This window comes from Oncorhynchus nerka, linkage group LG12 (assembly GCF_034236695.1).
Source record: "Oncorhynchus nerka isolate Pitt River linkage group LG12, Oner_Uvic_2.0, whole genome shotgun sequence".
NCBI classification, from domain to species: domain Eukaryota; kingdom Metazoa; phylum Chordata; class Actinopteri; order Salmoniformes; family Salmonidae; genus Oncorhynchus; species Oncorhynchus nerka.
Window position 1 is genome coordinate 62,808,148 of NC_088407.1, and position 64,077 is coordinate 62,872,224.

At 42.8% G+C, this 64,077-nt stretch overlaps 7 protein-coding genes and 1 pseudogene across 7 annotated transcripts in view; 4 read left to right on the top strand and 4 right to left on the bottom strand.

Annotated features, from left to right (window-relative positions):
• Positions 1–2,266: 2,266 nt before the first annotated feature.
• Positions 2,267–10,559, bottom strand: LOC115138804 (uncharacterized). Its single transcript, XM_065025007.1, has 4 exons — positions 10,456–10,559; positions 10,133–10,232; positions 6,264–6,821; positions 2,267–4,833 (listed from the first exon to the last, which is right to left on the bottom strand). Exons 1-4 carry the CDS (start codon positions 10,557–10,559, stop codon positions 4,552–4,554), a joined length of 1,044 nt encoding a protein of 347 aa, XP_064881079.1. The 3' UTR covers positions 2,267–4,551.
• Positions 10,560–17,233: 6,674 nt separating this feature from the next.
• Positions 17,234–22,610, top strand: LOC115138545 (photoreceptor outer segment membrane glycoprotein 2-like). The gene is made up of 4 exons (XM_065025719.1): positions 17,234–17,420; positions 17,956–18,580; positions 18,746–18,992; positions 19,500–22,610. The coding sequence occupies exons 2-4, from the start codon at positions 18,000–18,002 to the stop codon at positions 19,764–19,766; spliced, it is 1,095 nt and encodes a 364-aa protein (XP_064881791.1). The 5' UTR covers positions 17,234–17,420; positions 17,956–17,999; the 3' UTR covers positions 19,767–22,610.
• A 3,447-nt stretch (positions 22,611–26,057) lies between these two features.
• serpina10b (serpin peptidase inhibitor, clade A (alpha-1 antiproteinase, antitrypsin), member 10b) lies at positions 26,058–28,238 on the top strand. The gene is made up of 5 exons (XM_029675475.2): positions 26,058–26,125; positions 26,373–27,006; positions 27,309–27,585; positions 27,690–27,837; positions 27,960–28,238. Exons 2-5 carry the CDS (start codon positions 26,412–26,414, stop codon positions 28,149–28,151), a joined length of 1,212 nt encoding a protein of 403 aa, XP_029531335.1. The 5' UTR covers positions 26,058–26,125; positions 26,373–26,411; the 3' UTR covers positions 28,152–28,238.
• A 92-nt stretch (positions 28,239–28,330) lies between these two features.
• Positions 28,331–32,894, top strand: ddx24 (DEAD (Asp-Glu-Ala-Asp) box helicase 24). The gene is made up of 8 exons (XM_029675473.2): positions 28,331–28,622; positions 29,129–30,653; positions 30,789–30,942; positions 31,207–31,719; positions 31,867–31,942; positions 32,032–32,220; positions 32,337–32,466; positions 32,567–32,894. Exons 2-8 carry the CDS (start codon positions 29,132–29,134, stop codon positions 32,800–32,802), a joined length of 2,820 nt encoding a protein of 939 aa, XP_029531333.1. The 5' UTR covers positions 28,331–28,622; positions 29,129–29,131; the 3' UTR covers positions 32,803–32,894.
• Positions 32,895–34,584: 1,690 nt separating this feature from the next.
• Positions 34,585–36,427, bottom strand: LOC115138805 (ubiquitin thioesterase OTUB2). Its single transcript, XM_065025008.1, is given in 9 exon segments — positions 34,585–34,733; positions 34,736–34,826; positions 35,378–35,396; positions 35,398–35,560; positions 35,683–35,762; positions 35,764–35,784; positions 35,916–36,034; positions 36,355–36,391; positions 36,393–36,427. Coding segments are annotated over 9 exon segments (681 nt in total). The 3' UTR covers positions 34,585–34,617.
• Positions 36,428–38,492: 2,065 nt separating this feature from the next.
• si:ch1073-416d2.4 (coiled-coil domain-containing protein 42 homolog) lies at positions 38,493–49,813 on the bottom strand. Its single transcript, XM_029676162.2, has 9 exons — positions 49,457–49,813; positions 49,135–49,177; positions 48,851–49,027; positions 48,251–48,408; positions 48,074–48,156; positions 47,710–47,882; positions 39,396–39,506; positions 39,202–39,318; positions 38,493–39,010 (listed from the first exon to the last, which is right to left on the bottom strand). Exons 1-9 carry the CDS (start codon positions 49,795–49,797, stop codon positions 38,840–38,842), a joined length of 1,374 nt encoding a protein of 457 aa, XP_029532022.2. The 5' UTR covers positions 49,798–49,813; the 3' UTR covers positions 38,493–38,839.
• Positions 49,814–55,305: 5,492 nt separating this feature from the next.
• LOC115138806 (ankyrin repeat and SOCS box protein 2-like) lies at positions 55,306–62,924 on the top strand (annotated as a pseudogene).
• A 204-nt stretch (positions 62,925–63,128) lies between these two features.
• The window catches only part of LOC115138986 (protein FAM181A), a 1,401-nt gene continuing 452 nt past the window's right edge, over positions 63,129–64,077 (bottom strand). Inside the window, exon 1 of the mRNA XM_029676163.2 lies at positions 63,129–64,077. This exon is cut by the window's right edge and continues 452 nt beyond it. Within this exon, the coding sequence (XP_029532023.1) occupies positions 63,623–64,077 (455 nt within the window). The 3' untranslated portion in view covers positions 63,129–63,622.

Sequence of the window (64,077 nt, forward strand, 5' to 3'; positions counted from 1 at the left end):
GATGAGATCCTCAGACCCCTTGTGAGACCATATGCTGGTGCGGTTGGCCCTGGGTTCCTCCTAAGACAATGCTAGACCTCATGTGGCTGGAGTGTGTCAGCAGTTCCTGCAAGAGGAAGGCATTGATGCTATGGAATGGCCCGCCCGTTCCCCAGACCTGAATCCAATTGAGCACATCATGTCTCGCTCCATCCACCAACGCCACGTTGCACCACAGACTGTCCAGGAGTTGGCGGATGCTTTAGTCCAGGTCTGGGAGGAGATCCCTCAGGAGACCATCCGCCACCTCATCAGGAGCATGCCCAGGCATTGTAGGGAGGTCATACAGGCACGTGGAGGCCACACACACTACTGAACCTAATTTTGACTTGTTTTAAGGATATTACATCAAAGTTGGATCAGCCTGTAGTGTGGTTTTCCACTTTAATTTTGAGTGTTACTCCAAATTCAGACCTCCATGGGTTGATACATTTGATTTCCATTGATAATTTTTGCGTGATTTTTGTTGTCAGCACATTCAACTACGTAAAGAAAAAAGTATTTAATAAGAATATTTCATTCATTCAGATCTAGGATGTGTTATTTTAGTGTTCCCTTTATTTTTTTGAGCAGTGTATATTAATCTAAACTGGAAGAAGGTTAAGGACGCTCGTTTTGAAGATGATGAGGACAGAGATAAAGTAGCAATGAAAAGTACATAATACTGGTCCGAAAGAGGACTCACATGGAGAAATGTTCCCGTAGTAAGTATTAATCGTCCTGTATTTTCCAGAGCATGCCTCCAGTCGCACACAAACAAGTCTTTATAAGAACGGTTTACAAACATCAGGCAGACATTTGTATCCATCATGTTTGGTTGGGCTTTTTAGTCTCGTCTGCGATGCACATGATTTATGTGTCATTTTGTTGCTGTGCAGAGCCCAGGTTTCCACGATTGTTATCAGTTTTCAGATTAGTGTGAGTTATTGGATGTGTGTGGTCAGAAAATGGATTTCATTCCCAGACTGCGTGTCCTGATATCTTTTTGAGCATCATTATTTCCAGAAAGGTTTTTGTTCCTTGAATATTTCCACTTTATTTGTGCTCATATCATGAATTTCTATACAATGCTTTTTTTATTTGCACTGTAAAATGGATTAAAGATATTTTAATATATGAAAGGTTTTTGTTATTTTCAAAAACACTCAACAGAGCAGACAAGCCTAGTCATGATTGCTGAGGTGTAAACTAAAGCATCCAAAACACCAGCTGGTCCTGTCCCACCGGCCCATCCACCAACTGGGTATCAGAGTTGTCACACCTGGTGAGGTCATGCTGGGAGGCCCAACAACTCCAGAATGTAACACACACACACACACACACACACTCACACCTCTCTGAATAATGCAGTGTGTGTGTGGGCCCTGCTTGTGGACGGGAGACCCAAGGGAGACCCCAAGCAGAAGTGTGTCAAGTTGAAATGTGTGTTAAGTTATTCAACGCCCTCCACCTCCCAAATCGAGAGATGGGGGAGGGATGCTAACCTAAATGCAATCCCAGGGTACTGTGCAAATATGAGGAGAGAAGGCAGCAGCAGCTAGCATTGGGAGGTCATCCATTTTTCATGAGTTGGAATAGCAGCAAGGCAAACATCCTTTTTAAAAAAGGGGGAAAACTGTCAACAGTTAACTGATATCCAAGGACACCATTTGGTGCTTTTAGAAATAGTTATAACAGCATTTATCTTTATTCTTAGTCAGTCCAAGCGACCTTGCATCTAGTCAGATCATTGAGACAATACATACAGTGCATGACACAGAATCCACTGGGTTCAAGAAGTAGGCTTTTCAATCATTGAACCCTTCTAAATAATTACTGAGAGCTTGACTATTGATGAGCTGTTTCTGGTGTGTGTAGTATAACTGTATAAAGAGGAGGGGGTCAAGAGATTTGACCAGCAGCCTATAGGAGGGAATAGGTCTCCAAAGGAATCAGGACCTGTCACAACAAATCTGACAAGTCAGATGGAGAGGTGATGATGAGAGGTGACAGTAGAGGTTATGTGGTATAGCAGGGTCACTGGACCAGAGGCCATCCATGACAGACATGGTGACGATCATCACCATGCTCAGATTGTGATCTTTTTAGAGCTAACAACACGTCATGTGTGTAGATGCAACCACACCGTTTCATTTACTTGTCCATGTATAATGTGAAGCCATTACTGTGACAAATCAACAAAACCATTTCAGTGATTCTTTTTTATGTGTATCTGCCAAAGAAAACAATGTTAATAACAGTCTGCAGTCTGTAGATTTACAGTGGTTTGAAGTTTAGAACAACAGTAGCACTATACAGTATTTGGACAATTTAGATCTTACAGAAACACTGATTGTTTGTCACTCTACAGTATAGATGTTTTTCACCCTGGCTCCCCGTTGGCCTGCCCCACCAGCGGGCGGAGCAGGGTGTGGCAACTTCCCAGAACCGCTCTGACCCACAGGCTCCACTTTCTCTGCTAACAACAGAACCACAACAAACAGACACAATCAGGCCCTCATAACAGCTGTCAGAGCAGCTTACCTGCACACAGCCAATCTGTAAATAGCACACCTAACTACCTCATCCCCATTATGTTTTTTTTTTATCTTCTTGCTCTTTTGCACCCCAGTATCTCTACTTGCACATCATCATCTGTACATCTATCACTCCGGTGTTAATGCTGAATTGTAATTATTTCGCCTCTATGGCCTATTTATTGCCTTACCTCCCTACTCTTCTACATTTGCACACACTGTACATAGATTTTTCTATTGTGTTATTGACTGTACATTTGTTTATGTGTAACTCTGTGTCATAATTTTTGTCGCACTGCTTTGCTTTATCTTGGCCATGTCGCAGTTGTAAATGAGAACTTGTTCTCAACTGGCCAACCTGGTTAAATAAAGGTGAAATAAAAATAAATATCCTGCGTTGGGGAATGGAGGGGTGATGAAATATCCTGTGGCCATTAATCTTTCCTCGGGCGTTGAGGGTGACTGAAACCACAAGGACAGGCACTGATTAAATGTTTCTAATAGAGGCCATTCATCTCCCTGTAAAACTCCTCCATGTGTCACCACCACACAGATAACTATCTTTGTTCAGCCTGCCTCTCTCCATAGAGACATCAAGGTTTTCATAATGATGCACACAAGTTGATCAACAAGCTAAAATCTTACAGTGATGTCTTTGGATCTGTACAATAAATGACAAACGTACTTTTAGATTACTCATTTGTTGATGAGCATCCCATTCATGAACATCCCAACCTCGTTTCAGCATAACCAATCTGATCATGATGTTATAAAGGGCATTAATATTCCGAATGTATGTTTTGCATTAAGGACCACATGTTTATGGTCATCGTGCACTCCGATTATCCATAGCTGCTGCTGTTTTAACGGAAGATGGTTCGATAATATGCTACTTAGTATGACTTGTGTAGACACATTTATATTTTCACATTAGTCATCAATATCTCCCAATCTGCCAATTTATCAAACCTCAAACACTTTTGTTCTCTCTGTCTACCACAGGTGGAGCCAGGGCCTAGATAGATGATCAACTCACCACACCAGACTGGAATACAGATTTGTGGCCATACAAAGAGGGAACATTGAGTACAACATGGAATAAAACATCCAGGTGATAATATCTTTATAATATCAATCTAAGCAGTTTTTTTGGTAACGTATTAGAAGTCAGATTTTTTTTTTTTATCTTTATTTAACTAGGCAAGTCAGTTAAGAACAAATTCTTATTTACAAAGACGGTCTCCCGGGGAACAGCAGGTTAATTGCCTTGTTCAGGGACAAAACAACAGATTTTTACCTTGTCAGCTCAGGATTCGATCCAGCTACCTTTCGGTTACTGGCCCAAAGCTCTAACCACTAGGTTACCTGCCCTTTTATGATGGGTACTAATTTTGAATTGTACAATATCAGCAATCAACCAATTTACACAGACAGTCCATTCACCAGTCAATATTCCAAAGGTATAATCATTGTCTATGTCATCATGAATTACATTTATGTAAAAACATTTATCCTGCCAGGCTCCATATGGTTCACATGACTCCCACCAAACAGTAAGATCATTACATCCCAATTAAACATTTACCTAATTCAATCTCAGTTGAACAACTGTCTAATTTGATCAGTGTAGCAACATTACAGTACACATGCTGTACATCCACTGCTGACATCATGATGTCATGGGGTCAAACGCATCAACTGTGAGCTCCCTCAATGCATTAGACAAAGAGATTAGACAGAGCCAAGAAAGCAGTCTGCAACTTTTGTCAGAGTAACACAAAATGTAGTACCTGCACCATCAAAGTGGTGAGGTTGACTTCAGTATTTAAATCACGTAAGATAAGTTCATTAGCTCTATTCATTACCAATTAAATATAACATCTTTAAAAAATGTAAGCCAAAATATAATTCCACCATCTTTAGATGACACTACTGATTCTGTATGAGGAAATATGAGTTGGTTGTGACAGGGGCAAGGGAGGAGAAAGGGGAATGGTTACATGCTGGGATGGGCTCGTGGGGGGGTAGGTGTGAGATTATTCAAATCAGAGACAAAATAAAAACCTCCAAGCTTGGACAACAACGCCCTCCATTGGCCAACCGGAGCATATTTCCCTCCATACTGACACCCTCCATGTAAGCGCAGTGACCACATAGAGATGACCTCTACATACATATTTGACCTCCTGCTTGTCTCCTCTCTGCTTGGATGGAGACTCCTGGATGCTGACCAGACTGTTGGAGTAGGGTCGCCCAGGAACGAGAGAGACCCTCTTTTCTGTGGATGAATAAAAGTCATTCCATGAGACACAAGAGGTAAATAATGGACCTCTGAAACAATCAGTTTTTTTAAAGTTTTTTTTTACAAACTGAGCTTTGATTAAATGCCACATTTGGCCCCTGCTGTGTGTTGGTCTCTTAAGCCCAGGTCCCAGTGATGTGGCAGGGTATCAGTGTGGTGAGTGGGGCCATGGTTCCCCCAGACCACAGGAGGTGGCACATTCATTTGTATTTATTTTTTATTTTTTAACCTTTATTTAACTAGGCAAGTCAGTTAAGAACAAATTCTTATTTACAATGACGGCCTAGGAACAGTGGGTTAGCTGCCTTGTTCAGGGGCAGAACGACAGATTCTTATCTTGTCAGCGAGCAACCTTTTGGTTACTGGGCCAACGTGCTAACCACTAGGCTACCTTCCGCCCTAATGGGTAATGGCTGGAGTGGAATGGTATCAAATACATCAAACACATGTTTTACATGCATTTATGCCATTCCCTTTGCTCTGTTCCGGCCATTATTATGAGCCGTCCTCCCCTCAGCAGCCTTCACTGCCCCAGGCCCAGCGGTGATCAGCAAGGCCCAGCAGAGCTCCATCTGCTCTGGGTAACACCAGTGGCCCCTACCAGGGAGAGCAAGGGGTGGGGGTCACGGATGGGTAACTATGACAAGGTTGAGAGAGTCCTGGTCTGACATTACAGTACACCACCTCCTCTCTGCACTTCATCCTTCATCACCCCTCTCCCAGCAGTGGAGACCCCCTGCCCACCAGTACATGCACTTGAGTCCCACTCCGGGCACAGACTCCCCACTGAGTGACAGCAACAGGCCAGCAATGGCCACACACACACACTTACACACACACACAAACAAGCACGCATTACATGCCCTCACGTGCACACACACACACATGCATGTACACACATACACATTTACTCTGAAGAGAGGCATTCACTGTACAGTCTCCAGCCAGACGTGAGAAACAACACTAGTTTCCTTCCAGGGCTGCTGCTGTTTCTAATGCTCCATCAATCTAATGTTCCAGAGGGCAACTCTCTTAATGTTCCCCATCACAATGATAAAGGAAGATGTTACAAGAGCCATTTATTCTTCAATACGAACTCATACACAAAAAAACACCATCTGCATGTATATCAATAAACAATTACAATTTATAATTTATAATTTATAAAATCGGCAAATCTGTGCAAAATGACAAAGTATTCATTATTAGACCTTTGGTAACTGTGACACTAAATAATTTTTCTAAATTTAAGATGGATATAAATAACAAGCTCGTCTATTTGAATTTAATCATAAGATAAACGTAATATAAAATAGTGCATATGTGGAGTCTGCAGAATGTGTCACTTTGAAGCACACAAAATGATTGATTTGCATATAAAACCTACAGTAAAAAAACATACTAACCTTTGAGATGGTGGATACCTGCTCTATGGCAGGTAGTAGGCCAGAGAATGCCCCTTGGGTCTCCAGGGCTTGTTTCCACCAGCTGCCCAGCTTACAGTGACCCAGCCTATTCTCTGGGGTGCATCTGAAGCATGCTGCCTCCTCCTTGTGCAAGGCCTTCTCCCCTCCAGGTAACCTGTCTCTGGGGCTGAGGAGGTGCTGAGCTGGGGGATTGCGGCTGGAGTCGTTCCTGCGGGACAGAGGGACTCCAGGGACCTGTAGCTGTCTGGAGCGTACGGACCTCCGACGGGGGAGGAGCAGAGAGGAGTCCTGGAGAGAGAAGGGCCGGATATTCCTCCCAGAGCCCCCACTGTCCAGTTCCCCCTCCAGGGTAGAGCCTCTCTCTGTACTTGGGCCACTGGGCCCTGCACTTCCCAGCTCCTCCAGAGAACAAAAGGTCTGGTGGAGCTCAGAGAGCAGGTCCTGAGTGGTCTCAGTGAGGGCACAGGATGTCAGGATCTCTGGTTGGTCCACTGCATCCTGGGAGTCCTGGCAGAAACATTCTATTGCTTCCTCAAGCTATGGAGGGTCAGACACCCTCTGAACAAACACAGAAACCCAGCTGGCCAATACTGTAGGTGGTCTGCATAGTATGTACAGTATTTATGTAATTGGACAGTAGAGGTCTGTCACCTGTAAGGGCTCCAGCTCCAAGGAGCAGAGAGATGAAGCAACATCAGCCCCAGAGAAGAGGGAGGTCTGGGGGAAGGAGGTTCTCTGATTTGTCCCCTCCAGGTATGACGCTCCACACGTCAGTCACATGATTGATTTCCTCAGTCACTTCCTTGTAGTAGTCAATGTAATCTGGATTATCATGAACAAAAGTAATTTAGTTAAAGGGCCAACTATTTAAATATCTCTCAGTTAAGTCATACAGCAGATATAGTGAAAACACAGCCACAACACTGAGTGTAGTAACATTTGAAACACACCATAGTCAGGTGTCAGGAAGTTGTGACTCTCCACTTGGATCGCAGAAACAGAGGGCACTGATTGGTTGTCCTCATTACTATACAACTGAGGATGGAGGTTTAGTCTGCGCAGACTATGTCTGACAAACAAATGATCACATAAAGAACACGTCCTTATCTTACTGTACTTTATAACACAATGCTGGCCACAGAAAATAGTGCAACATTGGACTAATCAGTCTGTTGAAATTATAAAGTAAACATAGCCATTGTGTAAATGGAAGGTTTGAAAGGGGTCACCTTCTGTCTAATGTTACATCTACAGGGGGAACTGCCTCCTCTTCCACAATTACGAGGTTGTCTCCTGGTATCACAGGTCATGATCTCCTCTACTCCCCCCAATGGAAACATTACAAAATAAACAAAAAACACACTTTCAAGAACTCAGAAAACCGGAAAATGTTATGTTGGGGCAATATTCAAGAACTGTATTTCAAAAAGAGCTGACAACTTAAATCTTGAGTATCATACAGCTCCAGTCAGTGCATCTGTACATTTAACATTTACATTTAAGTCATTTAGCAGACGCTCTTATCCAGAGCGACTTACAAATTGGTGCGTTCACCTTAAGACATCCAGTGGAACAGCCACTTTACAATAGTGCATCTAAATCTTTTAAGGGGGGTGAGAAGGATTACTTTATCCTATCCTAGGTATTCCTGAAAGAGGTGGGGTTTCAGGTGTCTCCGGAAGGTGGTGATTGACTCCGCTGTCCTGGCGTCGTGAGGGAGTTTGTTCCACCATTGGGGGGCCAGAGCAGCGAACAGTTTTGACTGGGCTGCGCGGGAACTGTACTTCCTCAGTGGTAGGGAGGCGAGCAGGCCAGAGGTGGATGAACGCAGTGCCCTTGTTTGGGTGTAGGGCCTGATCAGAGCCTGGAGGTACTGAGGTGCCGTTCCCTCACAGCTCCGTAGGCAAGCACCATGGTCTTGTAGCGGATGCGAGCTTCAACTGGAAGCCAGTGGAGAGAGCGGAGGAGCGGGGTGACGTGAGAGAACTTGGGAAGGTTGAACACCAGACGGGCTGCGGCGTTCTGGATGAGTTGTAGGGGTTTAATGGCACAGGCAGGGAGCCCAGCCAACAGCGAGTTGCAGTAATCCAGACGGGAGATGACAAGTGCCTGGATTAGGACCTGCGCTGCTTCCTGTGTGAGGCAGGGTCGTACTCTGCGGATGTTGTAGAGCATGAACCTACAAGAACGGGCCACCGCCTTGATGTTAGTTGAGAACGACAGGGTGTTGTCCAGGATCACGCCAAGGTTCTTAGCGCTCTGGGAGGAGGACACAATGGAGTTGTCAACCGTGATGGCGAGATCATGGAACGGGCAGTCCTTCCCCGGGAGGAAGAGCAGCTCCGTCTTTCCGAGGTTCAGCTTGAGGTGGTGATCCGTCATCCACACTGATATGTCTGCCAGACATGCAGAGATGCGATTCGCCACCTGGTCATCAGAAGGGGGAAAGGAGAAGATTAATTGTGTGTCGTCTGCATAGCAATGATAGGAGAGACCATGTGAGGTTATGACAGAGCCAACTGTACTCTGTACAACTGTGAACTGTACTCACACTCAGTGGAGAATGCCATTACAACTCTCCTTCCGTGGCCTCCAACTGCTCTTAAATGCAAGTAAAACTAAATGCATGCTATTCAACCGATCACTGCCCGCACCTGCTCGCCCGTCCAGCATCACTACTCTGGATGGCTCTGACTTAGAATACGTGGATAACTACAAATACCTAGGTGTCTGGTTAGACTGTAAACTCTCCTTCCAGACTCACATTAAGCATCTCTAATCCAAAATTAAATCTAGAATTGGCTTCCTATATCGTAACAAAGCATCCTTCACTCATGCTGCCAAACATACCCTCGTAAAACTGACCATCCTACCGATCCTCGACTTCGGCGATGTCATCTATAAAATAGCCTCCAACGCTCTACTCAACAAATGCAGTCTATCACGGTGCCATCCATTTTGTCACCAAAGCCCCATACACAACCCACCATTGCGACCTGTACGCTCTCGTTGGTTGGCCCTCGCTTCATACTCGTCGCCAAACCCACTGGCTACAGGTTATCTACAAGTCTCTGCTAGGTAAAGCCCCGCCTTATCTCAGCTCACTGGTCACCATAGCAGCACCCACTCGTAGCACGCGCTCCAGCAGGTATATCTCACTGGTCACCCCCAAAGCCAATTCCTCCGTTGGTTGTCTTTCCTTCCAGTTCTCTGCTGCCAATGACTGGAACGAACTGCAAAAATCTCTGAAGCTGGAGACTCATATCTCCCTCACTATCTTTAAGCACCAGCTGTCAGAGCAGCTCACAGATCACTGCACCTGTATATAGCCCATCTGTAAACAGCCCATCTATCTACTTACCTCATCCCCATACAGTATTTATCTTGATCCTTTGCACCCCAGCATCTCTACTTGCACATTCATCTTCTGCACATCTACCATTCCAATGTTTAATTTCTATATTGTAATTACTTCGCCACCATGGCCTATTTATTGCCTTAACTCCCTTATCTTACCTCATTTGCACTCACTGTACATAGACTTTTTGTTTTCTTTTGTTCTACTGTATTATTGACTGTATGTTTTGTTTATTCCATGTGTAACTCTGTCTTGTTGTATGTGTTGAATTGCTATGCTTTATCTTGGCCAGGTCGCAGTTGCAAATGAGACCTTGTTCTCAACTAGCCTACCTGGTTAAATAAAGGTGAAAAAAAATAAACATTCCTGGTGTCTTTACTCAGGCTGTTGAAGGAGACAGGGTATGTGGCGCCCTCTAGTGTCAGAGGCAGGTCAGGGCAGCCTGGGTGGAGTATGTCTGCTGGGAGGGATGGGCTGTCATCCTGCCTACTTTGACTCCATCCTCCAGGGAGGAGATCTGCTGCAGCATCACTGTGCTTCCATACACATAAGGGATGCCCCATCTCAGCGGGAGCAGAGAGGAGGCAGCGCTGAAAGAGAACATAGATTCAGAGCTCTCCTTGGATGGGGATTGTGCCGGAGTCCAGTGTTTCTCCTGCATTGAGAGAAAGAAATTCATTATTTTAATAACCATCATTGCCCAAGTATAATACCGCAGCACGCTCACTCTCAGACAGAGCCACAGTAGTAAAGTACCTCAGCTATAAGAGGCGGATCGTCATTAGGTGGCTCTGTGTCTCCCTGCTCTCCAGCCTGTCAGTCATCATATCCACTGGGGAGGGGCTAGGGATGAGGTGCCTCCGGGCCTGGGTGGTCAGACTCAGCATCCGACAGCTCCTCTCTTGTTGGTAGGCCATGCCGCCTCCTCACTGGGTCGGCGGATATACCAACCACACAGTGATATTGCTTTATAACAACATTTGTGGGGTCATGTTTTATTATTTTTTTTTTTTTAATTCACCTTGATTTAACCAAGTAGGCTAGTTGAGAACAAGTTCTCATTTACAACTGTGAACTGGCCAAGATAAAGCAAATCAGTGCAACACAAACAACACAGACTTACACATGGAATAAACAAACATACCGTCAATAATACAGTAGAAAAAAAGTATATATAAGGTGTGTGCAAATGAGGTAAAATACGGGACAATAAAATAGGCCATACTGGCGAGGTAAATACGATATAGCAATTAAACACTGGAGTGATAGATGTGCAGAAGATGAATGTGCAAGTAAAGATACTGGGGTGCAAAGGAGCAAAAATAAATAAATAAATACCGTATGGGGATGAGATAGTTGGATGGGCTATGTACAGGTCCAATGATCTGTGAGCTGCTCTGACAGCTGATGCTTGATGTTAGTGAGGGAGATAAGAGTCTCCAGCTTCAGCGATTTTTGCAGTTCGTTCCAGTCATTGGCAGCAGAGAACTGGAAGGAAAGGCGGCCAAAGGAAGAATTGGCTTTGGGGGTGACCAGTGAAATATACCTGCTGGTGTGCATGTTGCGGGTGGGAAATGCTATGGTGACCAGTGAACTGAGATAAGGCGGGGCTTTACCTAGCAAAAACTTGTAGATGACCTGGAGCCAATGGGTTTGGCGACGAATATGAAGCGAGGGCCAGCCAACGAAAGCGTACAGGTCGCAGTGGTGGGTAGTATATGGGGCTTTGGTGACAAAATGGAAGGCACTGTGATAGACTGCATCCAATTTGCTGAGTAGAGTGTTGGAGGCTATTTTGTAAATGACATCGCCGAAGTCGAGGATCGGTAGGATGGTCAGTTTTACGAGGGTATGTTTGGCAGCATGAGTGAAGGATGCTTTGTTGCGAAATAGGAAGCCGATTCTAGATTTAATTTTGGATTGGAGATGCTTGATGTGAGTCTGGAAGGAGAGTTTACATTCTAACCAGACACCTAGGTATTTTGTAGTTGTCCACATATTCTAAGTCAGAACCGTTCAGGTTAGAGATGTTGGACGGGCGGGCAGGTCTGAGCAGCGATCGGTTGAAGAGCATGCATTTAGTTTTACTTGCATTTAAGAGCAGTTGGAGGACACAGAAGGAGAGTTGTATGGCATTGAAGCTCGTCTGGAGGTTAGTTAGCACAGCGTCCAAAGAAGGGCCAGAAGTATACAGAAGGGTGTCGTCTGCGTAGAGGTGGATCAGAGAATCACCAGCAGCAAGAGCGACATCATTGATGTATACAGAGAAGAGAGTCGGCCCGAGAATTGAACCCTGTGGCACCCCCATGGAGACTGCCAGAGGTCCGGACAACAGGCCCTCCGATTTGACACACTGAATTCTGTCTGAGAAGTAGTTGGTGAACCAGGAGAGGCCGTCATTTGAGGAACCAAGGCTGTTGAGTCTGCCGACAAGAATTTGGTGATTGACAGAGTCGAAAGCCTTGGCCAGGTCGATGAATATGGCTGCACAGTATCGTCCCTTATCGATGGCAGTTATGATATCGTTTAGGACCTTGAGCGTGGCTGAGGTGCACGCATGACCAGCTCGGAATCCAGATTGCATAGCGGAGAAGGTACGGTTGGATTCGAAATGGTCGGTGATCTGTTTGTTAACTTGGCTTTCAAAGACCTTAGAAGGGTAGGGTAGGATAGATATAGGTCTGTAGCAGTTTGGGTCTAGAGTGTCTCCCCCTTTGAAGAGGGGGATGACCGCAGCAGCTTTCCAATCTTTGGGGATCTCAGACAATACGAAAGAGAGGTTGAACAGGCTAGTAATAAGGGTTGCAACAATTTCGGCAGATCATTTTAGAAAGAGACAGTCCAGATTGTCTAGCCCGGCTGATTTGTAGGGGTCCAGCTTTTGCAGCTCTTTCAGAACATCAGCTATCTGGATTTGGGTGAAGGAGAAATGGGGGAAGCTTGGGTGAGTTGCAGTGGGGGGTGCAGGGCAGTGACCGGGGTAGGAGTAGCCAGGTGGAAAGCATGGCCAGCCGTAGAAAAATGCTTATTGAAATTCTCAATTATCGTGGATTTATCTGTGGTGACTGGGTTTTCTAGCCTCAATGCAGTGGACAGCTGGGAAAATGGTATAGTTGCCTCCCGGGTGGCGCAGTGGTTAAGGGCGCTGTACTGCAGCGCCAGCTGTGCCACCAAAGACTATGGGTTTCTGCCCAGGCTCTGTCATAACCGGCCGCGATCGGGAGGTCCGTGGGGAGACGCACAATTGGCCTAGCGTCGTCCGGGTTAGGGAGGGTTTGGCCGGTAGGGATATCCTTGTCTCATCGCGCACCAGCGACTCCTGTAGCGGGCCGGGAGCAGTGCGCGCTAACCAAGGTTGCCAGGTGCACGGTGTTTCCTCCGACACATTGGTGCGGCTGGCTTCTGGGTTGGATGCGCGCTGTGTTAAGAAGCAGTGCAGCTTGAGACAAGATAGTAGCTACTAAACAATTGGATACCACGAAATTGGGGAGAAAAAGGGGTAAAATGTTTTAAAATATATATATATATATAGTGGTATAGTTAGGGATGGAAATTTAAGGGGTTTTGGTGGTCTTCCTAAGCCAGGATTCAGACACGGCTAGAACATCCGGGTTGGCAGACTGTGCTAAGGCAGTGAATAAAACAAACTTGTGGCGGAGGCTTCTAATGTTAACATGCATGAAAGCAAGGCTTTTACAGTTACAGAAGTCAACAAAGAGAGCGCCTGGGGAACGGGAGTGGAGCTAGGCACTGCTGGGCCTGGATTAACCTCTACATCACCAGAGGAACAGAGGAGGAGTAGGATAAGGGTATGGCTAAAGGCTATAAGAACTGGTTGTCTAGTACGTTCAGAACAGAGAGTAAAAGGAGCAGGTTTCTGGGCGCGATAGAATAGATTCAAGGCATAATGTACAGTTATTGACTGTACCTCAATGTTGGCTGGAGTTGTCTGAGTTCAATCATAGATTCCCTGAGGAGTCTGATCCAATCCTCTGGAGAGAGAGTGTTGCTGTTCTGAGACTGATACTGCAGGGCAGAGAACGGACGAATAGGAACCCCTGCAATTCCCAACATTTCAATGACTTTCAGAATACTTGATAGTGATGATGATATTTCTGAAATCAGTATCAGTCACAATCACTGATCTGTACCTGGCTCTTTCACTGCCATAGGGATCCCTGTGGTCCACCAACGCTGAGGAAGCCCCTCTATTCCACACTGACTCTCAGTCTATTCCGACTGATTAGTACAATGGCCTACATCCTAATAAAGATAGTTTTTCAATAGAAAATGACTGACAAACACACTGCATGTACTGTATATGCCTATATGTATTTACATCTGTTATGATATGTGTTACAAAAGGGATCACCTTCCATACTGCTTCCATGCAGTCTGAAGCCTCCACACATAGACCAAGCCTCTCACATCCACTGAGGAAGTACCTGACATGTCATCACTTCCTGTGTGGCCTTTCTTTAGGAGGAACCAGGCATCTGAGATATGGCTGAGGGGCAGAAAAGGCTAGATTGTATGGCTTTCAGTTTTCATATTCAGAGAGACAGTATTTCATACAGTAGTCTATGCAGTATAGTATATCCTTGTATATCTATACCTGTTCTGTAGGAGTACATCGACAGAGAGCTTGAGGTTGTAGGGGCTGTCTGTGGCTGGTCTGATCCAGTATAGATATGTCAGCAAGCAGAACTGCTTTCTCCTCAGCAGACTGTGGATGATGCAGTGGTGCTGCCAAGAGAACCAGGGTGGTTCAGATCTGGGGCTCAGCAGCAGCTCCATTGCGTCCTATACAGATGTAATGACATACACTCTTAGCACCTTTTTTTCTATCTAGAACCTTAAAGAGTTCTTCGGTTATGTCCCCATAGGAGAACCCTTTGAAGAAACATTTTTGGTTCCAGGTAGAACCCTTTTGGGTTCCATGTAGAACCCTTTCTACATATATAGTATATTTTTTCTAAGAGTGTAGCCATAGGGCACTCTAACCCCCATTTGGCTCTATTGCATCCCGCTAGAAGGCATTAAGAACACCTGCTCTTTCCATGACAGACTGACCAGGTGAATCCAGGTGAAAGCTATGATCCCTTATTTGTGTCACCTGTTAAATCCACTTCAATTAGTGTATATGAAGGGGAGAAGACATATTAAAGAAGGATTTTAAAACTTTGAGACAACTGAGACATGGATTGTGCCATTCAGAGGTGCACCGGTTTGTGTCAAGAACTGCAATGTTCCATGCCCCGACGAATTGAGGCTGTTCTGAGGGCAAAAGGGGGGTTCAACTCAATATTAGGAACGTGTTCTTTTAGTTTTGTTCACTCACTGTACACCAATGGACTAAGTGGTGCTGTGATACCAGTCAAAGGTCAACATACTGATAAGTGTCCATGGTCGAGCACCAGCACTAGCTTCAGCAAAGCCTGCAGGTTAGGGGGTGGGTACCCCTGGTCGGTGCAGTCCTCCTCGTAAAGGAGGAAGACAGAAAGAGAGTGAGAGTGACCGCCTATCAGTGATTTAAGGATTACCCAGGAGTGTGGAGACAAGCCCTGCGATGGATCTGATCCACAACTCTCCATATCTGAGAGATCTGAATTATTTCTTGAGCATCTGAGAGGAAGAGTCAGTGTACGTATAAATACTATAGACTAACCCTAACCCTTGAGTGGTAATACATTGATTGTACTTACAGCTGAAGTGCCAACCCTAACCGTATCAATAATCCTAACCCTAGCTATAACCCTAACCGTAACAATGCAACTCTTGTTACACTGTACTTATACGAACAGTTACACAGTAATAACAACTCTGTGATGTAAAGTGTGACCGGTTTGTAAAGTTTGACTGTGTGTGTAAGATTAGTGTATGCATCCTTACCAGGGTACTTGGGCAGGAGTCCGGTGATGCCCCACCACTGTACCGACAGAGCTCTGCGTTCCCGATTCCAGCAGTCCTGCCTCACTGCTGAGGAGCCACAGTCGACCCTGCAGACCACACATGGGATCACCAAACCTACACACACATGGAGGAGAGACAGCCACCAATTAAACAGAAAACAGCTCTCTTTGTAGTGTCCCCATATTGTTACACCCGTCTGCAAAGCTGTCATCAAGGCAAAGGGTAGCTACTTTGAAGAATCTCCAATATAAAATATATTTTGATTTGTTTCACACTTTTTTGGTTACTACATGATTCCATGTGTGTTATTTCATAGTTTTGATGGCTTCACTAATATTCTACAATGTAGAAAATAGTCAAAATAAAGAAAAACTCTTGAATGAGTAGGTGTGTCCAAACTTTGGACTGGTACTGTACATTTATACATCACTTTACAGAACCAACGTTATGGATATGGCTTTAAGAACGTAGTTAACTTGCAGTGCCGTAAAGCCTAGAGGGCTACTATTCATGCCTATGATATCCACCATCAGATCTAAGTACAGCAGACACAGCAAAGTAATAGCCCATTTTACCACATAACTAATATGTGATCAGAAGCTGTAGTCTCTAGCACTTACCTGCCACAGTATCCGTGCTCCCCTTCCACTCAGGGATCAGACCATCCCTCTCCCTGTGGATGTGCTGACTTGACTAATGTGTGTCCACAGTAGAACTCTCCTCTTAAACAAGCTCCTTTGGGCCATGATAATCAAGTAATCTCAATCTCACTCGAGATCGCATTGGCTGATTGGCTGCGTGGATGTGTATGGACGTGTGCGTGAGAGACAGAGAGAGTGACAGGAATAGGAGAGCGTGTGTGTGAGGGGAGGAGTAGGTGAAAATGCTTTGTTGCAAATGCAATTACACCATGAGGATAAAGGAGATTGTATTAAGGTATTTGGAGCTTTTGATTGTCAGTGTTAAGCGATTCTTGGCCCATTTCCTTTCCCCTCTGAAGCGTACATAGTGTCACCAAAGCACTGACTAGTGGGTAGCAGAAATGTTGTTACCTGATCACATTAAGGCATATTATCAAACAACCTGACACATTTTCAGTGTTTGCTTATGAGATTAATATTGTCCTCTTTGATATTGTGGGAATGACACTTGTCATCACAAACTTATGTGTTGCCGTACTTGGCCTCAACCTGTTTCAGGGATGGAGACTCACAGACCCAGAAGAGGGCTCACTGGACACAATACTAGAAGCACACACATACATACAGACATACACACCCCTGTAAACCCCTACTTTTCTTATCTTTGTTTCATCTCTGTCACTATATGAGTTTACAGGTGACCTTGTTTCCTTTGCTTCAGTGAAGCTTCCATTTAAAAGAAAGAATAGCAGAGCACAGTTTAGTGTAAATGGAATAGGCTATTCATACTTTAGTAATTTAGTCTTTGAGAAAAGAAATGTATTTGTCCATTCATTCAATATCAGCCCCTCTGTCAAACGCACGCACACACGCACACGCACACACATGCACACATACACACACACGCACACATACACACACATACACACGACCCTTGGCCAATAACTCTTTGTGGTGCTGCAGTCAGATTTGTGCAGGTGGCAGAAGGTACGTCCAAATCCTACAGGGCAGATTAGAGGGGATTATTAGGAGGGTCAGGGGGCTTGGCCAGCGGACTCACTCTGATGCTGCTGCGGGCGGGTGTCTGTCTACTCCTTCTGTGCCACTACGGCTCGCCTCTCTCCAGGCCAAGTCTTAGGATGCCTGTCAGTGAAGAACAAAACAAACCCTTAAACAGAGATGGGAGCCAGATCAGACGGACACTGTGAATGCTGCTGAGATAAGGTAGGTCCCACTGAATGCTGCTGAGATAAGGTAGGTCCCACTGAATGCTGCTGAGATAAGGTAGGTCCCACTGAATGCTGCTGAGATAAGGTAGGTCCCACTGAATGCTGCTGTTTCATGTTTTTTTGTTCAATTTTATAGTCGATTCTATTTCTAGTTTATTCCATTCTATTTCTTCAGATTAATTTCTTAGCAAAGTATTGTGTTAATAGTGGGTTCAGCAGAGGTGACAGTCCAGAGGTGTGCATTATCCAATTTGGTCATTTTTAATATTTGTGTAACAGCTACTGTATGAGAAAATGTTCCTGCAGTGATTCAGATATTCATGACTATGTTTGATCATACCGTGTGGTGCAGGGCTGTCAACACTTATAAACAGGAGACCCCTAGTCAAGAAATGTAATATAAATCACTGAGCTAAGCTGCTTATGTGAGGGTGTGCAGAAACCTTCCATCTACAACCCTGGCCCCTCCCTTTATCCATCCACAGCCCATTGTGCCTCTTACACCTTCCCCTATCCTCTCCCCCATCCAGCATCCTACCAGGACATTGGATAAAACTAAACAAACATATTTAAGATGGCCGTGCTGAAAGTGAAATTCACCAAGACCAACAGGGACAAGCTTGCCCAGGTGCTGTGGATCCTCAACTGGGTTTCCGTGGTGACGGGGTTGATTCTGTTTAGCCTGGGGCTCTTCCTAAAGGTGGAGATCAACAAGCGCTGGGAGCTTATGGCAGAAAGGGACCTCCACTACGTCCCCAACATGCTCATTGCCACAGGCCTCATCGCCTGTGGCATAAATTTCCTGGGCGGGAAGATCTGCTACGACTGTGCGGACACCACTAAGTTCCTGCGCTGGAAGCTGCTGATGCTGCCCTACGTCATCTGCACCTTCTTCTTCACCTTCTGCATCCTGGTGGGGGCACTCATGTGCTACGGAATGCGCGGGGAGCTAGAGGAGGCTCTGGACCTGGGTCTGCGGGACGCCATGCGCTATTATAAGGACACGGACACACCAGGCCGCTGCTTCCTGAAGCGCACTGTGGACCTGCTGCAGATTCAGTTCCAGTGCTGCGGCAACTTCGGCTTCAGAGACTGGTTCCAGATCCAGTGGATCAGCAACCGCTACCTGGACATGTCCTGCAGGGAGGTTGTGGCGTAAGTACAGACTAGAATAGTGATACCCTACCTGCCAGATCAGACAGAGCTCAGCTCCGTGCCCATGTATACTATGATCTTAAGGTTCTTGAATTTGAGGCTCTAGATGCCCCAAGTGATGCCGTCTGTCTCGGTCTCTCCCTTTTCCCCTCTCCACGTCTCTAGCCGGCTGAGGAGTAACGTGGAAGGGAAATACCTGATGGACGGGGTTCCCTTCAGCTGCTGTAACATTAACTCACCACGGCCCTGCATCCAGCACCAGATCACCAACAGCTCAGCCCACTTCAACTATGAATACCAGACAGAGGAGCTCAACTTGTGGAAGAAGGGCTGCCGCCAGGCCCTGCTGGAGTACTACACACACATCATGCAGTCCATTGGCCTCACCGTCCTCATCATCTGGCTGTTTGAGGTAGGCATAGGTGTGTTCTTACAAACAGACTGATGTGGTTTGAATATAAGTAAAACATGGTGCCTGAGACTTACCTGACATACACCAAACCCATTATTTAGACTCAGCAAACCACTAATTAGAAAGAACTCAATCTACATTGCAGTATTCTGTCTGACACCTTGTCCTTGCAGTTCAGGGCTTCTGGTCCACCTCCCATGCACGTTATCCTCCCTTAGAGTGATACATATAATTGTTCATTCACTTTGCATGCTCCCTAATCCCACACCAAATCTCTTTTGTGACATTGGCTCCGGGTTATCCATGCTCAGCTTTGTGTGTGGACTCACCCTTTGTCCTCTACTGGGTCACATGGAGCTGTCCCAAAATACACATCCCAAACCTACAGCTACTTCTGGGACCCACATATTTTACTCTGGTCCACTATAAATGATAAACAAAAGTTACAGTCATCAGTATATTACATGGTCTAGGGATTCCCTCAGTAATGTTTGTGTGTTGTTGTAGCTGTCGGTGCTGACGGGGGTGCGTTACCTCCAGACATCCCTGGAGAACGTGCTGAGACAGGGGGACCCAGACTCAGAGTCCGACGGCTGGCTCCTGGAGAACAGCTTTGTGGAGACAGCCAGATCCAACTTCAATATCATAAAGAGCTTGGGGAAGTGCAACCAGATTGACACAGCCAACAACGGCGACCCCAACATCGATGTCCCCTCCACAGCCTACTATGGACCAGACAACCTGCCCCCAAAACAGATTCCTGTGGCCAGTTGACACCTGCTCAGACACCTTATATAGCCCACTCCACAGAGCCCTCAAAAGGTGAGGGACCAGGCAATACACATCAACAGTTTGTCTAAAGAACAGGAACTGCCTCGGGCAATAACAGCTTGCCTGAAAGAAACATGGAATTGAGGCAGAATAGGACAATGTGGCAAACTGAGCAATGGTTGTAAAAGGGAGGACTGCCATTACAGGGGGATTGGATGAGGTTATATGGCAGTATGCAAATGTTTTTGCAAAATTGAGACAACCCATAGCAGATTGGTACAGAACACGATTATAATAGATAACATGGAAATGGATAGCAGAGATTGTTTAGCAAGAGCATATGAAACAGAATCAATGCGTCTTCGATTCTATGCCATCATCACCTTGTTACCTTTTCATATACCCATAATCAAATTCATTTAAAAAGGAGTGAAAGCCAAACTGTGTTATTCCGCCTTCAACTTGTGAACCCTTCATTGACAATCGCCTACAGAAATACCTTTAGGTCAAACATTTAATTATTTCAAGAGAGCCAGAGACTTGTTAACTGAAATAGCACAGACATAAAATAAAACAAAACAAACAGTCAGTCACTTCAAGTTCCTAACTACATTTAAATGTGCCTCAGCCTGAATGTAATGATAAGGACATTGGTCGAAATGAAAATATGCAGGCCATTTCCCACTGTATTGGGACAAGCTTGTAGAAAAACATGGCAATTAAATGTGTGCCGAGTCTTGATAAAATACCCACTTAGGCTTTTACAAATATTTGCTCTAGTTTTCTACAGCTATAGACCAATGCAACTCAGCATGTCTTACTCATTATAACCAAGCCTTCAAGAAATGTTACAAATATGTCAACAGAGGAAGGATCCATGTGAGTTAGAGGGGTTTGTGGGATAGACATTGCCTACAGATGGAAATCCTAAAAGGGAAAGAGTAAATAAGCTTATAAATACAAAATCATTTTGGAACATATACAGTTACCAAGATGTTGCTGATAGTTGCTAGTTGGTTTTGTTCAGTACAAGATAAACAATGACTGGTAAGACACATTCTGTAGGAGAAATGTGAAGACCAAGCACACAAGTGTTGGCACTTAAAATAAATATCACTGGTGCCATTTTCCTACTCTACTCAAAAAATAAAACACCATGTCTTTATTTTCTTTCCATGACATGTGATGAACCTGTGCAGCAAGTCTGTATGCATAGTAGTGACAACCAAGATTGAGATTTCTAAGCGATAGCAGAATTGAGCTAAGGACCCCCACTGCCTCTGATTACCCCTAATCTGTGTCTGAATGGGATTTCACATTTACCTCTCACCTCCAATCAATCAGCGGACACACACAGTCTATTAGAGGCACAGAGCCAGAGCCACACCAGACTACTTAAGGCTCAGTTTCAACTACTGAGCACGACAGATACGACACTACCAATCAACACAATATACGATCTTGGATGAGGTATGAAAGAGGCTACCTTATTTCAGTCTTTAGCAGAACTATATAGGTTCTGTGCCTGGTCCCTCACTGTGGAATGAAAGAGTGTAAGGAAAGTCATATTAGCAAGTCTGATTTATTAGACATCACAGGTGCTGAGCAACAATCAACAGTATTATAGCTGCTGCATAAATACTTACAACAGTCAAGTGCTGCCAGGAAGAGCTTAGTAGTAAGTGGGTATTATACATGTAGGTAATTCTTGCAGGAAACATGAGTTAAGGGCACTGCATAATAGGAAAATGGGAGTTGATGTCATTGTGCAAGTCAATGACCTGACATACGACGTGATGGTGTTGATAAGATATAATTACTTTCAAGTTATATATATTTTTTAGTGATCGACTCTCCTTTCAGACACTGAAGAGTAAGCATAAACTGATGAACAATCACAGCATTTCTGGTCTTATTCCCAGTCAGACACAGAGGGCACAATAACTCATCATCTAGACAATAGCGTCTTTATTCAGACAGCCTTGTTATCATACAATGTCAAGCAATGCAAATTAGGAAAAATAAAACCATACAATATATGCACAAAATGTCATTTTCCTGAAAAGTTTGATGTACAAATCTCAACTGTATTATTATAGCGATGAGTCTTTTTCATGTACCCTCCCATAAAATGTACATCCTTGTCTTAAACACACTAATGTAGTAGTAGTGATGTCCTCTTATTTACTTGTTAGATTAGTTATGTGTACAGAAAGCATCTAATGACTGTATCAGGTTGGCAAAATAGGGAATTTCAGCCAAAATAAAAGTATTGTGCACACCAAGGGCAAATGTTCAAAAGTACTCCGATTACAAGCACCACAGTAAAAAAGTGAAATTTCTCATGATGTACTTTTGCATTTGACCAGTACAGACATTTCTTGTATATCTATACATACATTATCTTTTCATATAATTGAACCAGGATGATGGTGACTAACATGAAGAGGGGGTATGAGGCCTCTGTCACACACAAGAATACGAACTGGACATCCTTTAACACCTCAGGTCCTATCAAGGTCCAATGCAGACCTTATCTCATTATAGAATCATTTTGTGTAACAATGAAGTACCTTTCTGTGATTGTTTCCAATTGAAATGGTCAAAAAGAAACAAAAATAGCTTCTTTGCAAAGAGCAGTTTCTCAAGCAAGAATTGTATTAGGACTGTCTGGGATTAGTCTGTGGGGAGAGGAATACTGAAAACTAGCTGTTATTGGCAGTGTTTTGGAACTCTCTTTCTTATTGGTCTATGAGCTAATATACCACCTGTTGATGTCACCAGGCAGGCCAAAACTCTATCCCACCAAAACAGGCTGAAATCTCCAGCTGCATTTTCAAACAACTCTTATATTAAAAGGGCATTAGCATTCTTACAACTTCACAGTTTTATTCCAACCTTAGTGAAAATGCATATAAACAAAGGAAAATCTATTTTTTGACTGCCCCTGGGCCTTAAATAATATTGCAAAGTTACTATGGGTGTTATTTTCAACAGTAATGAAAACAGAGATGATAGTAGTGTTGTCAGAGAGTACTGTGTGTCACTCAAATAGAGGAGACTGAAAAGGAACACTGACCCTTGTTGGCCAGTCTTCCTCCGGGAATGTGTGAGCACAGTGGACCTCTGAACACAGGCAGTCTGCACCAGGGCTGGGGAGCAGGTCTGGACCTCCTGCTCCTCCTGACATAGGATGGAGGACAGCACCTCCCTCTCAGCCGGGGTGGAGCCCCGTTGGAGGCCCCACTACCACACACAACTCTCCTAGCTCCATGGCACAGCTACAGGACAGGGGGAAGAAACATGACAACACACTTATTCACTTTAAACCAACCAGCTAATACATACACTCTGTTCAAAAGTTTGTGGTCACTTAGAAATGTCCTTGTTTTTGAAAGAAAGCACATTTTTTGTCCATTAAAAGAACATCAAATTGATCAAAAATACAGTGTAGACATAGTCATTTACAACATTAACAATTGTAGCTGGAAACGGCTGATTTTTTTAAATGGAATATCTACATAGGTGTACAGAGGCCCATTATCAGCAACCATCACTCCTGTGTTCCAATGGCACGTTGTGTTAGCTAATCCAAGTTCATAATTTTAAAAGGCAAATTGATCATTAGAAAACCCTTTTGCAATTATGTTAGCACAGCTGAAAACTGTTTTTCAGATTAAAGAAGCAATACATCTGGCCTTCCATAGACTAGTTTAGTATCTGGAGCATCAGCATTTGTGGGTTCGATGATTTATTTTTAATTTCACCTATGTTTAATCAGGTAGGCCAGTTGAGAACAAGTTCTCATTTACAACTGCGACCTGGCCAAGATAAAGCAAAGCAGTGCGACAAAAACAACAACACAGAGTTACACATGGAATAAACAAAAGTACAGTCAATAACAATAGAAAAATCTACTCTAATCTAGAGTTTGTACAAATGGAGTAAGGAGGTAAGGCAATAAATAGGCCATAGTAGCGAAGTAATTACAATTTAGCAAATTAACACTAGAGTAATAGATGTGAAGGTGATGATGTGCAAGTAGAAATACTGGTGTGCAAAAGAGCAAGAAAAGTCATTAAAAACAATATAGGGATGAGGCAGTTAGTTGGAAGGGCTATATACAGATGGGCTGTGTACAGCTGCAGAGATCAGTGAGCTGCTCAGACAGCTGATGCTTAAAGTTAGTGAGGGAGATATAGGTCTCCAACTTCAGCAATTTTTGCAATTCGTTCCAGTCATTGGCAGCAGAGAACTGGAAGGAAAGGCGGCCAAAGGAGGTGTTCGCTTTGGGGATGACCAGAGAGATATATTTGCTGGAGCGCGTGCTACTGGTGGGTGTTAGGGTGACCAGTGAGCTGAGATAAGGTGGAGCATTACCTAGCAAAGACTTATAGATGACCTGGAGCCAGTGGGTCTGGCGACGAATATGTAGCGTGGGCCAACCGACGAGAGTATACAGGTCGCAGCGGTGGGTAATATATGGGGTTTTGGTGACAAAGCGGATGGCACTCTGATCGCAAACAAAAAGGCTATTTTGTAAATGACACCGCCGAAGTCGAGGATCAGTAGGATGGTCAGTTTTACGAGGGTATACTTGGCAGCGTGAGTGAAGGAGGCTTTGTTTGCGAAATAGGAAGCCGATTCTAGAACTAAAGTTACCTTAATACCTCTAAATTAAGCATATACAGTTGAAGTCTGAAGTTTACATACACTTAGGTTGGAGTCATTAAAACTCATTTTTCAACCACTCCACAATTTTCTAGTTAACAAACTATAGTTTTGGCAAGTCGGTTAGGACATCTACTTTGTGCATGACACAAGTAATTTTTCCAACAATTGTTTACAGACAGATTATTTCACTTATAATTCACTGTATCACAATTACAGTGGGTCAGAAGTTGACATACACTAAGTTGACTGCCTTCAAACAGCTTGGAAAATTCCAGAAAATTATGTCACGGCTTTAGAAGCTTCTGATAGGCTAATTGACATAATTTGAGTCAATTGGGGGTGTACCTGTGGATGTATTTCAAGGCCTACCTTCAAACTCAGTGCCTCTTTGCTTGACATCAGGGAAAAATCAAAAGAAATCAGCCAAGACCTCAGAAAAAAAACATTGTAGACCTCCGCAAATCTGGTTCATCCTTGGGAGCAATTTCCAAACGCCTGAAGGTACCACGTTCATCAGTACAAACAATAGTATGCCAGTATAAACACCATGGGACCACACAGCCGTCATACCGCTCAGGAAGGAGACGTGTTCTGTCTCCTAGAGATTAACCTATTTTGGTGCAAAAAGTGCAAATCAATCCCAGAACAGCAAAGGACCTTGTGAAGATGCAGGAGGAAACAGGTACAAAAGTATCTATATCCACAGTAAAACGAGCAAGGAAGAAAGCTAGTTTGCTGACAGGTTGTAGAGAAGAAAATAACAACAATTTTTAAAAGTTATTTGAAGCCAGTGATGGCCTTTCTACTTTAGCGCCTTCTTTGTCTAATTTGTGTGGGGGGGGTTGGGGGGGGTATTCCCACACATGTTATCTTCCTCTGGGAGGGGTCTTAATGGAGCCTACTGTGCCGAGGTGTGTGTGGTAGATGGGCACAATGGTGAGGTGTGTTACAGACAGGAAACAAGGAATTACCTGAGATAATACTCCAGCCTTCAGTATGGGAGTGCAACATGGGACCACTGGTTTGATAAAGACCATCAGAGTCTCTTGTCTTCTTTCACTTGGGTCTCGTAAGAGGTCACCATTTCCCTAACAAAAAACAAATAAATGATTGGTACCCCGTAGTGAGGTGAATTCATTATTAGCTGTATTAGTGCGTCATGAAAAGAAACATGTTATATAAACAGCATTATGTAGTGTGGGTTATTTTAAAGGGCTGACCTGATTTGCCACAGCTATTTTATTAAGCACCCAGGCCACCACCATGGTTCACAAACTGATTTGTTTTTTTGAAGTAGTGTAGATAAACACTTTTAGTAAAATGATCAATGTCGCTAACAATTATGGTGTTTACATGGAATTGTATACTCCACAACACCATGTTATTACATCATGCTCATTCCTTTGCTCTATCTAAAACTTTTCTTTCCAGGAATAAAATGATATTTGCTCCTACTGAAGTCTATGGAATCTTGCTTCATTGATCTATAACCATGGCGAATTGTTTAATCATTTCCACTTTTGAAAGTGGATACTTTAGTTGTTAAATAAACCAAAATAACAGACTTGACCAGTTTGAGTAACCCTAGCCCATAGTTAATAGATAACCCTAAAGGCACACTTGCACTTTGTCTCCCCAAATAGTAAATGGAGGGTTTTGACACATCTTGCTGATGCCCAAGCTGAAAGGTAGGTCTGTTATTGAGCAGTATATAACTATTTGTAATAGTATATTAGATAAGATATATATTGTTGCTTTAATTGTTGAAATGATACTCTTATTTGGGAGTTGTGATTTTGAAACCCCTAATTAGCTAATTTATTTTGAAATGACTCCATTGAACTTTTTTCTGCCTCAGTTTTCTTTGTGTATGAGTCCTGATACAATGCATTAGTTATTGACTCCAAACCTATATCTCTTGCAATTTGCCCATAGTACTATTGCAGGTTGGATCAAATAAGTCACCAAAGAACTATGATGATGAAGGTGGGACTCCTTTTCCTCCTGACTTATGTCTGCACCTTCACCCCTGTCTACCAAACTCAAGAGCGGAGCCCCAACATTACAGACCTGACCTACAAGAACATGGACTTTGCCATGAATCTCTACAGAAAGATTGCAGGTTACCATGATAAAAACATATTTTTCTCACCCCTGAGCATATCCACAGCTTTTGCCACCCTCTCCATGGCAGCGCATGGTCCCACACGAGACCAGATAGTGAAGGGGCTCAACCTGGCCCACCTAGATCGGGAGAACCAGCCAGACATAATTCCAGAACTCTTCCAACACCTCCAAGGGAACATCACACAAGATGGATCATTGAAATTTGACCAGAGCACCGCCCTCTTCGTCCGCCTAACTTTTGAGGTAGAGAGAGACTACAGTGACCAGGTCAAGAAATTCTTCAACGCTGACATCAACAATGTTGACTTTGCAGATGGAAAAGCTAGCGTTGCCCTGATCAATGACTACATAACGAGAAAGACTGGTAACAAAGTCAAGGAGGTGGTCTCTAACTTGGATCCACTCACCCAACTCATGCTCATCAACACCATTTTCTTTCAGGGTGAGCAGCTATGTCATGCATTCTCTGATTTAAGCAGTTCCACCATATCATTTAAAAAACATAACATTTTACTGGTTAGTATGTTTAGTTCAGACTTGGGTCTACCATTATTGTATCCCATCAGTATATCTTATTTAAAGATATACTGATAAAATCTTATTTAAAGATATACTGATGGGATACAATTATGGTAGAACCATGTTTTAATAAATTTCATTTTCAAAGTTGAATTGCATTGCCTAAAATACCACAATAACACATTTTCTTCCCGATAAATATGCTTTGTCATATTTGGAATTTAGGTGAATGGCAAATGCCCTTCAACCCTAATCACACAGAAAATGGACGCTTCTTTATTGACAACTACAACATTGTCCAGGTGCCCATGATGTTTAGAATGGAGGATAAGTTCTACACAATGGATGACATTCCCCTGAAAGCCAAGGTGCTGAAGCTACCTTACCGGGAGGGCGTTTCAATGCTTATTCTGCTACCCAACAAAGGCCTGGATTATACCACAATAGATGACGAGATCACAACTAAGAGATTCCTCAGCTGGATCAAAAACCTGAAAAAAATGTAAATAGAAAAGTCAAGTGTATTTTGTGATGAAACATTGCAAAATTCCATTGGTTTTGTAAGCGGTGTTTTGTGTTTTATGAAAGTTGTCTGTTATTTCACAGGAAACTGGAAGTTCAACTGCCCAAGTTCAAGATGGAGCAATCTTACGCCATGCACAGCATCCTTCCAGATTTGGGCATATCCAGTATCTTCCATGACACCGCTAACCTCACTAGGTTGAGCAAAGACCCAGGCCTGAAGGTGTCAGAGGTCAGTTGAATTAACAGGCCTTAACCAATTTCCATCTATATCAATTGAGAAATATATCATTAAATTACACACTGTGGATAAATAACAAATAACATATTATTGCAATGATAATTTGGTTGCAGGTGTTGCACAAGGCAGTGATTGAGGTGGATGAGAAAGGCACCACTGCAGCCGCTGCCACAGAAGGCACCATCACTGGATATGCCTTACCCTCTTCCTTTATCGTTAACCGACCATTCTTCTTTTTTATTTACCATGAGGCCACTAACAGCTTGTTGTTCATGGGCCGAGTGATTGACCCCACCAAAAACTGATTGTAAAGAGTACTATGTATTTGGTGTCTGGAGAGGTGTTGTACATGTAATATGTTCAGTTTGTATGTATTAAAAGGTGAACAGATATTCAACTGGTTTGGTGATCTTCCTAATATAAAGACTGTAACCTGAACATTTCAACCCTGCCTGAGTCCTTAAATTGAAGGCATGTATCACATATTATCTAAAAAATTAAGCAAATATGACCAACGTTAGAGTCCAATTAATGTTACATTATAGAAAACCTTTTCATATGTAGTATGTCTGATCTGCATTGTCAATGATGTCTTCTCCATCACTTCAGACACACATTCCAGCAACACTGCTCTCTGCTCAAGCTGAAAGGTTACTAATAAAGTTTTTCAAACCACGTGATTACAAATGCCATGGCTGCGTCCTCGTGTCATATGTGAGTCCAATCAAGTCGTGTGATTTATCCTTATCGGAGGAAATTCCTGTGAACAGTCAAAGGTTGTTTATTTATTTTTTAATCTGTTTATGCAGCTATATTTCGTGAAACTGTATTGAATATTAATTAATTTGTGGTGCAGAGTGTTTCATGTGGACAGCTATAAAATAGCTAGCTGCCATGCTGATGTTCTATCTAATATGTCAGACTGGCTAGCTAGGTTACACCTTTCAATTACTTATATAGTGAATACTTCCCTTTATTATATTTGTTTTCACCAGCTATAGCACGTACCAGTTAGAATACAGCAATTCAAGGGGCTTTATCTACCAGTAGCTGCTGGTTACAACTGATGCGTTTGTTGTCATCATAGCTAGCTAGTTTGCTAATGGCTAGCTACTTCAGCTACACGCTTTGGTATAAGGACACTTTTTTGTAACAATCTAGCCGGCACTTTGTACTGTACTAAGATCAAAATATCTAATTGGAATACACAGAATTATTCATTTTACTGTTGATCATGAATGTAGTCTTAATCATTAACTTTTTAACTGTTATCTATTCATAGAAAATGAAGCCCAACAGGAGCCAGATGAAAAATATGCGCCCTTTCTGTCGGCCGAAGTCAGCCAAACGGGGAATCCAAGTGAAGGGCAGCTGGAAAGCAGTAGAACTGGACCCCAGTCTCTTCTCAGAAGAGGGCATGGGGGGACTGGTATGTTTTGAGGAGCTGACAGACTACCGTCTGATAGACTCTGTCAAGGAAGAAGCTAAAGCAGAAGCTAAAGCAGAAAAAGATAAAAAGAAGAGAGAAGAAAGAAAAGAAAAGAGAAAAGCTAAGAAAAGAAAGGCTAGTGAGGGAGATAAGGATGGAGGGAAACAGGAGGAGGTATGTGAGGGAGGTAGTGACAAAAATGAAACGTCCGAAAAACCAGCTAGGAAGAAGAATAAAAAGAAAACAGCCCAACAAAATGATCCAACCACACAGGATGACGTTTCTGTGGACAGTAAAGTGAAAAGTGAGGAGGTGAGGGACGAAGTCCAAAACCTTGAAAATGGTTCAGAGAACGTTGTGGTCAAGGAGGAAAAGGAAAAAGCCCCTGAAGAAACTGTCTCACAAGATGCTGTTACGTGTCCTGAGGATGCTCAGCCACAATCAAACAACACAATGACTGATGGCAAAAATAAGAAAAAGAGGAAAAAGAAAAGAAAGGTAGAAAAGCAGACGGTCCCAGAGTCACAGCTAGCGCAAGAGTCACAGACAGAGTTACCCCCTCAAGGCAAAATGTCTAAACTCTCCAAAAAGAAAGCAAAGAATTGGACCAATGCGGCGCGCTCTGGTTCTGACCAAAACTCAGATGTGACAGCGTGGAAGGATCTGTTTGTCCCTGACCAAGTGTTGAAGGCACTGAGCAGTCTAGGGTTCGGATCACCCACGGCAATTCAAGCTCTGGCATTGCCACCTGCTATCAGAGACCATATGGACATTGTTGGGGCCGCCGAGACGGGTAGTGGGAAGACGCTGTCTTTCGGCATCCCCATGATCCATCATATCCTGGAGTGGAAGAAGGGAGTAGATGAAAGTGAGGGGGTGACGGATGGCCAGACTGAGCCAGGAACACAGGTGGAAAGCTTGTACCTGCCGACTGTGGAAGAATCTGTAGAGACAAGTATTTCCATGGACACCAGCGACGAGGTCACTGAGCCAGCTCCAAAGACCAGGGCTGAGTCTAAAGAGGCCTGCACTGAGGAAACCACAGAGCAGGAATATCCACAAGAGCAGGGGAGTGAAGATGTAGCAGAGGAAGACAATGCTGCTGATGACAATGAAATCATTGTGGAGGGTGACGAAAAAGCAATTGAGGAGGAGGAGGATGATGAAGAAATATATCAGGAGGATGAGAGTGACTCTGAAAAGATTGGGTGCGTCAAAGTCATTGAGAATATGGAGTTTGACTTTGACAACACAGCAGAAGAAGATGATACTCTGAAAGTCAGTGAGAAACAGCCATTGTTAGGGTTGGTTCTGTGCCCTACCAGGGAGCTGGCTGTACAGGTGAAACATCACATTGATGCTGTGGCCAAGTTTACTGGTGAGTGCGAAAGGCAGTGAGAAACCACTGATTCATAAAAAATGTGATAACCCTATTCATGAAGTAGGTGTGGGCTTTCAAGAATCACAAAGCTATTTAAATTAATAGATTCAACTGATGTGTTCCTGTGTGCAGGTATAAAAACAGCGATTGTGGTCGGTGGAATGGCTCAGCAGAAACAGATCAGGATGCTGAAACGGAGACCTGAGATCATCATTGCTACTCCAGGACGCCTGTGGGAGATGATCAAAGAGAGGCATCCACATCTGGTCAACCTAAGGCAGCTAAGGTATATAAAATACAAAATGTGTAGTTTTATGACATTACATGTAGTCCGTACTTGGCAACTAAAAGGTGAATTACCTACACAGCACATACAAGTAAACAGTAAGAGGCCAGGATGAAGCAGTTTGTTTTGGTAGCGTCAATGTAATCAGTAGTGTTTAAATAGTTGGTATAATGCATATTCAATGCAGATGTTTGTCCATATCTGGCCTGGAAAGTACATTTTATTTCCTCATACCAGTCATGATTTTAATGTATTTTTTCATAGGTGTCTAGTCATTGACGAAGCAGACCGCATGGTGGAAAGAGGCCATTTTGCTGAGCTGGAAAGTCTGCTGGAGATGCTGAACACTGTCCAGTTCAACCCAAAGAGGCAGACATTTGTGTTCTCCGCCACCCTGACCATGGCCCACAGCTTGCCCACCCGTGTCCTGCAGAAGAAGGGCAAGAAGGTGGACCAGCGAAGCAAGCTGGAGGTCCTTATGGAGAAAGTTGGGATCAGGTCCAAGCCTAAAGTCATTGATCTGACCCGGAAGGAGGCTACAGTCGAGACCCTGACTGAGACACGGATACACTGTGAAAAGGAAGAGAAGGATTTCTTCCTGTACTACTTCCTGCTCCAGTATCCAGGCCGGACTATGGTGTTTGCCAACAGTATTGACTGCATCAAGCGGCTTAACTCTCTGCTGGTCATCCTGGACCGTACTCCACTGCCACTGCATGCCAACATGCACCAGAAGCAGCGCCTAAAGAACCTTGAGAGGTTCGCTGAGAGGGAGAGGTAAGGCATAGAAAAATGACATGTATATGCTGCAGGCTAGTTATTATCCATATCGGTTTAGTTATGGATTGGATTAGCCTTGAGTGGGTCAGCAAATTTGTCTCTACCAAAAACTATTTTGACTATAGTACACATTGATGTTTACAGCTGTGTGCTCCTGACAACTGATGTGGCTGCAAGAGGGCTGGACATTCCAAATGTTCAACATGTCATTCATTACCAGGTATGCATTTTGACACCTTTGGTGGCTTCCTGTCATGCTTTGTCTGACAGTTATTCCTTAAATTAAGAACATTATTGTGTGTGCCTCAGGTTCCAAGGACATCAGAGACTTATGTCCACCGCAGTGGTAGGACAGCACGAGCCACCAAAGAGGGGCTCAGTTTGCTCCTGGTTGGGCCAGATGACATGATGAACTTCAAGAAAATTTACAGAGCTCTGGGAAAGGATGAGGAGGTTCCCATGTTTCCCATACAGAGCAAGTGCATGGCTGCCATCAAGGTAGACACCTAACAAGGCACCTATATATCACATGATCAATCTGAGCTAGGAGCTGCACATATTTACTTCTCTTTCATAATATGACATATGGTACAATGTTTTGTCTGCCTTGACAGGAGCGAGTCAACATGGCCAGGAAGATAGAGAAGATTGAGTTTCACAACAGCAGAGAGAAGCATCACAACTCTTGGTTTAAGCAAGCAGCAGAAGCTCTGGAGGTGGATCTTGATGATGATGTTTTGCTTGGTAAGACTACATAACTCATTTAATTATCTAGGAGTGGGAGGTTGGCTCATGAGAAATCCAGACATTCCATCAATAGTTAAGTGACATTTAATTTTTTCAGGGGGGAGGAAGGACGAGGAGGACGACAGACAGCAACAGAAGATGGTGAAGGGCATGAAGAAGCACCTGAAACACCTGATTTCTCAGCCTGTATTTAAGAATGTGATGAAGACCAAGTACCCCACACAGATGGGTAAGCTCTCCCTGCCCAACATGCCCCTACATGGTTTGGAAACGGCCTTGACCAGTGTCTCCAATCAGAAGAAAAGACCGAAACAAAAGAAAAAGCAGCAGTAGTGTTAATGTGTAGTCTCAATTAGAATGTCTTTTCATAAATGGAAATACAGTGCAATTATTGTAACATTTTCACATAAAATGATTTTAAGAGATATCAGAGTCTTGTTTTTATTTTTTTGCAACATTCAAGAAAGTAGAGAGGAGTTAACCACATTTGTTTACTGTACAGTACGTTCAAAGTATTCAGACCCCTTGACTTTCTCCACATTTTGTTACGTTACAGCCTTATTCTAAAATTAATCAAATGGTTTTTTTCCCTGTCAATCTACAGACAATGCCTCAATGATAAAGCAGAAACAGGTTTTTAGAATTGTTTGCAAATGTATTTTAAAAAACGTATCCCATTAACATTAGTATTCAGACCCTTTACTCTGTACTTTGTTGAAGCACCTTTGTCACCGATTACAGAATCTAGTCTTTTGGGGTATGATGATGCAACAAACTTTGCACACCTGTATTTGAGGAGTTTCTTGCATTCTTCTCTGTAGATCCCCTCAAGCTCTGTCAGGTTGGATAAGGAGCGTTGCTGCACAGCTATTTTCAGATCTCCAGAGATATTTGATGGTGTTCAAGTCCGGTCTTTGGCTGGGTCACTCAAGGACATTCAGAGACTTGTCCTGAAGCCACTCCTGCATTGTCTTGGCTGTGTGCTGAGGGTAGTTGTCCTTCTCCCAGGTCAGGTCCTGAGCGCTCTGGAGCAGGTTTTCATCAAAGATTTCTGTACTTTGCTCTGTTAATCTTTCCCCCAACTGGTCTGGACTGGTCTCCCAGTCCCTGCCGCTGAAAAACATCCCCACAGCATGATGTTGCCACCACCATGCTTCACGGTAGGGACGGTGCCAGGTTTCCTCCAGACGTGATGCTTGGCTTTCAGGCCAAAGAGTTCAATCTTGGTTTCATCAGACCAGAGAATCTTGTTTCTCATGGTCAGAGTCCTTTACGTGCCTTTCGGCAAACTCCAAGCGGGCTGTCGTGCCTTTTACTGAGCAGTGGCACCTGTTTGGCCACTACCATAAAGGCTTGATATGGTTGTCCTGGAAGGTTCTCCCATTCTCTCCATCCACAGAGGAACTCTGGAGCTCTGTCAAAGTGACCATCGGGTTCCTGGTCACCTCCCTGACCAAGACCCTTTTCCCCCGATTGCTCAGTTTGGCCGGGCGGCCAGCTCTAGGAAGTCTTGGTGGTTCCAAACGTCTTCCATTTAAGAATGATGGAGGCCACTGTGTTCTTGGGGACCTTCAATGCTGCAGACATTTTTTGGTACCCTTCCCCAGATCTGTGCCTCGACACAATCCTGTTTCGACGCTCTACGCACAATTTCTATGACCTCGTGGCTTGGTTTTGTTCTCTGCCATGCACTGTCAATTGTGGGACCTTCTATAGACAGGTGTGTGCCTTTCCAAATCATGTCCAATCAATTGAATTTATGACGGGTGAACTCCAAGTTGTAGAAACATCTCAAGGATGATCAATTGAAACAGGATGCACCTGAGTTTAATTTCGAGTTTCATTGCAAAGTGTCTGAATACTTATTTACTTAAGGTACTTATTTTTTTATTTTTAATATGTTTGCAAAAATGTCAACCTGTTTTCGCTGTGTCATTATGGGGTATTGTATGTAGATAAATTATTGAATCAATTTTAGAATAAGCAATGTAACAAAGTGGAAAAAGTCAAGGGGTCTGAATACTTTCCGAATGCATGATATTATAGAACAATACAAACTTTTACAAACATTTTTTAAACTCTTAAAATAAATTAATAACACTAAACTTCCTGTAAACCTGAGATATGTGGAGTCCTTTATCAGGCCCCTCAATGGCAATGATGTGGGTAGAGAATGTCGTAGTGGGCTGTTTTATAGAGGAGGAGTAGGGAGGGCTGGGTTCCCTCTGGAATGGTGTGGTGGGCCAGACGCTATCCGTCTCCCACTCAATGGAAGCAATGTGGATGCTAACGCCTAAGGCCTCCGACAGAGCCAGGATATCTATGTGGTCACACTCCATTGCCATGGTTTCCACTTCCTGGATAAGTCAAGAATGGACATTATGTAAGTATCTACCCATGCAGAAATATCATGATGTGTGGTCAATACAAATGTTGATGGGTTTGATCACAAATTACAGTTAGCAAAAATGTAATGTCAGTGAGTGGTCCCTGGCTCCAGAGTGGCACAGCGGTCTAAGGCACTGCATCTGTGCTAGAGGCATCACTACAGATCCTGGTTTGATTCCAGGCTGTATCACAACCGACTGTGATTGGGAGTCTCATAGGGTGGCGCACAATTGGCCTAGCATCGTCCGGGTTAGGGTTTGGCTGGGGTAGGCCGTCATTGTAAATAAGCATTTGTTCTTAACTGACTTGCCTACTTAAATACCCCATTTACTTTAATTTATTGCACCAACACTAGAGAGCAGCAAAACACTTTCAGACACTAGTTTTGAGTGGCGAGAAACTCCTTAGGACAAAATAGAATTGTCCACGGAGAAAATCAGCAGCACCAGGCACACTTCCATATCATATTAATGAAACAGGAGACGATAGCAATATGGTATTGAGCGCAACTCCTACTTACCTGAGTGCAGTAAACCTTGACTGGGTGCCTCCACAAAGTGGCTAAAGAAGTCTGCATGGTTTTGCAGGTAGGCTAATGTGAGCAGCCTTAGGTATTGCACCATACTGTCAAAGGTAGTTTGCTCATTAAAGAGCTGGAGCAATGTGTCACCATGTTCATCAGCTTCACATTGTTCCAGAACACCTACAAACTAAAAGCTGAACCTGTCTGATAATCAACCCTTGTCATTAATCAACAGGCTTCAGTTACATGAGTCTGGCGGTTATTATTGTGAAGATGCAATATTTGATTTTAGAAAATAGTACCAAGGTACATGTACATTTACCATGTTTGCAAGTATTTGAAAGAGTTCTCATCAATGCCCGCAGCCAATAACTCTGCCTCTTTGTATCACTGTTTCTTTGAATCTGAGAGACATTATGCATATACCTCCATTATTTTGAAGTGGAAAAGCCACACGCAGGCAAAGGCACATTCTTGGAATCCAAAACATTCTACAAATTCACATGGCAAAGGCTATGTGTAGGAAGGAATTTACCTTTGCAAAGCTCTGTCCTTTTGCAACAATGATTCCAGGTGTCCAAAGCTTAGGGCTCTGTAAAAGCAATTGCCATCTCCCCTGATTTCCCAGATGTACTTATTATACTGGCTGAAAATGTCTGTCAAAACTGAAGCGATGTTATTGTTTTTGAATTTGTCAAATTCAAACAAGTAATTTCATTTCACTAGCCGGTCTTATATTTTATTTAATACCTCTGATTTGACTAACAGTTAGTCAATATAATTTATGGTAACACTTTTTTAGTTTCCTTATTAGTGTAATTTCATTACAATTGTTTCAAGATAGCCAAGGCATATCTATCCAATGAAGTCGGATCTCACAGCAGACAAGTAAAGCTTTGTATGTAGGTAGCATCATTCACGTTATGATCTTTGTCAGCCTTTTGCAATGGCTAGCTAGCTATATGAATATGCATTACCCAATACTTTGCAGCTTCCTCCTCCAGTAGGTATTTCTTCTCTACTTGAAACAAACTGTCGAGCGTCCATCTGTGAAGAACAGTCGTTTGCCAAATTAATAGTCTGTAAATGGTGTACTGACAATAGTAAAAAGTCATGCTTTGTTAATTCCTACGTTCAAAATGTTTTGTTGCTAAAAGATAACATTACCATACCTGAGGCGTCTCAAAGAATAGTCATAAGACAAACTAATCAACTTCTTTGCTCGCTTTGAAGACAATACAGTGCCACTGACACGGCCCACTACCAAAACCTGCAGGCTCTCCTTCACCGCAGCCAACGTGAGTAAAACATTTAAACGTGTTAACCCTCGTAAGGCTGCTGGCCCAGACGGCATCCCTAGCCGCGTCCTCAGACTAGCTTTGAGAGACTAGTCAAGGATCATATCACCTCCATCCTACCTGACACCCTAGACCCACTACAATTTGCTTATCGCCCCAATAGGTCCACAGACGACGCAATCACACTGCCCCAAATCTGGACAAGAGGAATACCTATGTAAGAATGCTGTTCATCGATTACAGCTCAGCATTTAACACCATAGTACCCTCCAAACTCGTCATTAAGCTTGAGACCCAAGGTCTCGACCCCGCCCTGTGCAACTGGGTCCTGGACTTTCTGACAGGCCGCCCCCCAGGTGGTGAGGGTAGGAAACAACTCATCCATCACTCATCCATATACAGTGGGGAGAACAAGTATTTCATACACTGCCGGTTTTGCTACTTATAAAGCATGTAGAGGTCTGTCATTTTTATCATAGGTACACTTCAACTGTGAGAGACGGAATCTAAAACAAAAATCCAGAAAATAATAAAATGCTAATTAATTACTTAAAAATCATACAATGTGATTCTTTACATTTTGTTTTAGATTCCGTCTCTCACAGTTGAAGTGTACCTATGATAAAAATGACAGACCTCTACATGCTTTGTAAGTAGGAAACACTGCTGATTTTGCAGGTTATCAAATACTTGTTCCCCCCACTGTATATATTTTCTACATTTATCCGTTATTTTACCAGGTAAGTTGACTGAGAAAACATTCTCATTTGCAGCAACGACTTGGGGAATAGTTACAGGGGAGAGGAATGAGCCAATTGTAAACTGGGGATTATTAGGTGACCAGATTGGTAATTTAGCCAGGACACCAGGGTTACACCCCTACGATACGTGCCATGGGATCTTTAATGACCTCAGAAAGTCAGGACACCCTTTAACGTCCCATCTGAAAGACAGCAGTGTCCTGGGGCATTGGGATATTTTTTTTAGACCAGAGGAAAGAGTGCCTCCTACTGGCCCTCCAACACCATTTCCAGCAGCATCTGGTCTCCCATCCAGGGACTGACCAGGACCAACCCTGCTTAGCTTCAGAAGCAAGCCAGCAGTGGTATGCAGGGTGGTATGCTGCATAACTACATATTCTTATTCATTCCTTTACACTTGCGTGTATAAGGTAGTTGTTGTGAAATTGTTCGATTTACTTGTTAGATATTACTGCATGGTCGGAACTAGAAGCACAAGCATTTCGCTACACTCGAATTAACATCTGCTAACCATGTGTATGTGACCAATAAAACTTGATTTGATTTTTAATTTTGTCTGTCCACCTTCATAAAGACTAGGTTAGCATGCTACTAAGATAAACATGGCTAACTAAGTAGAAACACATATTTCCACAAATTGTCATCCTGTCTCACAAGGCTAAGCGCGTGGAAAAATACAACTGTTGTACGCAATAAAAAGTGGAATGAAATGTAACATCGAAAGACATAATAAATTAAATGTTCGAGCGACAGTACCAACCACAACAACCGGATATTTAGAACTGCCACGTGCTTTGTGTTTAAAGCGACAGTACATTGACAGACAAAAGGGTTAACATTAGTTACCAGTATCTTTGGGACATTGATTATTTTTGTTCGAGGAACCTCCCCGAAATATCCATAAATGGGCCTAGCTTTGTCTGTGTAGGCCTCCTATTGTAGTATTTTCAAACTTCGGTGGATTACAACCACCATGGGAACTTCCCTCAACTTGGTAAATGTTTTGCAATTTAACTCCACAATCTTCCTATTTAAAAAAACAACAGCCACAACCCATCTTCAACTGTTTATATTCATAATATCAAAGAGAACTTGTAATATTCTGAAATAAATCAAGCAAACAAATTAATATTTGAATTCATCCTAACAAAGTTCAATCATCAATCTTATATTAGGCTATATGAGAAATGCATGTACAACTTCTTTGGAACTACAACCACAGCAATTTCCTTCGTCAGCAACTTTAACTTATCACCACAAAGAACTATACAATTATAACACTACTACAACAACAAGTTGAAAGTAACTTCTATTGCACCGTATGCATGTGCATGCGTGCACTTACATGGGTGTATTTGTGTGTTTCTCCACAAACTCGCAAAAGGTCTATTCGGCATTGATCAACTAGACAGTCCACTCCTCCCACTGGTCTTGCTGGTGCTCTTCAGTTGTGTTTTACTGTTAATGTTTTTCAGTGATCTTCTGTGCTCTGTGGCACTCGTCAATACGGTGCCTGAGTCTATCAGTCGTGTTGCTCTCATCTCGATGTCTGCCCTCTCCAGAATGTATTCCTGTAAATATGGTAAGTAATATAATAAATTGGTAGTTGCAATCTTGATTGGGGAGACAAGATATGATTACAGTATACAAAATCTGGAATTCAGAATAATTTTTTTTTTAAAAATTCTATATAAACTAAGTGTGAGAACAAATGGGGACTAATTTCAAGTTAAATACTAATAACAATGCAATTAGACATTACCTTTACCATATCCATCATCGTCAGCATGTCTATCTCTTCCAGAGGCCCATAGTGCTGTAAGTAGCACTGCTCTGCAAGGTTCTTCACAGCTATCAGCAGGCAACCCACTTCCTCAACCTGACAAGAGAGGTGGAGTGGAGTTTATTATGGTATTATTATTGGTTATTAGTGTAAAATGGTGGTGGTGCTCAGACCTGGTCTCTGGACTGGCCTTGGTGCATCATCAGTTTTATCTCAGTCTGGTTGTTCTTCTCCTTGGCTCTGTCCCATTGGGTCTGCAGTTCAGACAGCTCCCTGTTCATCATCTGCCTCCGACGAGGGAAGAGCACACAGTATAAAGCTTACTACAAGCTCTACGCAGACACAATATTATTGTATTTTTGGTACTTTTTACATTTTACAACCATATACGGAAGTTGGATTATACATTTGAAATGCGTATTTAGAAAAGTGAATAACCAAGCACACAGGTTTTTTTTAAATGCATACATTAAACAATGCCAGAGGCCTTGTAAAAACATTCAGAACACCTGCTCTTTCCATGACAGACTGACCAGGTAAATCCAGGTGAAAGCTATGATCCCTTATTGATGCCACTTATTAAATTCACTTCAATCAGTGTATATGAAGAGGAGACTGGTTAAAGAAGGATTTTAAGCCTTGAGACAATTGAGACATGGATTGTGTACTGTATGTGTGCCATTCAAAGGGTGAATGTGCAAGACAAAAGATTGAAGTGCTTTTGAACGGATATGGTAGTAGGCGCCAGGCGCACCGGTTTGTGTCAAGAACTGCAACAGTACTTGGTTTTTCATGCTCAACAGTTTCCCGTGTGTATCAAGAATGGTCCACCACCCAAAGAACATCCAGTCAACTTGACACAACTGTGGGAAGCATTAGAGTCAACATGGGCCAGCATACCAGTAGAACGCTTTCAACACCTTGTAGAGTCCATGCCCTGATGAATTGAGGCTGTTCTAACTCAATATTAGAAAGGCATTCCCATACACTGGTATACTCAGTGTATAGTAAATTAGTGCCTTCCAAAAGTATTCACACCCCTTGACTTTTTCTACATTTTGGTGTGTTACAGGCTGAATTTAAAATTGATTAAATTTAGATTTTTTTTGACACATTTTAGAATTTAAATTAATGATATTTAATAAGCTTATGTATCGACCTCACGGGCTTCGTCAGAGCCGTGAGGTCGATATGTAAGCTTATTAAATATCAGTGATACTATCAAGAGCAGTGTGCGGTTTCCTTTTTCCTTCATCTTGTTCAATTGTTGCCATGCACCTGCAAATTAGATTGCTCAGGTGTGCGAGTGCCTTTTGAATTTAAATTAATAAAAAATGAAAAGCTGAAATTTCTTGAGTCAAGTATTCAACCCCTTTGTAATGGCAAGCCTAAATATATTCAGAAGTAAAAATGTGCTTTACTCACATAATCTGTAACAAGTCGCACAGCTGTACTGAAGAGCTCAGTGACTTCCAACGTGGCACTGTCATAGGATGCCACCAGTCAGTTCGTCAAATTTATGCCCTGCTAGAGCTGCCCCAGTAAGTGTTGTTATTGTGAAGTGGAAACGTCTAGGAGAAGCAACGGCTCAGCCGCGAAGTGGTAGGCCACACAAGCTCACAGAATGGAATCACCAAGTGCTGAAGCGCAGTTGCAACACTCACTACCGAGTTCCAAACTTCCTCACGAAGCAACGTCAGCACAAACAATTAGTCAGGAGCTTCAAGTGTTTCTATTGCCGAGCAGCCACACACAAGCCTAAGATCACCATGCATCGGCAGGACTGGAGTAAAGCTCGCCGCCATTGGACTTTGGAGCAGTGGAAATGCCTTCTCTGAAGTGATGAATCACCATCTGGTAGTCCAACAGACAAATCTGGGTTTGTCAGATGCCAGGAGATCGCTACCTGCCCCAATGCATATTGACAACTGTAAAGTTTGGTGGGGGATGAATAATGGTCTGGGGCTGTTTTTCATGGTTTGGGCTAGGCTCCTTAGTTCCAGTGAAGGGAAATCTTAACTCTACAGCATACAATGACATTCTAGATGATTATATGCTTCCAACTTTGTGGTAACAGTTTGGGGAAGGCCCTTTCCTGTTTCAGCATGACAACGCCCCACTGCACAAAGCGAGTTCCATACAGACACGGTTTATCGAGATTGGTGTGGAAGAACTTGACAGGCATGCACAGAGCCATGACCTCAACCCCATCAAACACCTTTGGGAAGAATTGGAACACTGCCTGCGAGCCAGGCCTAATCGCCCAACATCAGTTCCCAACTTCACTAATGCTCTTGTGGCTGAATGGAAGCACGTCCCCGCAACAATGTTCCAATATCTATTAGAAAGCCTTCCCAGAAGAGCGGAGGCTGTTATAGCAGCAAAGGGGGGACCAACTCCATATTAAGTCCCATGATTTTGTAATGAGATGTTCGACGAACGAGTGTCCACATACTTTTGGTCGCTTGGGTCCTTGATCTGATCTATAGGCTATATACAATGGGGCAAAACAGTATTTAGTCAGCCACCAATTGTGCAAGTTCTCCCACTTAAAAAGATGAGAGAGGCCTGTAATTTTCATCATAGGTACACTTCAACTATGACAGACAAAATCAGGAAATAAATCCAGAAAATCACATTATAGGATTTTTTATTTCTTTCTTTTCCACCATAATTTGGAAATAAATTCATTAAAAATCCTACAATGTGATTTTCTGGATTTTCTTTTCTCATTTTGTCTGTCATAGTTGAAGTGTGCCTATGATGAAAATTACAGGCCTCTCTCATCTTTTTAAGTGGGAGAACATTCACAATTGGTGGCTGACTAAATACTTTTTTGCCCCACTGTAGGTTATTCATCAAAGTAGCCTATTTTGCATTGATTTCCAGTATATAATTTCAGCGACTGTTCAATCTCTGTGATTTGATGCAAACATAACTCTTAGTATGCAGGACATAAAGTGCATTTATTTTTGCAGTTTTACTTAGTGCCTTATTGCAAACAGGATACACTTTTAGGAATATTTTTAACCTTTATTTAACTAGTTAAACACTATTATAGTCCATGCAACTTAATATTTGATTTGTTAAGCACATTTTTAATTTATTTAATTTATTTACGCTTGCCATAACAAAGAGGTTGAGTACTTATTGACTCAAGACATTTCAGCTTTTCATTTCTAATTAATTTGAACTTTGACATTATGGGGTATTGTGTGACACAATCTGAATTTAATCCATTTCATTTAATCCATTTCAATTGTGCGCCGCCCTATGAGACTCCCAATCACGGCCGGTTGTGATACAGCCTGGAATTGAACCAGGGTCTGTAGTGACGCTTCTAGCACTGAGATGCAGGGCCTTAGACCGCTGCGCCACTCGGGAGCTTGTAACACAACAAAATGTGGAAATAGTCAAGGGGTATGAATACTTTCTGAAGGCACTGTACATGTATTTCTAACATGCTGACCACACCACTCGCATCGCGTGCACGAGAGTTGCAAAATAAATGTACACCTACATGTTATTCAATCATTGCACCCACACTGCTCGCGTGTGTCAAAGAGTGTCTGTGTAGTCAGGCGCTAAAATAGAACTTGGTTCTATTTGTGACGCTTGATGCGCAGCAAGTCCCACCTCTCCCAACTCCTCATTGTTTTTTTTATAAGTATATACCCACGTGCCATCTCCTCATTGGTTTTTAGGAACATATACCCACGTGGGTGATTTGAAAGATGAACTGAGGTCCACACTCCAGTCGGTTGTAGTAATGCACCGTAAAGTTAGTTGCCAATAGCCATATAAAGTCCAAAGAAGAAGAAGCTTGAAGGAGGAGAGATTACTAGAAACGAACTCAGCCTACCCTTTTATCTGTGGATTAATTGTTGGAGTAGAGGACCTTGTGCATTTCAGGTAAAATAACAACCCAATGTTTATATCCCAGGACAAATTAGCTAGCAACAGCAAGCTAGTTAACTAAATTGCCATAAATGTTTGCTTATCGACCTGTAATCAAATGAATATAGTTGATTCATAGTTCGTTTTGATATTTCAACTTGCGTGTCCTGATCACTTCTGGTGACAAAATCAACATGCGCGCAATGGCACACGCAAGCTAGCGGGATATACACTGCACCAGCAAGATAGAACAGCACACACCAGTAAGACGAAGGGGGGTGGTCTGTGCATGTTTGTAAACAGCTGGGGCACGAAATCTAAGGAAGTCTCTAGATTTTGCTCGCCTGAAGAAGAGTATATTGTGATATATTGCAGGCCACACTACTTGCCTAGAGAATTTTCAGTCATACTTTTCGTGGCTGTTTATTTACCACCACAGACAGATGATGGCACTAAGACCGCACTCAGTCAGCTGTATAAGGAAATAAGCAAACAGGAAACCACTCACAGAGGCGGCGCTCCTAGTGGCCGGAGACTTTAATGAAGGGAAACTTAAATCCGTTCTACAAAATTTTTATCAACATGTTAAATGTGCAACCAGAGTGAAACAACTTCTAGATCGACTGTACTCCACACACAGAGACGCATACAAAGCTCTCCCTCACCCTCCATTTCGTAAATCCGACCACAACTCTATCCTCCTGATTCCTGCTTACAAGCAAAAATTCAAGCAGGAAGCACCAGTGACTCGGTCTATAAAAAAGTGGTCAGATGAAGCAGATGCTAAACTACAGGACTGTTTTACTATCACAGACTGGAACATGTTCCAGGATTCTTCCGATGGCATTGAGGAGTACACCACATCAGTCACTGGCTTTATCAATAAGTGCATCGAGGACGTCGTCCCCACATTGACTGTATGTACATACCCCAACCAGAAGCCATGGATTTACAGGCAACATTCACAGTGAGCTAAAGGGTAGAGCAGCCGCTTTCAAGGTGCGGGACTCTAACCCGGAAGCTTACTATAAATCCTGCTATGACCTGCGACGAACCATCAAACAGGCAAAGCGTCAATACAGGGCTAAGATTGAATCATACTACACCGGCTCCGACGCTCGGCTTATGTGGCAGGGCTTGCAAACTATTACAGACTACAAAGAGAAGCACAGCTGCGAGCTGCCCAGTGACAAGAGCCTACCAGACAAGCTAAATCACTTATATGCTCGCTTCGAAGCATGCAACACTGAGGCATGCATGAGAGCAACAGCTGTTCCGGGTGACTGTGTGATCACACTCTCTGTAGCCGATGTGAGTAAGACCTTTAAACGGGTCAACATACACAAGGCAGCGGGGCCAGATGGATTACCAGGACGTGTGTTCCAGGCATGTGCTGACCAACTGGCAAGTGTCTTCACTGACATTTTCAACATGTCCATGATTGAGTCTGTAATACCAACATGTTTCAAGCAGACCACCATATCCCTGTGCCCATGAACACAAAGGCAACCTGCCAAAATGACTACAGACCCATAGCACTCATGTCCGTAGCCATGAAGTGCTTGAAAGGATGGTAATGGCTCACATCAACACCATTATCCCAGAAACCCTAGACCCACGCCAATTTGCATACCGCCCAAACAGATCCACAGGTGATGCAATCTCTATTGCACTCCAAACTGCCCTTTCCCACCTGGACAAAAGGAACACTTATGTGAGAATTCTATTCATTGACTACAGCTCAGTGTTCAACACCATAGTGCCCTCAAAGCTCATCACTCAGCGAAGGATCCAGGGAATAAACACATCCCTCTGCAACTGGATCCTGGACTTCCTGACGAGCCGCCCCCAGGTGGTGAGGGTAGGTAGCAACACATCTTCCACACTGATCCTCAACACTGGGGTGCGTGCTCAGTTCCCTCCTGTACTCCCTGTTCCCCCACGTCTGCATGGCCAAGCACGACTCCAATACCATCACTGAGTTTGCATACAACACAACCGGCCTGATCACCGACAATGATGAGACAGCCTATAGGGAGGAGATCAGAAACCTGTCTGGGTGGTGCCAGAATAACAACCTATCCCTCAAAGTAACCAACACTAAGGGGATGATTGTGCAGTACAGGAAAAGGAGGACCGAGCACTCCCCCATTCTCACTGACAGGACTGTAGTGGAGCAGGTTGAGAGCTTCAAGTGCCTTGGTGTCCACATAAACAACTAACTAGAATGGTCCAAACACACCAAGACAGTCATGAAGAGGGCACAACAAAGCCTATTCCCCCTCAGGAAACTAAAAAGATTTGGCATGGGTCCTGAGATCCTCAAAAGGTTCTACAGCTGCAACATCGAGAGCATCCTGACTGGTTGCATCGGCCTCTGGCCGCAAGGCATTTCAGAGGGTAGTGCGTACGGCCCAGTACATCACTGGGGCTAAGCTGCCTGCCATCCAGGACCTCTACACCAGGCGGTGTCAGAGGAAGGCCCAAAAATTGTCAAAGACCCCAGCCAACCCAGTCATAGACTGTTCTCTCTACTACCGCATGGCAAGCGGTACCGGAGTGCCAAGTCTAGGACAAAAAGGCTTCTCAACAGTCTTTTACTCTTCTGCTACTCTCTGTTCATCATATATGCAGTCACTTTAACCATATCTACATGTACATACTACCCCAATCAGCCCGATTAACCAGTGTCTGTACGTAGCCTCGCTACTTTTATAGCCTCGCTACTGTATATTGCCTTTTTACTGTTTTATTTCTTTACTTACCTATTGTTCACCTAACACCTTTTTTGCACTATTGGTTAGAGCCTGTAAGTAAGCATTTCATTTCACTGTATTCGGCGCACGTGACAAATAAACTTTGATTTGATTTGATGCGAGCAGTCTGGTCAGCATGTAAGCATGTACAGTACTAGTCAAGTTTGGACACACCTACTCATTCAAGGGATTTGATTTTTTTACTATTTTCTACATTGTAGAATATCAGTGAAGACATAAACTATGAAGTAACACATATGTAGTAACCCAAAAAGTGTTAAACAATTCAAAATATATTTTAGATTTTAGATTCTTCAAAGTAGCCACCCGTTGCCTTGATGATAGCTTTGCACACTCTTGGCATTCTCTCAACCAGCTTCATGAGGAATTTTCCAACAGTCTTGTTCCCACATATGCTGAGCACTTGTTGGCTGCTTTTCCTTCACTCTGTGGTCCAACTCATCCCAAACCATCTCCATTTGGTTGAGGTCAGGTGATTGTGGAGGCCAGGTCATCTGATTCAGCCCTCCATCAGTCTCCTTCTTGGTCAAATAGCTCTTACACAGCCTGGAGTATATAATATATTTGGATTTGTTTAACACTTTTTTTTGGTGACTACATGATTCCATATGTGTTATTTCATAGTTTTGATGTCTTCACTATTAGTCTATAATGTAGAAAACAGTATAAAGAAAAACCCTGGGCCCTTTATGGAACAATAGATTGATCCCTATGTTTTTCCAGAATAGTAACTTTAGACCATGGTCTGATAAATGGATCCCTCTTCTGGAACATTGTTACGAGGAGGGAGTTCTTATGTCTTTTGATCAGCTGAAACAGAAATACCACTTGCCTAACAGGGACTTCTTTAGCTACCTACAACTATGAAACTTTATTAGGGTGACTCTTAAAGGGACAATGGAACCTACCTAAGATGTCACCTATTGAACAACTCTGCCACGCAGACCAACCACTGTTCAAGACCATTTCCCGTGTATACGATGCTCTTATGTCAGGACTAACACTGCCTGGGCTAGATAAACCCTGACTTAGATGGGAGAAAGATCTGGGTATTGATCTTGATGAGGATCTATGGAGTGACCTATGCAGGGATGGTGTTACATCCACATTGAACTCCAGATACAGGCTGATCCAGTTTAATTTCCTCCATCAGCTCTATATCACCCCATCTAGACTGCACAAGTTCAACCCAGATATCTCCTCCCTATGTTTTAGATGTGGCTCATGTGGCATTCCCTTTAGACCCAGAGGTCTGTCTAGTGGGTAACTTTACTAACACCAATCTTAGGCAAAGCCATACTATAAAGCTAACAGAAATATTGCTAGCGATTGCCAAGAAATGTATTGCCAAGAAATGGAAATTGGATTCCTCCCTGCCAGATGCAATGTGGCTTTCGGAAGTTAATAGTTGTATCCCTTTGGAGAAAATCACTTACCGCTTGAGGAATAAGTTAAAGACATTTTACAGAATTTGGCAACCTTTTGACTATATGGAGAATCTCCCCCCACATCTCATTGATATAATCCTCACATAATGTTTCACACGTAATGTAGAATATGTAGCCTACGATCCAATGTCTCGTTATTATTTTTTTCTTATTGTATGTTTGTATATATAATTATAATTATTTTTTTGTTACGCTCGTCTGTTACTGTCACTTTGTCCTATCGTTGTCTAATATTTTTTCACTTTTGTTTTGAATGTTGTTAATTGAAAATGCAAAAATAAAATATTTTTTTAAAAACACACAAAAAAACCTGGAATGAAAAGGTGTGTCCAAACTTTGATTGGTACTGTGCGTGAATGTCTGACCAGCTTGTTGGTGTTATGCTCCTGCTTCAGGCTGTCCAGGCTGCGCTGGCCCTGCTCCAGCTCTTCCACCAGCTGGCCCAGGCGCTCCACCAGGTCCTGATGAGTGAGGGACAGGGTATCATGGCGCCGAATGATGGGCATCACCAGGGAATCTGCCCCATACTCCAGGTAATCTTCATTCACAGGCAGGTTAAGAAACAAACATACTTATTGTATTGTACCTCACAACCAACACTGTCATTTTATGTTTATTTGTTGGAGGCAACAATCCAATCCAATAGTTTTCTAGATCTAGGTATTGATTCAACTAAAACAATCAACTAAGAAAAAACAGTATATTCAACTACAAAAAACATGAACTTACTCTCCGGGAGAAAATCTAACATTTTCATCATGTAGTCTTCGTACATTTTATACTTGGTCACCCTGTCCTTTAAATACTGCTGCCTGTAGGGATTGGGAAGAAAAGATATCAGATGAAGAGGGACCAACAAGTATTTGTGCAAGAAATTTCCCAATCCAAAAACCAGCTCCCATTCACCTGGCCTGCAGTTTTTCCAGCTGTTCAGTGAACTCTTCTTTCTCGTTCTGCTTCAGATCGTTCTGCTTCCTTGCTGCCTGGTACTTCTTCAGGGCCCGACGGCGCTTTACCTCATTGTCCTCAACAAACTTCTCAAATTTCTTAGCTCTGTCTTTAGTCTGGGTGAGATCATAAACCCAAAGGAAAGAGTCAAGAGATGACGTACACATAAGCAGGTCAATACTGTATATCTTGGTTCTATGTTAAGCCTATACAGTATCTGTATAATTTCACCTGTCCATGGATTTGAAATGCCTTAGCTCATCGTAAATTGTGTATTATAAACTAGGTGGTTCGAGCCCTAAATGCTGATTGGCTGAAAGCCGTGGTATACCACAGGTATGACAACATTTTATTTTTACTGCTCTTACGTTGGTACATTGGTAACCAGTTAATAATAGCAATAAGGTTTGTCTGGGAAGTGTAATTTATGGCCAATATATCACAGCTATGGGCTGTGTCCTAGCACTGCGCGTTGTTGTGCAGAAGAACAGCCCTTAGCCGTGGTATATTGGCCATATACCACACCCTCTTGGGACTTATTCCTTAAATGTAACTCACCGCCTGCTGTTTCAGCTCTAGCTCTGCCTTCCTCTGTGCAAGGGCCTGCATGCGGCCTTTGAATTCCTGTCGTTTCTGTGCCAGCTGCCTATCCACTTCATCCACCTCCACCTGCTTCTTCAGGACGAGGGTTCTCTGTAATGTGTTCACTCCTGTCTCCAGGACTCTGCTAGCGGTCTACATGGGAAATCACTAGTCACAAGAATACTTAACATCAAATATATCTACACCAAGACACTGGCCTATGTTTTGTGTTCAAATAAAATCTAATTAGGACTACTTACCTCTGTTATAACAGGTATGTGATTGACATTTTCATCTTCTTGTCTATGTCAGGGAAAATATATAATCCAAACGTTTAATGGCAATGTAGTGCTGAAATTGGTCGTCCATTACAACTAAACTTGAGCTGCATAATTGTGCAATATAATTAAAATGCAAATCATGATGCATCCAATTGTCATGGACCTAAAATATGAATATTCAATTCAAGTTTATCAAGACATAATGATTGTGGCCAGAAGGATTAGCAAAACTGAAGGTGAACAGATGGGCTATAATTATCGTGCATAATGCATAAGATTATAAAAGTTGATTGTAACATACCTAGTTTCCTCAAATTGCGTTACAAAAATGTTTTTCATTCTATTCTCCACTTTCAGCTTTAGACGAGGATCACCTTTATTTATACAAGGAAGAGTCTCCATATTTTTAGGCGTTGCAACTTTTATTTTAGAAAATAAGTGATCCTTTAGAGTGAACAGAACTCCAATAACATTATAAAACGCAGCATTTGTTGTGTTCCTGAAAGAATTGTTCCGTGCACACGAACAAGAGAGCAACAAAAGTCTTCCGGATTGGGTGTCCTCCTGAATTTGTGTTACATGTTGCCGAGGAACCAGGGGGAGGGGAGAGGGAATGCGAGGGGATCGTTTCCAGGTTGACATAGCAACTGCCGGGGAGGCGTTCTAATTCACGGATGGAAAGCAACTGAAAGGTACTCCACAAAAGACAGTCGCCTTTATAAATTGTTAAGCCTGACATTGCGAACACATCATAAACTTTGTCTCAATCTAAATAGAATAATGCTTATACATTAGATTTTAAATTCAGTACCTGTCAAAAGTTTGGATGCACCTACTCTAGGCTTTTCTATGGAGTTTTTCCTAGCCACCGCGTTTCTACACCTGCATTGCTTTCTGTTTTGGGGTTTTAGGCTGTGTTTCTGTACAGCACTTTGTGACATTAGCTGATGTAAGAAGGGCTTTAAATAACTGTCATTAAAGTTAACTCTCGTTAAAGCGTTTTTCTTTATTCTTACTATTTTCTACATTGTATAATAATAGTGAAGACATCAAAACTATGAAATAACACATATGTAGTAACCCAAAAAGTATTAAACAAATCAAAACATATTTTAGATTCTTCAAAGCAGCCACCCTTTGCCTTGATGACAGCTTTGCACACTCTTGGCATTCCCTCAACCAGCTTCACCTGGAATGCTTTTTCAGCGGTCTTGAAGGAGTTCCCACATGTGCTGAGCACTTGTTGGCTGCTTTTCCTTCACTCTGCGGTCCAACTCATCCCAAACCATCTCAATTGGGTTGGAGTCGGGTGATTGTGGAGGCCAGGTCATCTGATGCCGCACTCCTTCACTCTCCTTATTGGTCAAATGGCCCTTACACATCCTGGAGGGCTGTTTTGGGTCATTGTCCTGTTGAAAAAACATTTATAGTCCCACTAAAGTGCAAACCAGATGGGATGGCATATCACTGCAGTATGCTGTGATAGCCATGCTGGTTAAATGTGTCTTGAATTCTAAATAAATCACAGACAGTGTCACCAGAAAATCTCCTCCATGCTTCATGGTGGGAACCACACATGCAGAAATCCGTTTACTTACTCTGCGTCTCACAAAGACACGACGGTTGGACTCATCAGACCAAAGTACAGATTTCCAACGGTCTAATGCCCATTGCTCATGTTTCATGGCCCAAGCAAGTCTCTTCTTCTTATTGGTGTCCTTTAGAAGGGGTTTCTTTGCAGCAATTTGACCATGAAGGACTGATTCACGCAGTCTCCTCTGAACAGTTGATGTGTCTGTTACTTGAACGCTGTGAGGTGCAGTTCACTCTAATGAACTTATCCTCTGCAGCAAAGGTAATTCTGGGTCTTCCTTTCCTGTGGCGGTCCTCATGAGAGTCAATTTGGTTTTTGTGACTGCACTTGAAGAAACATTCAAAGTTCTTGACATTTCCGCATTGACTGACCTTCATGTCTTAAACTGTCTTGGACTGTCTTTTCTCTTTGCTTGTTCTTGCCATAATATGAACTTGGTGTTTTACCAAATAGGGCTATCTTCTGTATACCACCCCTACCTTGTCACAACACAACTGATTGGCTCAAACGCATTAAGAAGGAAAGAAATTCCAGAAATTAACTTTTAACAAGGCACACCTGTTAATTGAAATGCATTCCAGGTGACCTCATGAAGCTGGTTGAGATAATGCCAAGAGTGTGCTAGCTGTCATCAAGGTGGCTACTTTAAAGAATCTCAAATATAAAATGGCTACTTTAAAGAATCTCAAATATAAAATATATTTTGTTTTTTGTAACACCTTTCTGGTTACTACATGATTCCATATGTGTTATTTCATCGTTTTAATGTCTTCACTATTATTCTACAGTGTAGAAAATAGTAAAAATAAAGAAAAACCCTGGAATTAGTAGGTGTGTCCAAACTTTTGACTGGTACTATATATAGATATCTGCATGCATGGTCAATAACTGTAAGGTATCCAGCCTCTTGACCAGCATTTTTCTTGATTCTATATTGACTTCAGATACTTTTACAGATGAGTTTTACAGATGAGACCAGGATCTAGTTCATCAACCTAGCCTCAGAGCATTTCATATTATTCTGTATGTAAATCCGAGACACTCCATTTAGTATGATATGTTATATTTTGTATGGTATGTATTAATTTATGGATGTCCATTACCCATTTCGTATTATATGTTACGAATTTTCAAAACGTACAATATGTTACAAATGTGCCAAATCAAATGTTATTTGTCACATACACATGTTTAGCAGATGTTATTGCGGGTGTAATGAAATGCTTGTGTTTCTAGGTCCAACAGTGCAGTAATATCTAACAATACACATAATCTAAGGTAAAATAATGGAATTAAGAACATATACATTTTTGGATGAGCAATGTCAGAGTGGCATAGACTAAGATACAGTAGAATAGTATAGAATACAGTATATACATATGAGATGAGTAATGCAAAATATGTAAACATTATTAAAGTGGCCAGTGATTTCAAGTATATGTATATAGGGCAGCAGCCTCTAATGTGCTAGTGATGGCTATATATATATATATATATATATATATATATACACTGCTCAAAAAAATAATGGGAACACTAAAATAACACATCCTAGATCTGAATGAATGAAATATTCTTATTAAATACTTTTTTCTTTACATAGTTGAATGTGCTGACAACAAAATCACACAAAAATTATTAATGGAAATCAAATTTATCAACCCATGGAGGTCTGGATTTGGAGTCACACTCAAAATTAAAGTGGAAAACAACACTACAAGCTGATCCAACTTTGATGTAATGTCCGTAAAACAAGTCAAAATGACGCTCAGTAGTGTGTGTGGCCTCCACGTGCCTGTATGACCTCCACGTGCCTACAACGCCTGGGCATGCTCCTGATGAGGTGGCGGATGGTCTCCTGAGGGATCTCCTCCCAGACCTGGACTAAAGCATCCACCAACTCCTGGACAGTCTGTGGTGCAACGTGGTATGGTGGATGGAGCGAGACATGATGTCCCAGATGTGCTCAATTGGATTCAGGTCTGGGGAACGGGTGGGCCAGTCCATAGCATCAATGCCTTCCTCTTGCAGAAACTGCTGACACACTCCAGCCACATGAGGTCTAGCATTGTCTTGCATTAGGAGGAACCCAGGGCCAACCGCACCAGCATATGGTCTCACAAGGGGTCTGAGGATCTCATCTCGGTACCTAATGGCAGTCAGACTACCTCTGGCGAGCACATGGAAGGCTGTGCGGCCCCCCAAAGAAATGCCACACCACACCATGACTGACCCACCGCCAAACCGGTCATGCTGGAGGATGTTGCAGGCAGCAGAACGTTATCCACGGTGTCTCCAGACTGTCACGTCTGTCACATGCTCAGTGTGAACCTGCTTTCATCTGTGGGTGCCAGTGGCGAATTTGCCAATCTTGATGTTCTCTGGCAAATGCCAAACGTCCTGCACGGTGTTGGGCTGTAAGCACAACCCCCACCTGTGGACGTCGGGCCCTCATACCACCCTCATGGAGTCTGTTTCTGACCGTTTGAGCAGACACATGCACATTTGTGGCCTGCTGGAGGTCATTTTGCAGGGCTCTGGCAGTGCTCCTCCTGCTCCTCCTTGCACAAAGGCGGAGGTAGCGGTCCTGCTGCTGGGTTGTTGCCCTCCTACGGCCTCCTCCACGTCTCCTGATGTACTGGCCTGTCTCCTGGTAGCGCCTCCATGCTCTGGACACTACTCTGACAGACACAGCAAACCTTGCAACAGCTCGCATTGATGTGCCATCCTGGATGAGCTGCACTACCTGAGCCACTTGTGTGGTGTTGTAGACTCCGTCTCATGCTACCACTAGAGTGAAAGCACCGCCAGCATTCAAAAGTGACCAAAACATCAGCCAGGAAGCATAGGAACTGAGAAGTGGTCTGTGGTTATCACTTGCAGAACCACTCCTTTATTGGGGGTGTCTTGCTAATTGCCTATAATTTCCACCTGTTGTCTATTCCATTTGCACAACAGCATGTGAAAAATATTGTCAGTCTGTGTTGCTTCCTAAGTGGACAGTTTGATTTCACAGAAGTGTTATTTACTTGGAGTTACATTGTGTTGTTTTTGAGCAGTATGTATGTGTGTATATATATATATTTAATTTTACCTTTAAGTCAGTTAAGAACAAATTCTTATTTTCAATGATGGCCTAGGAACAGTGGGTTAACTGCCTTGTTCAGGGGCAGAATGACAGATTTTTACCTTGTCAGCTCTGGGATTTGATACAGCAACCTTTTGTTTTTTAGTCCAACACTCTGTGTACAATATGTTACGAATTTGATAAAAGTATAATATGTTACGAGTTCTAGCTAGGTGGCTAATGTTAGCTAGCTGGCTAACGTTAGCTAGGCTAGGGGTTAAGGTTAGGATTCGGGGAAGGGTTAGCTAGGGTTAGGGTTAGATTAGCTAACATGCTAAGTAGTTGCAAAATAGCTAAAAAGTAGTAAGTAGTTAAAGTTGCTAATTACCTAAAATGCTAAGTTGTAAGTGATGAGATTCAAACTCGCAACCTTTGTGTTGCTAGACATTAACATTATATACCCACCCATCTAACCCAAAAAGTTGCTAATTACCTAAAGTGCTAAAGTTGTCCGTGATGAGATTCAAACTGTCAACCTTTTGGGTTGCTGGACATTCGCATTATTCAGCCATCCATCCCGACCAACCACCCTTCTTTCATTTTTGCTTTAAGTAACTATCTGTCTTATGTAACCATACCAAAGGTATGTTTTGGGATTCATGTTTACTGTGTTAAGTCTAGTCTGTGAGACCAGGCTGAGTTCATTTGACACCAAAAATGAAATATTTTATTACAGCCAAGTCAGTAGGCTACAGTTTCAATTTAACAAAGTATCAACTGAATACCACTTTGGTTTGCAATGGGTAGTTTATAATCTACACCGCAACCATTTCCAACAGTGTCTGTCAACAACTGATGCTCTGCAATTTTCAGAAAATATAATTGAGCAAGTTGCTAAACCTGTTTTAAGGAGATTTGTTGATACATCAGAAAGGCAGTAATTATTACGTTTAGAACTTAAAGCCAGGATTTTCTCACTCATCAGAAGTAACCATTATGCTGGTTACAGTGGTGGTGTCATGTTTTAAGATGTAATGGTATGAAATTGAATCTTGACCAGACCAAGACACATTTACTAGACTGTGAAGACTTGACAGTTAGACAGGAAATAGCAATCAGTACCAATGAACCCACAGCCTTAACCAGTATTATTGTCTAATAACAGATATTGGAGATATGCTTTGGGGTGCTCTGAAGTAGGAATGTTATTCTGAGACTGTCAGAGAGAGCTTTGGGAATTCAAAGATGGAGAAACAGGGACTGTAATTCAAGCTGTTGTGTGTGTGATTGTAATACTCCTTCATAACCTCTGCCATAGCCATGTAAGCCCTCAAACCAGAGAGGCCTTTAATAAGAGCAGTGGAATCAAGTGGAACCAAACAAAGCTAAACATGCATCACCACTGCTGGGGCTACTTGCTCCCTAGTCTGGCAGCACAGATAGCTGTTCTCTCTCCCAACAGAAGTGCCTGGCTCTTAGGTTACTCCACATGTGGAAAACCTATGACCGTGTACATGATTTGTTTCAGGATTTAACATTTTCTGCCTTTGATTTTGCATGCCACCTTTTTCATGAATCAAGGTGATGCAGCTCAATTCTGTTGTGCGCTCTCATTTCGCCCTTCTTACTTCATGACTGCAGGATTTTAAAGGGAAATTCTTAATTCTATGTTTGACTGAGAGGTATATATTTGTTCTATGTTTTATCCATCCAGGTCCCTGTGTTGCAACTCCAGGACCAACACTGGGCTATGAGGACAACAGGGAAGGGCTGGATAACCTAGTTGTTTAGGGCAATATAGTGACCACCAATGTGACCTTCCCAAACAGCCTGTCCATAACACTATGCCAGGGACTAAATATTGAAGATAACGCAGACATATCTAACCATCAGACTCTGCCTACAATCCCCTCATCCATCAAGATGTTAAGGTGAGTCGTAACAAAGAAGATATGTCCTGTATGTATTCTTATTCCCTCTCTTGTCTAATTGAGTCTATTCTACTATCTCCAACATTCTGCAGGATCAAGTTAGTTCAACCAAGATAATATAAATACATCCCTGAACCCCTATCACTCACTATATGGTGGGATATACAGCAGCCATAGGCATCAAACTCTGAAGAGCATCATGTGGTAACAGGCAATAGGCACTTATACTCATATTGTTATGATTTCCATGCTGTTCATGTCACGAATCCCGCTTCCTGAGTCTGTGTTTGCCTGTGTTTCTGTCCTGGAGTGTGTTTCCGGTGTCCTGGAACGCACCCTGTCTGGTTGCCGGGCGAATTAGCTTGTTGGGAGATCGATGTTCACCCGCACCTGTATCCCATCTGTAATCTGCACACCTGTCCTGATCATCACCTCTCCCCTTCAAAAGCTCTGACCTGACATCCATTCCCTGCCGGATTGTTAGCCATGAACAGTATGTTGTGCCATAGTATCAGCCTCAAGTTGGATAGAATTTGTTTTGTTGTTTTTTTACGTATTGCTTGCCTTAAACTTACCTCCGTTTGTTCTGTCTTCAGTTACTCACCCGGATCATTTACCCCATTCCCGCCTGGTCGGAGGAGGATTCCGCTACCCCATTGGATCCACCTATTTACTCCCATCAACTCACCACCGCTGCCGGCTACGCCACCTGGATATATCTACCCACACATTCACTTGTAAATAAATACTCACCTTCTTCCTACTCTCCTTGTCCTGGTCTGCTTCTGGGTTCGATTTTGAAAGAACGTGACAGTTCAGCATTTTTGCACAGATGCTATATGGTAAAGAAGCAATAATTTGACTTTTTTCCGAATGGAGTTGGGTTAATCATTTTGTTCAAATAACCAGGGCCATTTTTTACATTTGAAAATTCCAGTCAAATTAATATAACACCTATTTTTAATGTACCAAAATATAAAAACACCTGCCTGTTTGCAAATGTCATAATAAAAACTAACGGGGTAATGGAGAACAGATGCCCAAAGTATCCTGATGCAATTTGCCTTTAACTTTGGGCGGAGGATGCTGGAGTGCATTCACATGTCAATACGGTCCTAAAATAATCTTAGAATGCACCGCTGAGCCCTGGCTATCCTCCCCCCGCTGCTGTCATTGCTCGACCGCTGCTCTGCCGCGTGTCCTCTACAACGCGTGTGGATGCGCTAAAATAATGAGATTTTTTTATTCTGATTATCTATCGCAATTTTTTTATGATGGGAACAAGAGCAACCCGTCTTTAGGTAAAGTATACAACGATGCTGTTCCCGAGTGGCGCAGCGGTTTAAGGCAATGCATCTCAGTGCTATCTCGTCACTAGAACCTGGTTCGATTCCAGGTTGTATCACAACCCGCCGTAATTGGGAGTCCCATAGGGCTGCGCACAATTGCCTCAACGTCGTCCGGGCTAGGGTTTGGCCGGTTGGCAGTCATTGTAAATAATACTTTGTTAACTGACTTTCCTAGGTAAATAAAGGTTCAATATAAATCTAAAAATACCTTGATCGGCAACGGCAGAAAGACTTTATGTCAGAGTCAGCTGAGTGAGTATTTTGTTAATTGTGAAGCGCAGGGCAATCCCCGTGGACTGAATTAGTGGGGTCTGTTTCAGTCTATTAAACATATGTTATATAATTATAATATTTATTGATTTACAAGGACCCTACATTATTTACATTATATCTAAACACTAGAAAATAAAATCACGGACTTGCTTACTCTTTATTTAAAAACATGAACTAGATTTATGAGAGAACTCGGTATCACAAACCTGCATCAATTACAATCTGCATTGTCTCCAAGTCATTTGCCTTCCCTCTTCATTGTAGAGATGTAGATCCAACAGTGTTTGCCATCCAGAGAGGAGGTGCTCAAGTTGTGAAAGAGCTGTCAGTGACTGCACCACTCAGCCTGACGAAAGAGAACAAAGAAGGATTAATACCTTTGCATGAGGCTGCATATTGTGGCCAAGCTGAATATATCAAGGCACTGCTGAAAGGTACACATTGAAAGCTTAATTTGTATAGTCTTTAAATGCAAACCCTTGCCTTTGTTAATGGGGCTCAATTAAATTGGGGTTGAATTATAGACTGGATGTTAAAGCATGTTGAAGCATTTTGTTTATGTGTATATTATTTCCCCTCCAGCCCAACCAGGATTAGTTGACAAGCGCACCCTCTAAGAACAGGCTGCTCTCCTCCTGTCATTTTCCGTGCAACAACTGTCATGTGTGCAATGCCTCCCTACAGGCAGGGCCAGATCCTGACATCAGCAGCAAGAACAAAGAGACTCCCCTATACAAAGGTACAGCACCCTACGTGGCTATAGCATGTACGATAATGGCTTTGAGGAATATGTAGTACTGAAGCATGGTGTCTTCTGCCAGTCTGTCTAACCCAATGTTCTCTGATGCCTTCTAGTGTGTGAGTGGGAGAATGTGGAATTCTTTTAAATGTATTTTACCTTTATTTAACCTTAACAATCACGTGCCTACCCCGGCAAAATGCTGACGACGCTGGGCCAATTGTGCTACACCCTATAGGACTTCCAATCACGGTCAGATGTGATTCAGCCTGGATTCAAACCAGGGACTGTAGTGTCACCTCTTGCACTGAGATGTAGTGCCTTAGACCACTGCGCCACTAGGGAGCCCCAAATGGTGAGCCTCATCCTGTCATTCGGTGCCACAGTGAACCAGAGGTGTAACCGGGGCTGGACAACCCTCCACGAGGCAGTGTGCAGGGACAACATAGAGATTTGGTATTTTAGGTATTTTATTAGGATCCCCATTAGCTGTTGCAAAAGCAGCAGCTACTCTTCCTGGGGTCCACACAAAACATGACATAATTACAGAACATCAATAGACAAGAACAGCTCAAGGACACAGCTACATACATTTTTTTAAGACACACTGAGGCCTACATATCAATGCATACACACATACACACAATATCTAGATCAAATAGGGGAGAGGCGTTTGTGAGGTGTTGCTTTATCTTCTTTTTTTTAAACCAGGTTTGCTGTTTATTTGAACAATATGAGATGGAAGGAAGTTCCACGCAATAAGGGCTCTATATAATACTGTATGCTTTCTTGAATTTGTTCTGGATTTGGGGACTGTGAAAATACCCATGGTGGCATGTATGGTGGGATAAGTGTGTGTGTCAGAGCTGTGTGTAAGTTGACTTTGCAAACAATTTGGGATTTCCAACACATTAATGTTTCCTATAAAAAGAAGTGATGCAGTCATTCTCTCCTCAACTCTTAGCCAAGAGAGACTGCCATGCATAGTATTTATATCAGTCCTCTGATTACAATGAAGAGCAAAACGTGACACTCTGTTCTGGGCCAGCTGCAGCTAACTAGGTATTTCCTTGCAGCACTGGACCATGACTGGACAATAATCAAGATTAGAGCCTGGAGAACTTGCTGTTTGGAGTGTAGTGTCAAAAAAGCAAAGCAAGTCTTTATTACGGACAGACATCTCCCCATCTTTACAACCATTTAATCTATATGTTTTGACCATGACAGGTTACAATCTAAGATAATGCCAAGTAATTGAATCTCTAAACTTGTTCAATAGCCACACCATTCATTACCAGATTCAGCTGAGGTCCAGAACATAAGGAATGATTTGTACCAAATGCAATGCTCTTAGTTTTAGAGATGTTCAGGATCAGTATATTACTGTCAACCCATTTCAAAACAGACTCTAGTCTTTAAGGGTTTCAGTTACTTCATTAGCTGTGGTTGCTGATGTGTACAGTGCCTTGTGAAAGTATTCACCCCCTTCCTCTTTTGTTTTATTACAACCTGGAATTAAAATATATTTTTAGGGGTTTGTATCATTTGATTTACACAACATGCCTACCACTTTGAAGATGCAAAATATTTTTTATTGTGAAAAAAACAAGAAATACGTTTTTTTTTAATGGAAAACTTGAGCGTGCATAACTATTCACCTCCCCAAAGACAATACATTGTAGAGCCACCTTTTGCAGCAATTACAGCTGCAAAAAGTCTCAAGTCTCTTGGGGTATGTCTTTGTAAGCTTGGCACATCTAGCCACTGAGATTTTTGCCCATTCATCAAGACAAAACTGCTCCAGCTCCTTCAAGTCGGATGGGTTCCGCTGGTGTACAGCAACAGTTTTCCCTCAAGAATATCCCTGTATTTAGCGACATCCATCATTCCTTCAATTCTGACCAGTTTCCCAGTCCCTGCTGATGAAAAACATCCCCACAGCATGATGATGCTGCCCCCACCATGCTTCACTGTGGGGATGGTGTTCTCGGGGTGATAAGAGATGTTAGGTTTGCGCCCGACATAGCATTTTCCTTGATGGCCAATTTTTTTTATTTTAGTCTCATCTGACCAGAGTACCTTCTTCCATATGTTTGGGGAGTTTCCCACACGCCGTTTGGCAAACACCAAAATGGTTTGCTTCTTTCTTTCATTAAGCAATGGCTTTTTCTGGCCACTCTTCCGTAAAGCCAAGCTCTGTGGAGTGTACGGCTTAAAGTGGTCCTATGGACAGATACTCCAATCTCTGCTGTGGAGCTTTGCAGCTCCTTCAGGGTTATTTTTGGTCTCTTTGTTGCCTCTCTGATTTATGCCCTCCTTGCCTGGCCTGTGGGTTTAATGGTGCTCCATGGGATGTTCAAAGTTTTTAAAATATTTATAACCCAACCCTGATCTGTACTTCTCCACAACTTTGTCCCTGGCCTGTTTGGGGAGCTCATTGGTCTTCATGGTGCAGCTTTCTTGGTGGTGTCACAGACTCTGGGGCCTTTCAGAACAGGTGTATATATACTCAGATCATGTGACACTTAGATTGCACACAGGTGGACTTTATTTAGCTAATTATGTGACTTCTGAAGGTAATTGGTTGCACCAGATCTTATTTAGGGGCTTCATAGCAAAGGGGGTGAATACATATGCATGCACCACTTTCATTTATTTTTAGAAATTTATGTTCACCAATTTGGACTATTTTAAGTAGGTTCATTACATGAAATCCAAATAAAAATCCATTTAAATTACAGGTTGTAATGCAACAAAATAGGAGAAACGCCAAAGGGGATGAATACTTTTGCAAGGCACTGTATATGGTTGAAACATCAGCATACATGGACATGCTGGTTAGGGCAGGAGCCATCATTAATCCTCCCAATACCTACAGCACTCATAGTAGCAGCCCAGCAAGGACGCGTAGAGGCCATGCGATACCTCATTAGAGAAGGTAGGTTACAGTGTGTGTAATGCTGTAACAGATGACATGGTTGGCCTTATAGTACATATGTCTTTTTACTGTAGTCACACAGACAGGTGATACATTCATTCTTATTAGACTCGTTCAGTTTTCTCCAAAGTCACTTTTTCCTCAGGTGCTGACATCAACATGCAGACGTGACAGTGCTACAGCCCTGTATGAGGCCAGTAAAAATTGCCACTGGGAGATAGTGGAGCTGCAATTCTCTCCCAACACAGACGCCAACAAACCCACCAAGACAGGACTCCTACCTCTACATGTTGCTGCTCCGTATGGACACCATGAGAATGTACAAGTGCACGGTGTTTCTCCTGTCGTGTCTCTTGTATTACTCTTATGTACAGTACTAATGTCCCCTTGTTCCAGTATTGTGTACATGCTTGTCCCAGTCACCAGTCGGGCCAGAGTTCGCCACAACATGATCAGCCCCCTCCACCTGGCTACAGAGCACAACCGGGACATGGCCACAGCCATATTGCTCAAGACAGGTGCCAATGTCAATGCCACACTATCCCACAATCGCTCCCTGCAGTATTCGGATCACTGCATCACAGCACTCTACTTTTCCATTTCCAATGGAAGCACTATTGCTGCCATTCTTCTAGCAGCTGTAAGACGGGGTTGTGCCAGGACTGTCTCCTTACTGCTGGAGCATGGGGCTGATAACACCAGCATTCCATTCTGTCCTACCACCTTCCCTGGTGCGATCATACTCTGTATGAATAACCTACCTCTTCTCAAGTTTGCTTTTGGTCAATGGCTGTGATATCTGGGCCTACTTCAGATGTGCATATGGTTGCAGCCCACACCCAGCCCAGGACAGCATAGTCATCGACATCAACAATGTACTGCCTACCAATGACATGCCTCTTTTAACCTGCACATGACTTGTTGCCAGCAAAGTACAGGTAAGGCAAAGTAGGCTCCTATTGTGATCATGATTATTCTGGGAACTTGATAAATAGCCTTTTTGGGGGAGGGGGGCACGATGCTCATTATCTTTTCTTTCTGTTCATTCTTATATCCCTTAGTTTTGTGAGTTGATCTCATCAACTGTGTGTAACTGGGCAGGGCCCATCGTAGACTTACTGCTGGACTACGTTGGTGATGTTCAACTGTGTGCCAGACTCACCGAGCTCCTGGATGGATGGCACGAATGGCCCAGCATCAAGACCAAATCATGTGAGTACATCAATGAACACAGACACACACACACTCAAACAGCTGGGACAATCTAATACAGTGTTTCCTCAGTGTCAGCCCATCCACTGATGCACCTGTGCAGGCTAAGGATCCATGAGCAGATGGTTGTGTCCAGACTCAGGTCTCTGGACAGCCTACCCCTCCCAGAGACTGCTGCAGTACCTCAGCCTGACCAGACACAGCTTTGATGACTTCTGCCCTGATGGCAAATAAGGCTTGTCAGTGTTCCTGTGTGTTGTGCCTTATAGTATATTAAGTTACCAGTTTACAGGATTTTTAAAACTGTATTTATGGGGTAGTGATGATTGTGCAAAATGTGTGTAATGGAGAATATGTGTGTCATGTGCACGTGGAATGTGTGTGTCGTGTGCACATACAGTGGATGTGAGCTGCAGGTCTGTGTGGATGGGCTGACGAATGATGATAGATAAAGGCACAGCCGTTGATAGTCTCCTAAAGAAGTGCAGCATAACTGAGCTAAAATGAACACAAGGTAAGCTTTTAAAATACCTTTCAGATGTTTAGGCCGAGTTGAACAAAGGGAGACAATCAATATGAGGCTTTATGAAGTGTGCTTGCTTGGATGGAATTTACTTGTTGATATTAAGCACTGATTTTGTCATGTTTTGAAAGTGTGTTTTCAACAAACCTAGTGTAATGAGTGTATATTATAGTTGAGTTGTTGTTGTAACATATTGTAAATGTCAGTGCTAAAAGGCTATTGAAAAAGGTGTTCGAACCAAAGAAAGAAATCTAAAGATCTACTGTTTATTTAAAAAATAAATGTAATTTCTCCATTTCACAAGTATTATTTACAAACAAAAAATATCAAGAAATAATGTGGGGAACTATCTGTCAGTCTGTGTTTTACTTTTTGTTGACAAACACAAGTGAACTACAAGTAATTTTGATCAATTCATTTTTAAACCAGTGTATTTAAGAGATATATACACCATGAGGCAATCAACACACCCGTATACCTCTCCTTTAGCATAGATTATCACGACGAATCAAAAAATGGACAACGTCAAATGTCACTCCATTCCTATATCAACATAAATTCCCTTCCATTTTAAAAATGAGAAAGATGAAGTAGTCTACATTTTTCATTTTGAGACGGTGCTATGATTTTATAATAAATTCCTTAGACGTTATGGAACCCAAGTGGTAAAGGTGCAGGTGTTCCAAGCAGAAATGTTTGGTATGAAATGTAAGACTACTTAAGTGCTTATTTATGACTACTATTTAAAAAAGAGAAATGCAAAGTTTGAAATAAAAAAGTAACGGCATATCGAACTAAACAAATTAATATTTACATCTTCATTATACGTCTGTAATTGTGTTTAAATGAACCCAAACACGTTGAAAATGGATGGCGGGACCGTGGGTTTAGTCGGTATGGGTTTGACCACGACATGCGTGTAGTTCTTATGTCGGTGTGTTATGTCGGGTGTTTCCGTTTCAGCCACTGTGGCTTTCCCCCAGAGTCCCACCGCCGATTGTGGAACAACTATGTGACTCTGAAAGACTTGGTGTCCGTGGTACTGAAACGGACAGAAACCGCACACATTGACGTTATGAGAGGCCACGTCCAGTTTGAGCGGTTCTATCTCAACAGAGCCACGTCTATTGGAGAGAAGCAAGCTCGGTGTTAGTTCCTCGTGAGCTTTTTTTATTTTTTCAACATCGTTGATTCCTATCACACCTTGGCTCTTTTTCCATCCATACTGCAAATAGTCTGTGTTGGTTTGGGCTAATCGGGGTTCCTCCCAAAACGATGCAGGGAGTTGACGTTTCC

What these genes read in the sequence shown, in the direction of transcription:
- LOC115138804 (XM_065025007.1), bottom strand. Translation starts at nt 10,559, where the DNA reads ATGGCCTACCAACAAGAGAGGAGCTGTCGGATGCTGAGTCTGACCACC. An exon ending in CCCTGGAGGATGGAGTCAAA is followed by an intron (nt 6,822 to 10,132) that starts GTAGGCAGGATG and finishes GACCCTCCATAG; the next exon opens with CTTGAGGAAGCAATAGAATG. An exon ending in AGGTATCCACCATCTCAAAG is followed by an intron (nt 4,834 to 6,263) that starts GTTAGTATGTTT and finishes ATTCATCCACAG; the next exon opens with AAAAGAGGGTCTCTCTCGTT.
- LOC115138545 (XM_065025719.1), top strand. Translation starts at nt 18,000, where the DNA reads ATGGCCGTGCTGAAAGTGAAATTCACCAAGACCAACAGGGACAAGCTT. An exon ending in TCCTGCAGGGAGGTTGTGGC is followed by an intron (nt 18,581 to 18,745) that starts GTAAGTACAGAC and finishes CCACGTCTCTAG; the next exon opens with CCGGCTGAGGAGTAACGTGG. An exon ending in TCATCATCTGGCTGTTTGAG is followed by an intron (nt 18,993 to 19,499) that starts GTAGGCATAGGT and finishes GTGTTGTTGTAG; the next exon opens with CTGTCGGTGCTGACGGGGGT.
- serpina10b (XM_029675475.2), top strand. Translation starts at nt 26,412, where the DNA reads ATGATGATGAAGGTGGGACTCCTTTTCCTCCTGACTTATGTCTGCACC. An exon ending in CAACACCATTTTCTTTCAGG is followed by an intron (nt 27,007 to 27,308) that starts GTGAGCAGCTAT and finishes TTTGGAATTTAG; the next exon opens with GTGAATGGCAAATGCCCTTC. An exon ending in CAGGCCTGAAGGTGTCAGAG is followed by an intron (nt 27,838 to 27,959) that starts GTCAGTTGAATT and finishes ATTTGGTTGCAG; the next exon opens with GTGTTGCACAAGGCAGTGAT.
- ddx24 (XM_029675473.2), top strand. Translation starts at nt 29,132, where the DNA reads ATGAAGCCCAACAGGAGCCAGATGAAAAATATGCGCCCTTTCTGTCGG. An exon ending in AGTGCATGGCTGCCATCAAG is followed by an intron (nt 32,221 to 32,336) that starts GTAGACACCTAA and finishes CTGCCTTGACAG; the next exon opens with GAGCGAGTCAACATGGCCAG. An exon ending in TGATGATGATGTTTTGCTTG is followed by an intron (nt 32,467 to 32,566) that starts GTAAGACTACAT and finishes TAATTTTTTCAG; the next exon opens with GGGGGAGGAAGGACGAGGAG.
- si:ch1073-416d2.4 (XM_029676162.2), bottom strand. Translation starts at nt 49,797, where the DNA reads ATGTCAACCTGGAAACGATCCCCTCGCATTCCCTCTCCCCTCCCCCTG. An exon ending in ACGCAATTTGAGGAAACTAG is followed by an intron (nt 49,178 to 49,456) that starts GTATGTTACAAT and finishes TCCCTGACATAG; the next exon opens with ACAAGAAGATGAAAATGTCA. An exon ending in AAGGCCAGTCCAGAGACCAG is followed by an intron (nt 39,319 to 39,395) that starts GTCTGAGCACCA and finishes CTCTCTTGTCAG; the next exon opens with GTTGAGGAAGTGGGTTGCCT.